This window comes from Erythranthe guttata, chromosome 14 (assembly GCF_056151865.1).
Source record: "Erythranthe guttata isolate IM_541 chromosome 14, IM_541, whole genome shotgun sequence".
NCBI lineage: Eukaryota > Viridiplantae > Streptophyta > Magnoliopsida > Lamiales > Phrymaceae > Erythranthe > Erythranthe guttata.
Window position 1 is genome coordinate 9,573,406 of NC_142546.1, and position 72,089 is coordinate 9,645,494.

A 72,089-nucleotide genomic window follows, 5' to 3' on the forward strand; every position below is an offset into this window, starting at 1 on the left:
ACACATTGACCCCGGATTTAAACAAATATATCACATTAACCCCAAAAAAAAAATCAGAAAATATTTTTTTCTGAAATATTTTTTTTCTGGCCAGATTCCGGCGTTGACCGGAATCTGGCCAGAAAAAAAACATTTCAGAAAAAAAAAAATTCTGAAAAAAAAAATTTGGGGGGTTAATGTGATATATTTGTTTAAATCCGGGGTCAATGTGTAATATTAAGGAAGTTAGAGCATAATGGGTGGAATTGTTAAAAATTATATTATTGAGGGTATTTTAGACTAAAGACATGGGGATGGGCTTAATTGAGAAACTGTTTTTTTTGTGGACCAAAATGCATTTAAGTCCCATGTGATGGGCCTTTTTGCCATATATATATATATATATATATATATATATATATATATATATATATATATATATATATATATATATATAAAGGGTGGTGATAAATGCAGGACGTGTTTTAGTAAATATAGGACATTTAAAAAAAAAAAAATCAAAACTTAATATATCTCATCTTATTCTTTCAAATTATTTTTTATAAGTCTCTATCAACATTACTTTGGAAGAATACCACACAATTAATCATCATTAATCACCAAGAACATGAATTTATTGGTTTTGAGGAATGATAAGGTTGAAAGTGAGATAAACAAATTTATTTCGGTGCGAAAAAAAGTTTCATGTCTTCCCTGCAAAATTTCCCGTTTTCTGTTTTATATGCGAGATTTTATAATATATACTAATTTTGTTACTACTTTGAACCAGGATCATGTTCAGACGTTTAAAGAAGACGATAATGGGTGAATGTTTTTCATTGAACAAAATATTTTGTAGTGTAAACGAATTTAAAAAGTTTCTTGAGATGTGTTGAGACTGAAAATTTTAGAGTTTTATAGACAGTTGATGATAAATATTGAATGAGAAATAATTTTTATATTAAAATGTCTATAACTGCTAAAATACGTTTTAAAATAGAAATAAAAATAAAAATAAAAAAAATATCCTACATTTACTAAAAGTCGTTCTGCATTCATCATTTTCCATATATAAATCACATGTATGAGAGGCGATTTCTGCACAAGTGAATTATTTTGTCAGTTTTGGCCAAAAATCGCCTCTGGCAATAGAGACTTGCACCACTTTTGGAAATCAAGAAAAAATCACACTATTTTTGTTAAGCATTTCCACTCTTACACCAATTGTGTAAATAACCCCAACCATCTTCACACTCAAACATGTTTCGATAGTACTTTTTCTTTTTCTTTTTTCCAATATTGAGTACTGCCAAGGCCCAAAGCTAACTGATTATGTTATTACTTATTATTTGGCTACCCCTTTCACAATTATACCGATAATTCAACTCACATACTGCATAAAAAGTAACAACCATCAGAAGGAGATTCACCACGTCCACAAAAAGTTTTAAATTACAAATTGCGCCAAAAAGAAAAAAAAAAAAAAAGAAGAGCACTAAAAGGTCAAAAACAAAAAATGAGTGCAAAAATCCAGTAAATGCAAGAAAAATTCAAGGGAAAAGATAGCTAGCGAGCATTGCCCTATGAACAAGTCTGAAGAACCTCAGAATTTGTCTACTTAAGCTCTTACAAGTACAAACCAAAAAGTAACAGATACTGCAAATGTAAAATAGCCCCACTATCAAACTAACAAAAAAACGAGCCTCGCTTCGAAAACAGTTATTATATCAGATCATCGTTTTCAGCATCAGGTGCTTTACTCTTCACCACCGTAGAATTCGAATCCAGTCGATTAATCTTCTTCATTTTCTGAACAAACTTCTCGGCTCTATCTGGATCGTCATTTTCCTCGAAATAATTAAGGAATAATTTAATCGTTTCACCCGTGGGAAACCACTTACTATTCCCCGCATTCATTTTATCCAACCCCATCTCCAAATACTTCATAGCCGAATCAATCCCACCCTTTTTCAAGGATAAAATCGCAAAGAAATTCAGCGTCCGTAAATTGGGCTCGATCTTTCTCTCCACCAAACTTTCGTAAAGCGAAGAGGCTTTTTCAATCATGTCACGACTTAGGTAATATTCCATAAGTACGTTCGGCAGCCTAAAATCGAAAGTGGAGCACCCTTCTTCCCACTCGTTAAAAACCTTCTCGAGGTTTTCTTGATCCCCGGATTTAGAGAGAGCCAAAAGCATGAAAAGGTAACTCGTACTATTGGGTGTTTTAAAAGTCGACTTAAGATCCTCCCACGCTCGATTAACCCCCGATAAATCGTTCATCGCGGAATAGAGCTTCATGCGCGTGCGGTACGCTTCGAACAAGTCTTCGCCGCGTTTAGTTTTCGTTTTCTCCATTATTTCGAGATAATGGACAGCCTTGTCATGCACCCCACATTTGAAGTATATGGTCGCCAGATTTCCGTACGTAAACAAATCCAAATCCGAATCGTTACTTTTCATTTTCTCTATAACTCCTTCCACGGCATCTATATTCTTCAGAGCGGCGTAACTGTTGATCAACAGATTGTACGTGTAGAGGTCAATGGGAATATTCCTCTCCTCCATTTCTTGAAATAAAGAGATGACTTTTTCGGGCTTTCCCACGGCGTAGTAAAGCGAGAGCATGTTGTTGTAGTTTAGAGTGGAAGTGTAATTCGACGCGTTCATCTCTTTAAAGATTTCCAAACCCTTGTCGAGCATTTTCTCTTTGCAATAGCAACTTAAGAGCGCTCCGTACGTTTTGTTGGTTTTATCCGATGCTTGGAGGGCGTTGAAGTAATTTTCTGCAGCGGCTATACCGTCGGTCTTGCAGAGGAGGCTAATGCGTATGGCTTGATCGGCGTTACTTGTTCCGAAGTTGGTGCTTTCCATCCAGTCATACAGCTGATGTGGATAAATCGGACCCAAAAAAAAAAATTTGACAAAATCGCAAGTCAGATAACGTGCAGTAATTACACGTTTCAAGAGGGAAAATGAGTTTCGTAAGCCAAATAAAATATGCCTGTCTTAATATCGTTCTTAGTCAGCTGAAACCCCATTAAATTTATTTCTGATTCGTTAGAAAACTATAGAAAGTTTATACTTTTATGGTCAACAATTAGTTCTTGCAACGACAATAAGAAATACATATGCTATTGAATTCAGAAATCTATACTTGACCTCTGTTAGAGTAAAACTATATCTACAAAATGACGAATACTTGAGTTAACAGAATCGTAAATTAAGGATTAAAAGGAGCATGCGTTTTGCGTTTACTGGCTTGGCTATAAAATCTTCTAACTGCTAAACATAATAAAATGTGAACTTTCTCTAAGTCTCGTTTCATAAACTGTCTTAGCCCATGTGCGAAAACCCCTTCTTAAACAAAGCATAAGATGTACAAAGAAAACTAAATATACGATACATTACAGGCTGCATTTTTGCATGTTTTTAATTAAATAAGCAGAGATGCATTACACAGTAAAACATTACATCAGCTATAACATGACATTCAAAGCCATTTCTCCACCAATGAAAATAATATTACTAGAAAAATCAAAATTCATTTTTTTTCTGGAATGCCCAATATTATTTCTCTATTTTCTCAAAGAGAAAATTTCAAGCAGAATCGCAATTTTTCATCTCAATAATCCAAATACAGAGACAAAATCAAAACCTGGAGGGCGGCGCGGAAGTTTTTGCGGCGGCGGAGATAATTGCTGAGGTTGAGGATATCAAGTTTATCGACATCATTTCCTTGATTCACCCATTTGTTCAGAATGTCTACCACACTGGATTTGGAGTTTCCCCTAGCCACTTTATAGAAGAGACCGTTTTTCTTCTTCGATTCCGGTGGCGGCGTTGATTGTTCGACCACGGTGCACAACCACCGTGGAGGTGATAATGATGGCGGCGATTTTTGGAGGAGGAAACGGTTTATGATTCTCATAATCGTCATTGAGGAAAAGAGGGGCGGAAGGCGAGAAAGGGTTTAAGCAGCTGGGGTTCTGTCAACTGTGTTTTTATTGTAAAACAACGTTTGTTTGATTGTAAAACATTTTTTATTTTCCTCATTTATTTATATATATATATATATATATATATATATATATATATATATATATATATATATATATATATATATATATATATATATATATATATCTCATTTAGATTTATTTATTTGCTAATAAGGAAAAATCTCACATATATACAAAAATTACCCATAATTCCTTGAAACCCTAATTCAACTCCGATTTTATGATTTATACCCCAATTTAGCTTAATTAACCAATTTCAACCACCACCGTCGGTCAATTGACCATTTTTTCTTTTTCTTTTATACATTTTTTTTTCAAAACCTTTCTTTTTATGATTTTTTTCAGTTAGGTCAGCCGCCGTTGACTTTTTTTTTTCTTTTTTCTTAACTTTTTTTTTTAAAAACTATATTTCATTAATATTACCGTCTTGGCTATAATATTACTGTCTAAGACAGAGTTATATTGCAGTCAAATACAATAATATAATTGTCAAATACAATCCTACTGTTGTTAACACTATAATATTACTGCATCAGATAGTACTATTGTTATTAACACAGTAATATTATTGTATTAATTATTTTTATCATCTTGGCCTGCCATACTGCTGTCTCCGACCGTAATATTACTGTATTCGACTTAATATAACTATTTGGGACAGTAATATTATTGTTTGACATATTCAAATATAGCTGCATGAACAGAACTTTGTTAAGTTACTACAACAAAGTCTAAAAGTAAGAACTGATTAAAAATGGTGATTAAAAATGGTGATGATAGATATATATGGTCTCAATATAATCTTGGAACATTAAAAACATCAAACGGGTCCATTTTAAGGTTTATGTGATTTATTAAGACCTGAGCGACCGCGTTAGGTATTAGCAATCGTCCGGCTGCACCTATGCCTGCCTTTATTCATTTGTCCTTAAACCAAGAGCTTAAGATGATGAAATCTCTTAGACAGTAATTTTATTATTATTTTTTTTTTTTGAGTAAATTCAAGTCCATTACAAGGGGAAGTTGGGGAGGGGGGACTCGAACCCTAGACCATTACCCTATTGGTAAAGGCTAGGTACCAACTCTCCTAATGAGGGTTGGTCCTTCTTTTTGGCGCTAGACAGTAATTTTATTATTAACACACTAATTTAGGTAGAAAAAAAAATTACAAAAAATAAGTTTTAAAAAAAAATCAACACCAGAATCTGACTGGAAAAATAATTTGAGAAGAAATTACTTTTTAAAAATAATTCTTTTTTCAAAAAATTGTGAAAATGGGATTAATGTGATATATTTGTTCAAATTCAGAGTCAATGTGCAATATTGATGAAGTTAGAGCATAATAGATTGAAATTGATGAAAACTATATTATGAGTGGTATTTTAGCCAAAAGACATGGGATGAGTTTATTTGCGAATTTGTTTTTTATCTGGACATACGTGCATTTAAGTCCCTTGACATGGCCATCTACGTTATTTGCCCCATTTATTTGTGGAGTTTTTATGAATAAAGACAAACTCAATGTTTATGCTAAAATAACCCCAACCTTTTACATTCAATTCTTAATTTAACTACAATTTTATCAATTTGAACCACAAAAATCCAATTTAACTTTTTTCTAAAAAAATTTATATTGTCTGCTTTTTTTTTTCCACCGCCATTGACCGACGGTCAACGCCACCTTTTTTTTTTCCCTTTTGTATTTTTTTTCTTGCTTTTATTGTGTTTTCGCTCGCCGCTGACCGTTGATAGTAATATTATTGTGGTTGACGGTAAAATTACTGTAAACGCAATAATATTACTATTAACCACATCAGTATTAATTTTTTGTTTGACTTTTTTTATTTTATTTGATTTGTTGATCGGTCAACAGTCAACGTAATAATATGAAGGGGAATAATGAGTCCCATCTTCCTTTAATTATATGAACTATTCTCATATGACTTTGAGGGTTATTGTGTGTTTTTTATTTATTTTTTTATTTTTACAAATGCAGTATAATGAAGTGATAAAAGAGAAGGAAAGCATATATGAGGTAGTGTTCAGAGAAACTTGTTCTTTAGAAACTCAACAATAGATGTCTTAACTTCCCCATAGCCTGTAATAGCTGAACAATCATCTGGTCACAATGCATAAAGTGTCTAAGCTATGATGATATGATCGGTTAAAACTTAAACCCAATTGTCATACATTCACTTGACCACACATATGAAGTACTAGAAAATAAGGGTAAATTACAACCACCCCTGAGGTATGGTTAATTTACGAAAAAAATCTCTCTTGTTTGAATAATTACACATAACCTGTCAGCTATGATTTTTTCTTACACCTCCACCCTTATGGTGTCAAATTCAACATAATCATCTAGATTTTATGAAATGTGCTCTAGAATTTGTACTCGTTTTGTATAAAACTACAGTTTTTTATGCACCTCAATCTGATATATACAAGCTTAAAAACACATATGATGATCATCTTGTTTCAAAATGTGGAGTTCGAATAAGATAAAACGGGTACAAAAGTGATAATAATCCATATAATCTCTAAAATTCCACTAAATTTGAAACCGCAAGGGTGGACGTGTAAAAAGATTTATAGTTGGGGGCGGTTGTAATTACCCAAACAATAGAGGTTTTTTTGTGATTTGACCATACCTCAGGGGTGATTGTAATTTATCCTAGAAAATAATTTAAAATTGGCCACAATATACACTTATGTAAAATCTAAACTTAGAATTAAACAGAACACGTTTTTTTCCAATCCAATGTATTACAAAAGAAGCATATTGTTACAACATTTTCAGTACATCTTTACTTGCAAGCCAAGCTTAAAACAAAACAAGATAAATATTGCATTTAAAGGAATAAAGAATAATTCAAATAACCGCTATTTTTTAGAAAATAAGGTTATCAATATCCAGCAGGAAAGCCGCCTTTTCGTTGGTCGCTCACCGCAATAAGTTGACCGGAATCTCGACCCTCTAACTTTTGAACCACAAACTGGCATATAGTCCAATCGGAAACCCTTTCCAATTCATGACCCTTCATTTCCAACTCCTTCAGCATCTTAGAATGAAAAAAGTACTTTGTACCATTTCGAGATATGTATTCCTCGTGGTAAAGCACATTCGGATATAGCTGCGTGAACAAAACTTTGTTAAGTTACTATAACAAAGTCTACAAGTATTAGAAGCTGATTAAAGATGGTGATGATAGATAGATATATATATATATATATATATATATAGGGTCTCACTGTATGATATAATCTTGGAACATTTACAGCAACAAGCGGGTCCATTTTGAGGTTTATGTGATTTATTAAGACCTGAGCGACCGCGTCAGGTATTAGCAATCCTCCAGCTGCACCTATGACTGCCTTTATGCGTCCGTCCTGGAACCAACAGTTTAAGATATGATGAAATGTCTCATGCAGTAATTTTGTTGTTAACACACTAATTTATGTAGAAAACAAATTACAATAAATAAGTTTCAAAAAAGAAAGAAAAAAATCAACGCCAAAATCTAGCTGAAAAAAAAAAAACTAAATGCAAATGTCTGTTGAAAAAAGAAACTGAATGCATCGAATTTCTCACCTTGACCAAAATGGTGGGTGCCATTGATGACAAAGGCCTCTTGAACGGTTGAATAAAATTTGCAGGAGATGGCGGTGGGGTGGTTGATTCGGGGATGGAAAAATCATACATTTGATTGTTAAGAAATATTCCAGTACTCGCTGACATTATCTTTGATCCAAAGTACGAATTCAAACTTATAGTCATGGTAACAACATTGCGTTGACTATCTACCGCGCAGAGATGTGTTGTGCCGTGATCATATATCTGACTCCATCTGCACAAGTAAACTCACAAATCATTACAACTATTGAAATTTATTTTAATTCATCACAAAGATATCGAGGATGAATATGATAACAAACTAAAGTGCGCTATGAATCTCTATTATTTATAACATGTCATGGATCGCGACCAAACAAGTTCATTTATGGTATATATTCTTTCCCGAAGAAGGTAAGAACCGTTTGAAAAATGACATAAAAAAAGTTGATGGTATCGTAAATGTGGAAGAAACAAATCAACTCAATTAGATAACATATCGGATCACTATACATAATGCGTACTTGCTACCATAATGCGCAGGATCATATGTTTTCTTGTCGTTTATGCGTTTCTTCAACCCTTTAGCATAGTTTGTTGAGATCATGTTTTTCAAGATACTAGTGACATTTACAAATTGAGGGTCCCCAAGACCCATCCTCCTTGCAAGTGCATATTTCAATGCCTCAACAAAACGATGCTTCCCCAATGAGTTTGTAACGCCGGTTTCTTTATAGTTAGAAAGAATCTTAACAATCTGTTGACAATGAAAGACAAATATTAAATATGAACTCAGGTCCAAACCTTACCATATAACTGAGAATTGAACAATTGCTTACAAGAATTAACATGGCACCCCCTGAAGCAGGAGGTGGTGCTGTAATTATTTCATATCCGGATACACGAGCAACCAAAGGTTTCCTAGTAATAGCTCGATATTTCTGAAAGTCTTCTTTTTTTATTATTCCACCCGCCTTTTGGATATCTTCGGTTATGTTATGCGCTATTGAGCCATTATAAAATATATCCATACCATTTTTCGATATAGCTGCCAGCGTATCCGCTAATTTTTTGAGGTACATGGTCTTTCCTTTAGATAATAGCTTTCCGTTGGGAGCAAATATTCTCCGAAGCTCCTTATTATCCATGATAATTGACTCTGCACAACTCATTGCCTTGAACAGAGATGGGGATATTACGAAGCCTTTACGCGCAAGATTTTCGGCCGGTTTTACGAGTGATTCCCAACGAATCTTCCCGTACTGTTTGTGAGCTGTGTAGAGACCTGCCAGCTGTCCTGGAACAGCTATTGACAGAGGACCCTCTTCCCATTCATAAATATCTCTATCAAACATATCCTAGGAAATTGCGGACAACGTTTAGTGGGTACAAAATCACGGCGAATGCCCCAAATTAAACAAGCTTTGTAAGTTTCGTAACAAATCGAAAAATGTAGTACTGTCAAATTATCTTTAATTCATAGTTTCAAGGTTGTAAAAAGTGCGGTAATCGGGTCGGAGGCGATCAGGCACCGACTCATGATTAATCGGTGCGGTGGTGATTAATCGGTGATAAATCGTAAAATAAATCGATTTTTAAAATTTAATATATTTCTAGATATTATTTATAAATACTCAAAACATATATAAAAAGATATTTGAACATAGTTATATCTCCATCATGTATATATCCTAATAACATAATAAAACTTTAATAATAATAAGATCATAATACATAAATATCCTTATAAAATATAAATTAAAAGGCAATTTTTTTGAATTTACATTTATTCTTGAACATTTCTAGCATACATCATTAGTTCTTAACAACAATAATAGTTAACATAAACTCACTTTTTTTTTTATTAAAATCCCAACTTTTATTTTGAATTATTAAAAAAAAAAAAAAATTGATTTTTTGCCGATTTTTGCCACCGAGTTTGACCCGCCTTAAAGGTTTGACCGCCTCAGACCGCCTAAAACTGCCTCAACGGCAAAAAATCGATTTTTCAAACCTTCACAATAAAATCGTAAAGGTTTGGGACCGCCTCCGCCTCGGAGACCGATTAATCGGCCTTCTCGGCTGATTTTTAGAACACTCATAGTTTTAGGGAAAAAGTTGAGCAAAAACAAAATGTACCTTGGAGGCTCGGCCAGGTGCCATTTCTCTCATGTCAAACACTTTCGAATCGCCGGTATGTGATCTGACGAGCATAAATCCTCCGCCACCAAGACCACTATAAGATGGGCTAACAACTCCCAAGCAAAGCGCAGCTGCTACTGCTGCATCAACAGCATGGCCTCCTCGTTTAAGTACGTCTCTTCCGATTTTAGAGCACTCTGTTTCATCAGTGGCTACAACACCATTACGTGCTACAACTCTCTCCTCTCCGGCAGCATCGACATTTGATGCCAAAAACATAAGCAAGAAGATAATGGCAAAATTAAGTAGAGATGTTTGACAAACTGCAATCAAGAAATCCAAGTTCATTAAGGCTACATTTACGATAAGTTTCTAGCATCAGTCATACAATAAAATGTTACAAACTGACTAAACAATTTTGAACATGTATTACTTGAATGGATTTTAAGAAAATCAAAAGAACAAAAGCAGTCCTATAATACATACAACTTCAACTTCTGGTTTCAAATATTCTTCGGGTATATTTTCAAATTGTGAAGCATGCGATATAATCGTTCGACCAATTAAGCGTATAATTGAAAAGGATTCAAAACATATATGCCAATGTACGTACGGTGGAGAAACATTGTGGAATGAAAAAGAAAAGTACTTGACTGAGATTGGTAAATGATAAAATCTAGAGAGTAAAATGGTCTCTTGAATTCAATCATAAGTACTAACTAAAAAGATTAACTCGAGAGTTTATCAATTTATCATCACTAATCCCTCTTCTTGATATAATAATAGCGACAAAGTTGACCAACTATTTTCCTCCTTGTCAAACAGTGGTGGCATTGAATGTTTTTTTCTCTTCATTTAGACATCGCAAAAATAACATGCCATTAATTAATAGGGTAAATTACCACCACCCCTGAGGTATGGTCAATTTATGAAAAAATCCCTCTTGTTTGGATAATTACATCTACCCATCAACTATGATTTTTTCTTACACCTCCACCCTTATGGTGTCAAATTCAACATAATCATCTATATTTCGTGAAATGTGCCCTAGTTTGTATTTGTTTTGTGTAAAAGTACAGTTTTTGATGCACCACAATCTGATATATACAAGCTTAAAAACACATATTATGATCATTTTGTTTCAAAATGTGGAGTTCGAATAGGATAAAATTGGTACAAAAGTGATAATAATCCATATAATCTCGAAAATTCCACTAAATTTGAAACCGCAAGGGTGGACGTGTAAAAAGATTTATATTTGAAGGGGTGGTTGTAATTTCCAAACAAGAGGGGTTTTTTTGTAATTTGACTATACCTCAGGGGTGATTGTAAATTTACCCTTAATTAATATTCAGCTTCTCCAACGAGGAAAAATGGAGCAAAGTGTTATGTTTGTTCAAAAGTCAAGTCATTCTCATTAGGTCCTAAAAATCATTAATGATTATTTCTATGAATATTAAATAGAGTTTCATCAGTGGTATAGGCAACTTTCCCATGGCAAATCATTGTTAAATTCCATGAATCATCGTTAGTGGGAAGAAATGGCGGGAAGTTAGATGCTACACCCGCTTATTTACATTGGGAGGATTTCAACTGTAGATTTGATTAAGTAACCACTCACAAAGTACACATACACATGAATGTGTGTGTAATTATGTGTAGATCTACAGCTGAAATTCCTCCAAATATAAATAACCAAGTGTAGTATCTAAATACCTCAGAATGGACCGATATTCCTAGAAATTTAGTTATAAATATCTTGAAAATTACTAACATTATCAACAAAACTCTTGGTTTGGATCCACTAAAACCTTTGGGCATCCACACTAGATTAACAATTTAAAAAAACAAATGTCCATAGTCATTAAACATAACCACAAAAAAAATATAAAAGTTTAGAACAAATTCATGAACCAAAATTTTATTCTCACCAGAATATTATAGTAGAAACAAATACCAAACCATTACTAGACATTATGTTTTTATGCAATAAGTACCAAAATGACCTTTTCCACCACATGCTCTCTTTCTCACCACAAGTTGTTTTTTCATCTTCACCATCAAAAGTTGCAACATCTCCACCTCGTCATTGTATTTTCCTTCTCTTGATAACTTCTATTGCTGATGACGGTAACTTTTTTGTACGCAACAGAGTTATATTGCGATAAAATTAAGGTTGGGCATTGGTCGATAATATCAGCCAGCCGTCCCACTTTCGAACTGATAATTACCCTACCAACCGACTATTTTAATTATTAAATTTCATAGAAAAATGTTCACTTACAATGAATTTAATAAAATTAGTGATAACATTATTTTATTAAAAAGACTTAAGAGTTAATATATATATATATATATATATATATATATATATATATATATATATATATATATATATATATATATATATATATATATATATATATATATATATATAAAAGATAACCAATTATAAATTAAGTATAGTACAAAAAATATAGGATAAATTACACTTTACCCCCTTTTAGTATGTCCTATGTAACACTTATCTCCTTGTACTATAAAAAATACACGTACCCCTAAACTAAACTGAACTGTTACACTTACCTTTTTTCTTTTTTATACACTTTCTGCACGAGGATATTTTTTGGGCCACCATGGGCACCGGACCTTCTGCAACGTGGAGGAGTTTACTTAAAGCCCGGTCTTATCTCCTAGCTGGAATCCGTTCGGCGAGTTGGAAATGGGAACGAAAGGGCAATATGGGCTGACCCGTGGTTATGTGATGACGGTAATTTCAAGATATTAACGAGACGACCACTAACAACTAGCTTCCCTGACAAAGTATCCGACCTTATTGGTACGGACACAAGGATTTGGAACCTTGAATTAATTGATGAGACTTTTTGGCCAGTCGATAGGACTAGAATCATGGATATTCCGATTGGTAGTACCGCAGCCAGAGATACGTGGATTTGGCACTACACCAATACCGGTTTTTTTATGGTTCGTTCATGCTACCATAATATTTTCTCGACATCCATGATTACCAGAGGAGAATGGTACTGGTGGGCGGTTCGTAAATTTATAGGACAACCTAGAGCAGTCGATTGTGAAGCACGCGCGCGCAGCAGTCGAAGCTCTCATACAGGCCAAAGCGCGAGGGTGGAATTCAATTATCCTCGAAGGCGATTGTTTGCAGGTCATCGATGCCTTGAAGTCCGGTGATCTTATTCCCACATCTTTTGGAGCATTAATCGAAGAGACGCTAAACATTGCTAAGGTTTTCATCGTTTGTAATTTTTTTTTTGTCAAGCGGAGTGGAAACTATTTAGCTCACGCTATTGCCACTAAACTTGGGGGAAGTTGTTTTGAAGGTTCAGTCCTTCCATTTCCCGGCAGATCCATTTGCAACTCCTTTGGAAATATTACCTGAATGGTATTTCTTTCCGGTATTTCAAATACTTCGTACAGTACCCAATAAATTATTGGGTGTTCTTTTAATGGTTTCAGTACCTGCGGGATTGTTAACAGTACCCTTTTTAGAGAATGTTAATAAATTCCAAAATCCATTTCGCCGTCCAGTAGCGACAACCGTCTTTTTGATTGGTACCGCAGTCGCTCTTTGGTTGGGTATTGGTGCAACATTACCTATTGATAAATCCTTAACTTTAGGTCTTTTTTAATTTGATTCAATTGTGAAATAACACCAAGTGTGTATCTAGGGAATAGTCGCTTTAAAGCGAATTCTCCCTAGATACACATCTAGTTAATAAAATTCGAAAGGAATTTCGAATATATGAATTGTGCTAAAGATTCAAAACCTATTTTCATCTTAATTAAAAAGAGACGCAAAAAACTCCAATAGATTTAAAATTTCTTTTTTGGTAAATCAAGTGCAAAATGTTTTTCTAGAATGCCCAATATAGCAATAAACTCCTATTATTTCTCTTCTAAGTGATAAAGGATTGATTACAAATATCTATTATATATCTTCTCTATAAAGGACCAGAAATACCTTGTTTACGTATCATTGGAAAGTGCATTAACATAAATACAGCAGTAAGAAGCGGCAATACAAAAGTGTGTAAACTATAAAAACGAGTCAAGGTAGATTGTCCCACACTAGCACTTCCGCGCAATAATTCTACCAAGGGCGATCCTATTACAGGAATCGCATCAGGTACACCTGTTACAATTTTTACCGCCCAATAACCAATTTGGTCCCGAGGTAAAGAATAACCAGTTACACCAAAAGATGTGGTCAATACTGCCAAAACCACACCTGTAACTCAAGTCAATTCGCGAGGTTTTTTAAATCCACCGGTGAGATACACACGAAAAACATGTAGAATCATCATTAGGACCATCATACTTATTCTTAAAAAAAATAAAAAAAAAAAAGCCTAAAATATGTAAATTTCACCTTGGAAGTCGACGGAGTATATATAAATTAAGATCATTAATTAATATAGAAACAATTTTAAAACGATTATAGGATTTAAAATCTGATTTTATTTATTACAAATCCATCTCTCTCATTCTGAAATGTAAGAGACCCCATCAACAACTCGACTCACGAGTAACGACAATCACCGTAAGCTGCAGATAAATGATAAAATATTAGAACTATAATCTATGAAACACAAACACATGTATATATATGTATGTATGTATATATATATTCATTTGTTTTTGGTAATGTTAGGGATGTTATTGAAAGAAAGGCAAATTATGGCCACACCCTGAGTTATGGTCAAATTACGAAAACCTCCCTCTTGATTGGGTAATTACAGCCACCGATCAACTATGTATTATCTTACGAAAAGACCCTTCCAGAGGTAAATTTAGGGATGTTAATTCGTTAAAATCGAACCGAAATTTCGGTACGCCAACATTTCATACCGTTTACCGAACTAAATAAACCATTTGGTTCGGTAAATAATCGAATTACCTAAATTTTATGTAAAAATTATTTAAAAGGAGGGGTGGTTGTAATTACCCAAATAAAACAGGTTTTTCCATAATTTGGCCCTACCATGAGTGGCTGTAATTTGCCCTTGAAAAAAATCACATTTAATACCGTATTATTTTAAGATTTAATATTAAATCTAAAATAAGAAACCGAACAACTTACTAAGAGTGAAACATATTAAAGCAACAAACTATAGAGAGTAGATATATATAAACCAACAAGTCATGACTTACAAGGATTGGTGTTTGTAATCTTGCCAAGATCTTCATGACACAATGACGCCTTCTTGTAATCCATGTCGAGAAGGTAAGTAGCGTGCCTTCGTGCTCGTTTACGACGATTGCAGCATGTTAGAGTGGTGTGACAACGACCTCCGGGTTCTATTGCACTGCAATTTCGATTGTGACATGTTGTCCATGTGTACTCCTCCAAATCGTGAATCGAAGCCCTTTCTCTTGCCACACACCATGATGATTTTGTCGAACTAAGAATTTCATCGTCATCTATCTGAAATTAAGGTTTCAAAAACACACAAAAAAAAAAAAAGAACAATTAAAATTGTTTATGAATGAAATGGTCGAAAACGTTTTTAACTAAAAAAAATAGATTTGTATTAGTCGTAGTAATCTTACACGACAAATAGCAACGCTAACCAACAAAGATAAGAGCCAAACGACGCTAGTTATTTGCCCCCCCGACATTACTCTAGTATTCGGTATTTAGATATTTGGTTTGGTGATGAGAAAACTTCAGTATAATAATTAAACATTAATATTTGTTCTATTTATAGGGGAAAAATATATATACAAGCACCGATCCGTTGCGGTTTGCTTTTTGTTTAGTTATTTTTTTTTAAATGAAAAATTATTATCAAGGGCTAATTTGTATTTTACAAATTTTGGAAAAGAGAAATAAATATCAAAAGCTAATTTTTCCTTTTTCGTTTATGATGGAAAAAGATAGAAATACACATTAACATGTTAATGAATGGAAAATTGTATTGATTAGTTTTGTTCTCTTGTCAAAGAACATGCACTTAAAACCTTTCTGTGTGTGTTTGTGTGTTTGTGTGTCTATATATATATATATGTGTGTGTGTGTGTGTGTGTGTGTGTCTTTTGTACTAAACTGCATGTTAATTTATGAAGTTTATGTCTTTTTTCTCATTAATAAGTTAAGCTAACAAAAAATGTAACATACACGCGCTCTAAAGCGAACGGTAAATTACGGCTATTCCTCTGACATAAGGTCAAATTACGAAAAAGCTCTTCCTCTTGTTTGGATAATTACAACCTACTCCATCAACTATTAATCTTCATACAAGTTCACCCTTATGGTGTCAACTTCACCATAATTTTTTTAGATTTCATGGAATGTTCTCTAGTTTGTACTCGTTTTGAGTAAAAATGCAATTTCTAATTGTGATATTTACAAGCCAAAAGACACAACTTAAGATCATCTTGTTTTAAAATATGGAGCTCAAATGTAGTAAAACGGGGCAGACACCGGAGAATATTCCACATAATCTAAAAGCTTCCATTAAATTTAACACTACACAGGTGAACGTTGTAAGAAGATTCATAGTTGTGGGGCGTGTTTGTAATTACCCATACATGGAGGGGGTTTTCATAATTTGACCTTACTTCAAGGGGTGACCCTAATTTAGCCTAAAGCCAAAGAAGAAAAAAGTGAGTGTAAGCTTTGACAAATCTGAATTTGAATGTTTCCACAAAGGGTCTTTTCAATGAATTTTCAGAAGAACACACCACCAGTTACGAAATTTTACAAAAGTGACGATCACAAGGCGAACACAAACAATAGTTTTCCTAAATCATCAATCCCGGTGCTCGAATAACATTTGATACTACAAACTTCCTTAAATTACCGTCCTAACAATTTACAACCTGTTAGTTAATGAGAACACTCAGATTGAATTTCTAACCACGAGCTGCTCGGAGGAAGTTGTCAAAAGGGCTCGTAGGTGGCAACCTCAGCGCTAACCAAGTATTTGCCGCTGGAACATTTTCACCGTTGCTTATCTGTACAAACAATTCCTAAAATATGTTAAAATTACTTCCGGAAAAAAAAAAAAAAAAAAAAAAAAAAAAAAAAAAATTAAGGGTTAAATTACGTATAACCCCTTAAAGTAAGACTAAATAACTTACAAACCCCTGTAGTATTTGTAATTACAAATACCCCCTAAAACTAACAGCCAGTTATAAACCCTAACGGAATGAATGAAATGTCTAAATTACCCTTTTAGAAAACAAAGAAACTATGGGTAAATTACGGGTACATCCTGAGGTAAGACTAAATATGGAAATTCGGAGCGAATATTCCATGGAATCTTCAAGATTCCGTTACTCATAGCTCCGTAAGGGTGTAATTGTAAGACGGAGAAATAGCTCGAGGGGGTATTCGTAATTACCAATACCACAAGGGTTTGAAAGTTATTTAGTCTTGCCTTCGGCGGGTGCCCGTAATTTAACCAAAAAAAAGTAATAAAATAAAATTAAAACGTACTACTAATTAGATTTACCTTGTCGATAACTGAAAGCCCGTTAGTCGCAGGAAATGAAGGTACCAACATACCGTTGACTTTTGTGGAATTATTGTCAACGGCCAACCAATTAGAAAGCTTCTTTCTCGTGTCGGTGCCAAAGGCTTCGCACTGATTCGTCATTGTGCTGTACGGAAGCGGTGACGTGGACACAGATGCGCCCGCTACTTGACCAGCTACCTCGAGCGCCTGAAACCAAATTTTTTATTACATATTACAAGAAACCGAAATTTTCTTTCACATTTAATTTTCTATTGCAATTCGACAAAAAAGGGAGAATATTTTTTTGGGGCAATTAATTACCGATTCTAGAAGCTGGCCGATGCTGACAATATGGGACATTGAAGGAGATGGAGAAGCGGGTATTTTGGGTATGAAACGAGATATATCAGCAACTGATGATATACTCATTGCGTCGTCTTCAATTAGTGAATTAGCAGAAAATTCCTGTGTAGAAAAAAAAAATTATAAACATTTTTTTTGTTGTCAACGAAAAATAGAGTTTATTGCATTTACAACCCCTGTATTGTATCGAATTGCTAAATACTCCCCCTGACACAAATATTATTAGCAAAAACACCCCTATGATGCATTTTTTCGGGGGGTAGTCTGCTAAAACAGCTTGCTTCATAGGGGAGTTTTTGCTAATATTTATAAAAATAGGTCCCAAATTAAGGAACGCATTAAAACAAATAAAATGAAGAAGGTATATATATATATACCCCATCGAAGGATAGTGTTTCCTTCGAGTGCGCAACCCTTTGGATATGATCCATGTCGAGCATTGATTGTGGGCCGAACAAGAAAGCTTCGTCCGGTAAAAATTCTTCCGATAGCTGTTTAGCAATTTCTTCTGCCTCAAACTTCAAATCGATAAGAAAAAAAAAAAAAAATGTTCATATTAGCTCTCAATTTAAATCACATTGAATAGTCACACACGAGCGACTTCCTTTAAATATTAAATTAAATACCTTTGTTACGGCGGACAAACCGTCGACTAACGTAGCAAACACAACTCTGTCGGATTCGTAAGCCTTTTCCCGCACCTCGACTAGAGTCGTCGAAGCTTCTTCGTTATCAGAAGCACTTCCGTAAGCAGTCGCTTCGGATTGATGCTTTACGTAAACTTGAAATTCATCGGTTATGCCGACGTACATATCCACCTATATTTTAATTTAAAAAGAAAGAATGCTAAAAACGTAAAAAAATGGTGCGGCATAATCAATATAATGGTAATTAACTTACGTCGGAGTCGAGTAACAAATTATGCAACGTATGCGCCTCGCTAATATGATACAGCTTTACAGCGAACGTCAACATTGCAGTGGATAATACAAGAAGCGATCTTTGATAAACTGGCGGCAAGCATCCTGCAATTAGAAAAAAATACGTCAAACGTAAGACTTTAATTGTGTTCGCACAGAGAGAAAATTATCGAATAGTGTCGCAAACCATTTGTCGAGTATAAACACATCTTTCTAATCGACAGAGGTAGCTGAAAGAATCTGAGTACTAGGTTGTCGTTTGGATTCTGCAACAAAGATTGAAATTGAGTCGTTATTTTAACAACCAAATATAATTCAAGATATTTCAAATATATATATATATATGGTCAAGACTAAGATTGAAAAACAATCGTAACAAGTAAAATTAAGAAAACGGAACGGAACTTTACAAAGATTTGCCAAAAAAATACAATTAATCGAACAACTAAAAAGATAAAGACGACAGTACTCTAAATACAATTAAACCTCTATATATTAATACAGTCGGGACTAACAAAATTCAATTAATTTAGCGAAATATTAAATTATTGAAGTAATAATTTAGTATGTTTTCACCGAGCCGGGACCGCGAGAAATTATTAATTTAACGAGTATCAATTTATTGAGGTTCTACTGTACTTTTACTATATGAAGCAAATAAACGATGAAGTGCAACTTTTAACCTTAAGCCGCGAAGAAATAAGTGCTAAACAGAACGAATGAGCCATAGCTTCAATATTAGCAGGTAGATTATCGGGAAGATTGACTTGTATCCATAAAGCCGACAGCAACTGGGCTATTTGGTCCTCGTTGCATTGCAGAAAATACTGTTCCTGTAATAAATAATTCACAATAAACATTAATTTACAAGAAAAAAAATTAAAAAAAAAACAAAGTACGATGAGGTTAAAAAAATGGTACATTCTCAGACAAGGTAAGAGATGGTCCATTTGACCGGTCAACGATCGAGCTTATTATGTGCATATTAGGAGAACTCTTGTGCGACTTTCCATGCTTCGACTCTTCGTCGATTTTTTCCGTCGCGTTATTAGTATTAGTGCCACCGTATACTTCGAGACGAAGCTTATCGAGCAGAGATGTAATTGAGGAAAAAGTGGATGCGCTTTTGCTATGCCACCTCCTCGTATGGTTGGAGATGTCGTTTCTTGCATGGGCAAAGCTTGGGATTACAAGTATACAGAATATTTGATGCCCTCCGACACGTATTTCTATATCGGGATGCAACATCACTTTCAGCAGTTGAATGAAAAGAGCATCCGGAAACACCTGGAAGAAAAAAAAACGAATTTTGATTAGCCTTTTGAATGGAGTTTAAGGCGGCAAATAAATAAAAAATGGTTTATTGCACTCGGTTCCCCTGTGTTGTGTCGAATTGCTAAAACACTACCCCCATGTTATTTTTATTGACAAAAATACCCCCGTTATTGAATTCATAGGGGGGATTTTGCCAAAAAAACACTGCATGGGGTAGTTTTTTAGAAATTCGGTATAACACAGGGGTACTAATTGCAATAAACTCAATAAAAAAGAGAAATAAAAAAATAAATTAATAATATTATTATTCGAAGATACTCACTTGCTGAGAGTGAAAAGATATAGAAGCCAACGAAATGACATGAGCAAGAATTATAAGAGACGCAATTGCTGCTCTGGCAACAACTCGTATCGGAGAAAGTTTCTCGAGTGTAATTGCCATCATATCGAATAGCGGCCGCACATCAACAATCTGAATATTTACAAACAAATTAATAAAATTAAATAAATAAATAAGATAATTAAAAAAAATTAGAAATGAGTAGTTATACATACCCCTCTGACGGTTTCCAACAGACAAGTTTCGATGGAAGTTTGTAAGGAAGCATTTAGATTGAGTTCTTGCTCGCCAACTGATTCCGCTGTTGCTTGAAAGCTTTTGCGCAGGTGTCTGAAGAGATCACTAACGAATCCCATATCGGAAATAACTGCTTCTGACCGAATTTGACGGGCCAGACAGCTGGCGGTCTGGATGATGTGGCATTTCATCTGTGGATCGTGTGCTACATTCTTGTGGTCCAAATGCCGAACAACCCCAGCTAGTATTAACTGCTGATGCCCTGTAAACGTATTGTAAAATATATCCTCGTCAGCATTTTCCGGGATTTTACAATTCATTTTTTTTCTTGGATTAAGCAAATATATTCGAGTTATCTATTGGGATAAAATTAAAAAAATTAAAAATTAAGAATTTAAAATTTAAAAATTTTAAGCAAATATTTTCGAGTTATATATTCGGATAAAATTATAAAAATTAAAAATTAAAATTAAATATTAAAAATTAAGAATTTAAAATTAAAACAAATTTAAAAACTAAATAAATGTGAGAAATGAGATGAGAGTGTGGGACAAATGACCTGGATTTTCAACAAAGGATGACATATCGGAAAGAACGACGTGGGCCAGGCCATGCTGTGGGACCCAGTGCCTTCTCATGTCGAAATAAACAAACATCGGTTCCAATATTCGTCGCATTGTCGTGCTTTCTTTCGCCAGATCAACCATCCTTTGTATACATATTTGAGCCCAAATTTTTGGCGTCTCAATCTCCTCTCTGAAGTCAAACAAAGTCAATGAATAACAAATTAAGTATACTACTTTAGGGACAAAATTGCCATTTCACTTTATACATCCATATAAACGAATCCAAACCTTGTTAAGAGAGAAGGGTCTCTCTTTTCTGGCTGGAACCTTACGATCATGTGGCTAGGGCTGAACTCGCCACCGACACCTGTCATAACACCTCTTCCCTCGGATCTTGCCACCTCATCAACCCAATTATGATGCGCCTCCCTTCGTTCTTCGTCTTCTTCGTTTTGTGACTCTGTTTCGTAGTTATCGAGAGTAGCGTGCACAATCTACATATCATTGACCAATTAGTCATGCTCCCATAACTTTAATCAAATGAACTGACGAATGATTCAAAAAGACATTTTAGGGATGAACACAGTATAGAAACAAGAAGTTGACTCGTACATCTATACATCCATTCTTTTGATCATTGTTGCCGTAAATTCCAAACAATTATGCATCAAATACTTGCTACGTAGCAGATTAAATATTAAATATCCCGACAAAAACCAGAAAAATCAAAAACCGACCATGAAATAAAAGATACCATTTTATTTTTCTACTCTAGATGCAGAAAGTAGAGAGACAAACCTTTTCAAAGTCATCAAATACATGCGAGAACTCTGCCATGAACCACACCTGCAGACAAGTGGAACCGACTTTTTAGTGCAACGAATTCCGAAAAACAATAACGTGCTTTGAATGTTCAAAAACTCATTGACTAAATAGTGATACAAAAAAGTGATTATCTAAATTAAAAATTACCATGGCTGAAAGGCACCGCAAACTCGATGCCCTTAAACCACGCTTTTGATGATCGTCTTCAGTCTTACGTGCAAGCATGCACACTTTATGAACAAAGTTTTCAATGTTGTGTGTATAAGTTCCATCCACCTGTACATTTCAAAAAAAACGTAACTTTCGCATATGCTTATTATATAAGCTAGATTAAAAATTGTGTATAATTTAGATAACTGTGATTAATATAAGGCCATAAATTACCTGACAGTACACAAACGTAGTGAGAGTATCGCATCCCATTTTCTGGACGGAATCTTGCTTAGATTCATCCAACAGTTCGATAACTACGTTCACCAAACTGACGGCAAAATAAGCCCTGCAACCATGAAAAAGTCGAAAATATTAAATTATGGCAAACTTGATAAAATTGCAATTACGGGTAAATTAAGAATGAAATTTTTTTCAACCTGAGATTAAAAATATATTAAGTGTTACCGCATAATATAATCCGAGTCAAACCCAATTACATGGAATAATAAACTTACGTTTGGTCCTTACAACTGCAGAGTAATTTGTTGTAAGCTTCGGCGACGATACCGACAAGTTTTATGTTGCCACTTCGTAGTTCTTTGTAACATTTTTCTTCGAGATATTTAGCAATCTAAAAGTAGAAATTGCAACGAAAAATTACTCGTTAGTTTGTCCCGTAAAATATAATAAATAGACATATTTTTTTCTTTCATTCATTTGAACACAAACGAGTCGTACTACCTTTGGGATGCGGAAAGGATTTTTGGAAGCGTATTCACATAGCTTTACGATTTTTCTATCATTTGGATGACCATCCTGCAGTCGAAGAAAACCACAAAATTTATAAATTTATAACTCGTTTCAGAAAAAATCCCAATTTTTTCGACTTTCTAACAAGGAATAGATTTAAATGTGAATGAGCTTAGCTTTCAAATGTATTCTTCTCCAATCCAATTTAATGGTTGATTTTCAATTCAATATATTAACTGACACTAAACCACACAAGAATTATTTCAATATTTAAATAAGGCCTCGTTTGGTTGGGGAAAATTAGCTATTATTAACTAAATAATCAAAGTTTGTTTGATGTTTGATATCCCCAATAACTTAATATTATGTTATCATGGCTTATCGCGCCTTTTAAGGAGCATATTTGTTTTACATCCCAAGATTAGATAAAATAACTGGGTTTTCATTATATTATTTAATCTTATCTTGGCAACCAAACGAGGCCTAAAAAAATCAGAAACATGTTTACTATACTACTCATTTTATTGTTCTCTCCAATATCACCCCGTTAAACATTCGGTCCTCGAATGAAAACGCTGATTCACATTCACCCAACTAAAACGAAGATAGGTATCTAAGAGAGAGAATGCCAAAAAATATAACTATCTTTATTCAACCAAGGGGAAAAACGAAAAACGAAAACTCACAGGAGTTTTGGGGAATATTTCGGCGAGCAATTTCTTGTAACGCTTAACAGGCTGTCGAGACCGTGACCTTAATGCAGGGCAGCACACACACATGCTCTCACATGCCGGGAATATGTTGCGCGAAATCACACCCATCCTACAAATAACATTACATTTATAAATTAAAAAATTAAAAAATAACTAGGGTTCAAGAATGTAAATTACACCTACATTAAAATGGAAGTAAAAATCACAGAAACCGAAGATCTAAAATACCATCCTTACAAAAATCACAAAAAAATGGAAGTATATAACAAACAATATTCCTCTACACACACACACACACACACAAACACAAAAACACACACACACAGACATACACACACACACAAACACACACACACACACACACACACACACACTAAGAAAAAGAACAGTCTACTCATCATTTAACATAACAGAGATAAAATGCAGGACAACAGTTGGGAAAAGATCTAAAATACAAGTACAGCCAAAATTCAAGAAGCTACCTTTTTTTCAGTACGAGGAAAAATTTCATAAACAACGGAGTTGCTGTACATCAGTTGTACTAAATTTAACAAATTTAATTTAGGAAGGAGGCAAAACCAAATAGAACACACAAAACAGTAAAAATAAAAACAGCCCAGAAAACGAAATAACAAACCTTTGTTAGAAATGGATAGATCTGGGTGAGCTAAACAAAGAAACCCGCTTGCGTTTTTTTCAGAGGAATTTCAAGAAACCCACACAAATTTGAAATTAAAGTTTAGTAACACAAGGGCCAGAAATTGAACGAGGAAAGAGGGAGATTTGAAGAAAAGGGAAGGTAGAGAGAAGAGTGAGAGAGAGAGAGAGAGAGAGAGAGAAGCAAGAGAGAGAGAGAGAGAGAGGAAGCACGTGATCGTCAGAGTGTTTTTTTTACAGTGTCTAAAGAGTCTTGCTTTTGTCTCTATCTGTCAGAAAAAACTTGGGAATTCCCAAACCCCATTTTCTTACCCCATGTGTTTACTTTTTCCTTTTAGTCCTTTGTTTTTTGAAATGTTTTCTTTTCCTCTCCCTTTTCTTTTTTTTTTTTTTTCTTATTTGGGGGAATGGGGTGGGGGTTTAATATTTGTATGAAATATTTTCTTTTTTTCTTTTAACCTATATCCCTTTTTCTTTTTTCTTTTTTTTTATGGTTCAATATTTGTATGAATATTGTGTTGTGCTGTAAAATAAATCCCATTAGTTCATATAAAATATTATTAAATTATTTTTAAGATAAACAATTAATTATATCATTTATTAAATGTAGTACAAAGTATTTATCAATTAGGGGTGATTCAAATGGTGTGACTTTAATACTATGTTAAATGACCGTTTATTCATAAAGGAACTAGACTATAAACTATTTTACAAAAAAATTCAAACAAAGTTTAGAGGTGTGTAAAAGACTAAAGGGTTAATTACACTCACACCCCTGAGGTATGCTTAAATAACTTTAAGATCTTTGTGGTATCGATAATTACATTCACCCCTGCAACGTAGTTATAAACTCTAATTGATAATGCTTTGGATACGTTATTACGATAGCATTCTAACGAACTATTGGTTTCAGGAAGTGGTGGAGACAACAAAGACTTATGGGTAATTTAAGAAATATTAGGGGAGTCATGTCACCCTATATCCCATAACTCTATGCCATATCCACCACTAGCTCGTGACATTTACATTTGGTTTTGATTGTGTTTGTTGCATATTTGGTTGCTCTATTTGTTGTTATGTCCTGCTAGGTTCATACAACACGGAATAATTTTACTTCTATGAAGTCGTCACTATCCCAACAAAGTGGATGGTATTTTTCTTGAATGGCATCTCTACATATCTCATAGTAAATGTTCATTTATGCTTAGAAGGTGCATTTCATGAGAGTTTGTAGCAACATCTTTAGCGAGCATGCAACAATGGCAGCAATTGATGCAGATTCCATCATCAAGATTTTGTGATACAGTCCTATATTTCTATAGTCATATATAGTCACACATTGTCATATGCATTGATATATATATATATATGTTGGAAAACCGAATCCTAGGAGCGCGTTATTGATAAATTTGCAAAAGAGTCGATATTAACGCTTAAAATTTTCTTACATGTGTTCATGAATTAATTCTAGACTAATTGTGGAATCATAAAAATAAATCTAGAACTTACATCGGGATTCAAATACGATCCCAAACGACTTCTTCAATTTCAACATCGACATGAAACACGAATGACGTCCTCTAGAATCACGAACGACGCAATCCACACCAATCCAAAATCCTGTTGTTGCCAAGGAATTTCGAGCGGGGTTGCGAAATTCATAACTTTAACTTCATGAGTCGGATGAACAATCCGTTGTCAAACCTTAAAAAAAATTCGTGACAATCCAACAGTGGATGAAGTCGTAGGGTCCAAAACGCCGGGTTTCTACAGTAAATCCGAGAATATATTTTTTGCTCTCAAAACCTATAATCTTCTATTGTATATCCAGAATTAATAATCCTTCTACAAGGGTAGTCTTGTACTTAAAGAATTATAAATCTATAATTGAGAGACTGAGAGAGAAAAGAAGAAGAGAAAAATCACTTCCACCTTGGACGCGTAAAACGTGAATAGGGTTAGGAGACCTTTTTTTCTCTCTAACCAAATCTTGTATATATAGATATCTAGAAAGAGTTTTGTGAAAGAAAATGATTAAGGAAACAAATGCTTTCTTTCACAAGTAATAGTCTTATCTCGTTCTCCTATATATAGATAAATACACTGGGAGATTTTTCCTTCTTAAATTCAAGGGAAAAAATAGTCTTATCTATTTCTCCTATATTCCATTGTTTGATTTTTTTTTTAATTAATTAGAAAATTCATGAGACTACATATTGGATTATTTTAATAAAAACAATATATTTTATTATAAATTATAATAATGACTTTGACCACTTTTATGAGGGTCATTAGACCACTATTTTGAAACCTTCAAAGTCATTATTTTCCTACATAAAATACCATAATTTCTATATTAAATTGAGGTTTTATGGGGGCTATATTATATATTATATAAAGGGGATATTGTGGCTTTACATGGTGGTGTGTGAAGAGAAAAATAAACACTATTCATCTATACTATATACATATATTGTGAGCTCTTGTTGTGTGTCGGGTGTAAGCTTCTACTTCACTCGAACGTGCAATTTCGGTGAAGTTACAGCGGAGAGATAGGCTGGGCTGTTGTATCCCATAGGCGACACGATCGGAACCTTTTTGCACCTCATTAGAGAAGGGGTCGTGAAATTCGTCTTAAGAGAGCGACCTAGTCCGCGCCTCACCTTGCCTATCTCCATATTATCGTGGTTTTTATTGCAGAAACTTGTTACCTATAAAATTGGAGAACAAATGGAGTCGAAGCCTCAATCCACAAGTTTCGTGATCAATCGTCAAATTACAGCCGTGGTTCCAACAATTTAAGACGAATTTCAATCCCGTGAAGATGAGCCTTGACGATGATCTAAAAGAGCAACCATTGATGATGAAAAGACTTTGAGTCAAATTCCGACCTTACATAATCATAATTTGAGAATGTGTTAAACACGAAAGTTGTAGGAATTTCTGTTGGCTATCCGAAACATCTTGAATCACTGAAATCGGACATCGAACGAGAGAGATATGCTCCAAATACTAAGTACTGCCAGAGCTGTCAATTGCGCGCGTTTTTTAGGTATCGATAGATTTCTAATTAAAAATCATCGAATCTGGTATGTTCTTCGTTTCCACATTAGTTATGATTCCTTGCAATACAATAATAAGTTTGTGATAGTTGTGTGAAGAATAATTGCATAAAAAATGATATTTCTTTGAGCATGTTATTTTATTTGGTTAGTTATATAAATCTATTGACTATTTGTGTGGCAAAAATTAATGCATGGAAGTTGTGAAAAAGATTATATGAAAGCAGACCATTTGTAAAATGGAACTAATTGCATTACTATATGTATAAAGCTGTTACAATTATATATCGAGTTGCAAAAATTTCCTGAATATGTGCATGTACATTTTCTTTTTCTTGCATGTTGAAGTGGAGAGAAAATATGTAATTGGCATTTAGAATTCAGATTAAAAAAATCAAAATACAAGGCGAGTCGTTACATTTGAATAGTTAGTGTAGCATAATTTTTTTTTTTTTTTTTTTTTTTTTTTTTTTTTTTTTTTTGGTAATGCAGGAACCCGCAGCCAACCATATAGGTGCACTGGGTAAACCTACACTCTCGTATAATAGCTTGCAAACCATACGAGAGATGTAAACCACATAATTCATTATTAATGAATTATTAATGAATTCATTAATGTGTACTTAATAGCGTGACCTCTAGACTTTTTAATATTTTGCCGTTTGTGCATGTTAAAGTGCTATTTATATTGAAAGTAATGGCATGAGAATTTGCTATTGAAAATTGATCAGATAGAGGGTGAAATGTTACGAAAAAACGGTGTTATTTGACGTTTATGATGATATATTTGAATTTTGACAATTGATCAAATTGCAATTGAAATGTTATGCATGTTTTAACCGTTATGTGTTAAACCATTTATATACTATTGTTGAATTACTACAAATTGATTTCCATGAAGATAAAATATTTTATAATCAGAGAACAACTCTGATAAATTATTAAATAAATAATTTATTTAGATTCAGAAATAGTGGGGGTATTATAGTTTTCCCTAACCGTGAAAATGAGCATGATATATTATATTTTGAATTTAATTCATGATGCATGTGTTTGAATATTTGATATAGTGGGAGTCTTAGAGAGCATGATTATATGATTAAATATTTTATGTATTGTTTCAATATTGAGAAATAGTGGGGGTCTTAGTGTCTACCTATATGAGCATGTTATAATTGGTTTTGACGTGGACTTTGTTTATATTGCTCATTTTATGATTGCATATTGTTCATAGTGATAGTGTGATAAATTATGCTTTATTTGCAATCTTGAATATGCAAGTAGTTATTAAAGGCCTAATTTTACATATACGTGACATTGGTATAATTTAGAAAGGCCTGAGAGTAGATATTAATTTGCGAAAATAAATTTGTGAGTTGTGAAGTGAAACGTTTTTTTGAAAGTTTCAATATTGTTGATTATTGAAAATCTAAATAAGAGGAATTAATTCCTATTTGATTAGATTTATCACATTGTGCGAATGACTATTTGTTTATAATTTAAAAGTCAAAACTCATATCAATTTTGATTGATTATTTTGACATTAGCCTGTGAGGAGGCCGGTTAATACCGAATGTGGTATATAAAATCCTAATGTGGGATAGATCAATGCTTTGTGCTTTGATAAATATGATTGAGAATAAACCAAATGCTTTGTGCTTTGATAAATATGATTGAGAAAAATCAATTGCTTTGTGCTTTGATAAATGAGATTGAAAATTTGCAGTTGGCATATTGCGAGAATCTTTTAATGGAATCCGGAACCATTAAAAGAAAATACAGTACTGTGAATCTATGTGAACATTCACGTGAAAATCTATGAGATATTACATGTAAAATTATTTGAGAATGGTTAATAAACCATTGAGTTTTCGAGACTAAATGTCGGATAAGTACTACTAAAATTTGTGAAATTATATTTCACATTATTTCAGAAATTATATGAAATGCATCGAGGGGGATTGGATTATAGCCTAATATATTTTGTAAAGTTGTTGATGAGGATACTACCGCCTAGGGGCTAGAGATCCTACGAACTAGGCGAAGAAAAACGAATCTGAAAGCAACTTGATAGTGATAAAAGTGCACACTTTTATTATCCATCCCTATGGTGCGTGTGCACTAATAAAGCTCGTAACGAATTGTGAGGTTGAGACTTCGATCTCTTAATGAGTTCTATAGCCCGAATGGGTGGGGTGTTGGAGTTACGTAAACATCCTTGATAGAATTCACCTTGTGAGTGTGGAAGTGGGGCCGCTTCCTATGAGAATTATAGGCTATTCTCTAGAGCTCTCACGAGAAATGGGGTAAAGCACATGGCCGTTAATGTGCTGGCTTTAGAAGCTTCGATCGGGACACTTTGAGTATTATGTGTGCAATATGATTCTACGTGCCCCAAGGGTCACTGTTTCAAGGCTAAGTCCACTTTGATTCTAGTACGGGAAACATATTGTACTAAGTGAAGGTTTCAAGGCATTGCTCACTTTCATTATGCATAATATTCCGCAAGAGCTCAAGTATATTTATATTCTTATTTTTATTAAAATAAGTGGGGGATTGTTGGATTATTTTAATAAAAACAATATATTTTATTATAAATTATAATAATGACTTTGACCACTTTTATGAGGGTCATTAGACCACTATTTTGAAACCTTCAAAGTCATTATTTTCCTACATAAAATACCATAATTTCTATATTAAATTGAGGTTTTATGGGGGCTATATTATATATTATATAAAGGGGATATTGTGACTTTACATGGTGGTGTGTGAAGAGAAAAATAAACACTATTCATCTATACTATATACATATATTGTGAGCTCTTGTTGTGTGTCGGGTGTAAGCTTCTACTTCACTCGAACGTGCAATTTCGGTGAAGTTACAGCGGAGAGATAGGCTGGGCTGTTGTATCCCATAGGCGACACGATCGGAACCTTTTTGCACCTCATTAGAGAAGGGGTCGTGAAATTCGTCTTAAGAGAGCGACCTAGTCCGCGCCTCACCTTGCCTATCTCCATATTATCGTGGTTTTTATTGCAGAAACTTGTTACCTATAAAATTGGAGAACAAATGGAGTCGAAGCCTCAATCCACAAGTTTCGTGATCAATCGTCAAATTACAGCCGTGGTTCAACACTACATTAGCGACTAGAGGAAAAAATATAAACGGGCAACTTATAATTAGCTAAATTCAAACTCTAAACATAATTCATTTTATTTATTTTTCACTACTAAATAATCATAGAACTCATGTTTAGATTCTCAAATATAACATGCGTGCTCAGGTCAATCATTACTTCAATTTTCCGCACATTAAGATATACTTAAATTAAATAAAAAAAAAATCACGAATCTTACCCGCTTAACTTATTGAGTATGTCGGATACAAAATCCACCTTGTCAGGACTCTGAAAACAATACTTATAAGCTAGTCAAGGGTTAATAATCAATCCCATAATTATTTAATTTGTCCGGTTCAACATATGCTGGATGTACTAGCACAATAAGTAAAAACAATGACTACGAAAGTTATTTTCTGTTTACTGTGATCAAGACCAATCACTTATTATTTTAAGTTGAAAATGTAAAAACAACAATATAAAGAAAGAACATGACTATGTTGACTACAATCAAATATAGTCATATTCAACGTAGTAAACTTATCGGAAATAAAAAAAAAAAAAAAAAAATTGAAAATCCTAAATGTAGTCCGGAAAATGATAAATGTTGATAATAAAATTGTTGATGTAAGCGAAATTTATAAATTCAGATCACATAATTGATGCAGTAGGCATATTAATGTAATTGAGGGGCTATTTTGGAATAAAAAATTCTAGGAGTATGAGAAAGGGAGAATTTTATGGGTGGATCTAGTGATATTTAATTATTTATTAAGGTTTCAAGGTATCTATAGCTAATGGCCCATTATAAATTGGATATGATGCATAGTTGTAGGAATCCCAAATAAATAAAGCATAATGCATAATGAGACTTCAATTAAACAAAAACCCCTAAGTTTAAAATGTTGAAAATTATATCAAGTTTTTAAGAAAGTAACAAATTGTTGGTCAAATGAGTTTCCCGCCTTGCATCGATAATAGAATTGATGTAATTCCTACTAAATATCGGTTTTGTTACCGTATTAACGGGATGGCCAGTGTGAGGGAAGCTCTAAGATTGAATCGGCATTTTGATGTGAGTGTCTTGTGATCAGACACCTGCAAGGCCACTCTCCTATGTGGTTGCATATGGCCCGCTCATTTGGTGCTCATATTTATTGGTTGAACATGACAATGGGCAATAGTGGTTGGCCGTAACACATAACTTAAGGGTAATATAAATATATGATTGAACTTATTCTACCTTCTAGATTGCAGCAGTGATCGATTCTCTTCGGGGCAGTGGCAAGGCTTAATGTTGGGATCAATCTCGAAATGCAGCGGAATTTAAATTTTTTTAATTAATTTTGTATAAAGAAAATCTATCAAAATAAGTTCGAGAATTAGTTCTAATAGCATGCTTGAAATTTTGAAAGAAATGTTATTTACGTATTTTTTGTTTTTGTTTGTTGGTTTGGATTTGATTTGAAATCCTAACTGGTCAATTACACAACCACATATTCAATATACCTTTGCATGGTCTTTTAGATGAAACAGTTTACATGAAACAACCACCGGATTTTGAACGCCCGTAATATCCAGAGTATGTTTGCAAATAAAATGGGGCGTTGTATGGCCTCAAACAAGCCCATCGGGCTTGGTACTATCGGCTCAATTTTTGCCTCCTCGAACTTGGATTTGTGATGTCTAAATCAAACAATTCTCTTTTCATTTATCCGCGCCATTCCGGATACAATATGTTCTTTTGTTTGTTGACATCAGTCTGCTAACCGGTTCATGTTCAAAGGCAATTTCAACTTTGATTGAAACTCTTGGTCAAGATTTCCCTCTAAAAAAATTGGGAGGGTCGCACTATTTCTTAGGATGGGAGTGTTCTCGATTTGGTTTGGGTCTTTATTTAACACAATGCACGTTTTGGATCTTCTACAACGAGCATGGATGTCTAAGTGTAAGCCCATTAACACTCTTATGCCATCTTCTACTCGGTTGCCGGCTTTTGATTCTAATTATTTTAAGGATCCGAATCTTTATGGAAGCATCATTGGAACTTGGAAGCGTACAATATACCTTGTTTACTAGACCATACATTGCCTTCTCTGTGAATCGGGTGTGCCAGTTTATTGAGATATCTCAAGCACAATATTATTGACTATGGTTTATTCTTTTAATCGTGCTCCAATTCATCTCATACAACTTTTAATGATGTCGATTGTGCCATATCTCCGGATGACAGAAAATCTACAAGGGGTTATTGTGTGTTTTTATGGTAAAAATCTAATCTCATGGCCTCAGAAAAGCAAGCCACCATTGCTCGATCGAGCACTGAAACCGAGTTACAAAGCTCTTGCTCATGCAAAGTGTGAATTATTATGGGTCCAGTCACTTACGATAGAGTTTGGTGTCGCTTCATCTGTTTCTCCTACATAATCTTTCTCCAAAAGAAACTAAACCTACTGCTAGCTCACCCCGAGAAATCACAACCAAATATGCAAGGAAATTTTATGTGCCTTCGTTCTAAAATTTTTAGTATAACAAATTTACTCATTTTGTCTTCATAAATATCAATAGTTTACTGAAGGAAAATCAGTCCATAGAAAATGATTGTTTCTATTCTTTGTTTGGTTATCATTTCCAAATTCCAAGTCTATCTTCTGCACTTTTGAATATAATTACAAATTTTACAACGACTTATATAAAAATGTCCAGTAGATCATAAAATATACTTGTCATATATTTTACAATAATGTTATCATATGTTTTAACATTCAAGATATACACTAGTTCATTAAATATGAGACATTTTTTTCAAATTTCACAGCTTTATTCGTTCAGTTTCTCACTCACATAATCGATTGTTACTATTAAGTATAATGTTAAGAGATTTCAGATTAAGAATTAATGATCGTTTTCTTATGTTCCTACCAACCAATTGATTTGGAATTACAAAGTTCAAAGCGTAGAATCATGGCACATTTAATGTTTGGAAGCGTTTTGGATCTTATTTTGATTTCATTTTGAGGAAATATGTTTTGGGGGAATAATTTGAGAATGAAAGTAATGTTTGTTTGTATTTTGGAAGAAAACAGTCAAATCATGTTTAAAAGTGTTAGAAAAATGTATTTTTGAAAAAAAAAATTGAAAGATGAAGTGATGTTTATTTGTTTTTTTTAGTAAAAACATTTTTTACTGTAGCAGTCAAATCATTATACTGTAGCAGTTAAATCATTATACTGTAGCAGTCACATCATGTCTGAAGGAGAGAGAAACATTTGAAATTGTTTTGAGAAAATGATTTGAAAAATGTAATAAATCTCATTCTGTTTTGAGGAAACAATGAAAACAAAATGGAAATGGTTCCAAACATTGAGAATTTCATTTCTCCTTCGCTATGAGATATCTTCCAAACGGTCAAATTTGTACTGTTTAACTATTGATAATGTTATTTTATACAATTAGGTTTGTTCCGATTATCTCAAAATTATAGATAATAGGGTAAACTTCATTTTACCTACCTGAACTATACCCAACGTATAAAATACCCCCCTGAACTTCAAAATGTACCAAATCAGCCCCTCCTAATAATCGGTCAACGTTAAAATTCACAGATTAATTGACACCGTTACTTACGACTGTGTAATTACTTTTATATCCTCCATTACTAATCTTACCCTCCTAATCTGCTTCTCCCGACACTTCTCAGAAAAAACGCAAAAAAGAAAAATCTCACCTTTACAACTACAACCCTAAAATCCCTCTTCACCTCTCTAATTTCAACTTTCAGCTCTCTTCACCCAAATCCTTGTACCGAAACCCATCCAAAATAAGTTGTCGTTTGAAAGAAATCACATTCGTTTGAATCGTTGGAGCTACTTCAAAGGAACACTTGATTCGTTGGCGTTTTACAGAAGTCATATTCGTTTGAAGCAGTTGGGGCTGATTTAAGGTACGAACCATATTGTCAGAGGTTTTGTTTGAGAAACTGAATCGAATTCGTTTCAATTTGGTCAAAATTAGGGTTTTTAATTTTAGGATAATTTCAGGGGTTGGAATTAGGAATTTCAATTTGGGGATGTCTTGTTAATTCGAACTAGGGCTAACAATTGCGAATTTCATATTTCGAATTAGTCTTTTCAATTTGGGGATAATTTCAGGGGTTTGAATTAAGGATTTCAATTTTAGGATATCTTCTTAATTCGAATTTGGGTTTTTTCTTTTCTATATTTGTTTCAACTATATGACATCAACTATGCATTTCTGTATTATTGATTTTTTTTTTATTTTTCTTTTTGTATTGTAGGGAAGATGTCAGATCAATTATTTACTATCAAAATCAATTATGGAGGGATGTTTATTGATAGAGGGGCTGATTATGTTGGCGGGTCAGTCTATTGTTTGAAAGATATTGATCCTGATGTGATGTCCTACATAGAGATAATTGGGTATGTTCAAGAAATAGGATATCCTGCTAGTACACTTATATGGTATAATGATCCTGTAGCACTTGGTTTGCAAATTCTTGTTGGTGATAGTGGTGTGATGGAATTGTTCAAATCATATGCTGATACAAACAACTTTATTATTGATTTGTTCATTGAAGCTTGTGATTTATATGAAACTGGGATAGAGTTAGATGACTTGGGGGAGGGAAATAACAATGACATGGGGGAGGGAAATAACAGTGATAGTAGTGATTCCAACTATGCACCAATAACAGGTAGTGAGTCTGATGATGATTCATTGTCTGATTTCGATTACTTTGCTGAGGGTGATACACTGAGTGATGGTTGGGATCCAGTAGGTGATGATGGGGTTGAAATTAATAAAAAAAGTGAAGTAATTAACATTGATGAAGCATTTCGTGCAGAAGAAAATGAAATTCAGAGTGATCCTGAATTTTTATCTGAACCCAGTGAGTCTGATGATGAGAGAGGAGAGAGATTTCCCTATTTTGATGAAAAATCAGAAATGAAAGAACCAAATCTTCAAGTAGGGCTTATATTTGGCAATTCTTCACTTTTTAGAAAAGCCCTTAGGCAGTATTCAGTTAGGAAAGGGTTTCAATTGAGTTTTGATAAAAATGAAAGAAGAAGAATCACTGCAGTTTGCAAAAATAAATGTGGTTGGAGAATCCATGCTAGTTTAATGGGGAAATCCACTGCATTCCAGATTAAAACCATCAAAGGTGAGCCTCATTTGTGTCCTAGAGTGTTTAGGAATAAAAGTGCCACTTCAAAATACCTTGCAGATCAGTATTTGGAAAAGTTTATGGAAGATCCCACTATGCCTTTAAAAGCTTTCAGAAATCTTGTTAAGAGAGAGGTGCATGTTTATGCTGACAGACAACAATTGTATAGGGCTAAGAGAAGGGCTCTTGAACAAATTCAGGGCAATGTTCATGAACAATATGCTAGGGCCAGACAATATTGTGTACAAGTGTTGAAAACAAATCCTGGTTCCACTGCAGTTGTAAATCCTGGCCCCCCCAACCACTGCCCCTGCCCCTACACAAGCACCTAATCATGCTGCAAATACACAAAAAAATAAAAGAAAAGAGGGAAGATCTACATCAGTGCAGCTTGGATTTGGAAATTGGAATGGAGTGGGCATGTTCAACCAATTTAGGCCTCCAATTCAGGTATTGTAAAACTCAATATTTTTGTGTTTTATTATTATTATTATTATTATTATTATTATTATTATTATTATTATTATTATTATTATTATTATTATTATTATTATTATTATTATTATTATTATTATTATTATTATTATTATTATTATTATTATTATTATTATTATTATTATTATTATTATTATTATTATTATTATTATTATTATTATTATTATTATTATTATTATTATTATTATGTTTTCTTAAACTGATTTTAAATTCATTACAGATTGGGGTAAATAATAAGTCCCAGATTCAAATCAACAATAACACAGATGGTGGAAAAATTGAGGTAAATCATTAAGTATTAATTTTCACCTTAAGTTAGTTGTTTGTATTGTTTATAAGTATTAATTTTGCTGTACATTATTGTTAAATCATGCAGATGCATGTGCATAGCACAAGGTATGGAAATGTGAGATTCTCCAGTCAACCATCAAGGTCAAATAGATACAGTATGATCACAGACATTGATGGAGAATCTTGATGAAGTGCAGTGGAGATTTGTGGTATTTCTTGCTTTATTTAAGACATTATGTGCTCTTTAAGACTTGTGGTATTTGTTTTTTTATTTAAAACACTTTGGTACTTTTAAGACTTCAGGTATTTGTTGGTGAATTTGGCATATTCTATGCTTTTATGTACTGTTGGAATGTTGATTCTCTGTTCTTTTGAAATGTTGATTTATGATGATGAATTTGGCAAATTTCATATTTCATTACCGTAGGAATAGAGGGGTGACTTTCTCATTTTTTGAGCTCTTTGCCACACAGTTACATAGGAATATGAAGCATATAATTACTACACATATTTTTACTATTCTCATGGACTTATTGTACATAAACACATCACATTCTAGTTTTTGGTTTTTGTCTTTAAACTGCTTTAACTTCACCTTCAATTCCTTGTTGGCTCTTGTCATGTTTAGAGCTATTTCATGAAGTTCTTGATTGTGAGCTTTCAGTTCTTCTTTATCTGCCTCCACTATCTTCATTTTTTCTTTATTTTGCTCCAAGAGTCTCTCAAATCCTTGTCCAATTTCCATTCCTTTGGGGCAAATTTCAGGCTCAATCCATTGGAAAAAGTTGCAACCATTTGGTTTCTGTTATATATGTACAATTTATATCTAAATATGCATTCATTATATATGTACAATTTATATCTAAATGAATGTGAAGCATACTTACATCCCAATTTAGGCAGCCTGCAAATTTTCTTCCGGGATTTTGACTTGTCCAAGCAGTTCGAATGGCAGCTGTTTTGTGGCATTTGCATGTTGTTTGTGGAAATCTAGCAACATAGTACTTGGATTTATAACATAAAACACAAGAATCTCGTGAGTTTGTGCTACTGCTTGACATTTTCGCTTAATATAGGATATGAAATTATTTTCGTGTTACTAAAAAATTATGTATAAAAATTGAAATTTGGAGTTAAATAAGCAAATATAAAACATTGTCATGAAAATTTAAATGGGATTTGCACAAACACACAAATTCAAATGAATTTTTTTTGTGCAAATAAACGGAATTTGCACACCATTTCAGGGAGAAAAAAAAAGAAATTAAAGAATTTTTGTGAAAATTTTGAGCAAGTAAAAAAAAGGAGAAAAAAAATTAAAAAAAAAAGAGAAGAAAAAGAGGAATTTAACAATTTTCGTGAAATTTTTGAGCGACTAAAAGAAAAGGAGAAACAAAAAATTTTAGAAAAAAGGAGAAGAAAAAAAGATGCAGAATCTGTGAAGAAAAGGAAAAAAAATCTGGGAAAAAAAGCCTCAAAATAGCCATCAAATATATAAGTGTATTGGGGGGTAAAATCGTCCGAGAAAAGTCCAACGGTCATGCCAACGGATACAATTCAAAAAGTCAAAGTGCCATGTCAGCAGATGTGGACGGAATTTTAACGGAGGGGCTGATTTGGTACGTTTTGAAGTTCAGGGGGGTATTTTATACGTTGGGTATAGTTCAGGTAGGTAAAATGAAGTTTACCCTAGATAATATAGTACAATGTATGAAATCAAAGATGATACTAATTTGTTTTCTTAAAATCCAAAGCTATTAACAGATGAGTTTGTATATACTATATACTAAAACTTCCTCGTATTGTTTTGTACCTTCATGGGTATGTAAAAATGTTCATTTTTTTTTAATTGGTCACCTGGAAAAATAAAATCAGGAGTTTAACTCTATAGTGGGGTCTTGAAATTATTATTTCCAATATTTTATAACAAAATTTAGTTAGAAATCCAAGTATTTATTTTTATAAGATAATGATAAAACTGTAATTTTCATTTGATGTATCAAAATATTTAACAAAACTTTATGCTTTTGTCCAAAACCAGTGTGATTATATTATAAGCTATTACATTTTTAAATGATACATTTAAAATGTAAGCTATGTAAATACATACACCTAATTTATGTCTAGATTATTCGTTTCAACAACTTAAGCCATTAGTTTCCTATGCTCATTTCTCACAAACCAACGCTTAGAAAATTATAACAATTACATTTTCTTAACAAACATAAAGATCTCGTCAATACGAGTGCCGATTTCCAATTTCTAAAATCAGAAACCCTAATTCAGTGGACCTGCTACATAGGGAAACTTCCCAATTTAGAAAGTTCATTAAATTATAGCCTAATTCTTTTCTTTTGTTCATTCTAATTAGCAATCGATAATTACAAATGTTAGAATCAATCAAATAGATTATGCAAAGATTAACTATTTAATCTAAGTCCGTTATATTCAAGGAATTCAAGTACACGAGAAGTGTGACTTTCGATGGTTCATGAGGTGTAAGCTAGCCGTTGGCCGACAACACATTGTGATTGAACTCGTCCCAAGAGTTATAATTAAGGTGAAACTCAAATGCACATTGTGATTGAACTCACCCCAACACTATTCAAATGACCGAATCCCTTACTAAAATGCACAGACTTCACAGTCCTCGGTGGGACTAAGGGACATGTCACGATATGGCTGGTCCTCTAGTGAATTCACGGTGATGTCTGAGTCTTAAGGATTAATAGTGTACAACTATATCATAGAAACATCTACTCGATTATTGAAAACCACTTAGAGAAACCTCTAATCGAGACTTTTAGTCTACTATTTCAACATGTACATGCATTAAGTTGCCTAACATAGGGCCATTTGTTTTCCTAGAATATGTGGGTCAACTCAAAACAAGGACGCATTTTTAAGTTATTTCACTTCTACAATAATGCGTCATTTCCACCACGCGTTTTAAGAAGTTGGCTTGTGTCAAGGTGAGATGTGGGTTCGCCGGTTAAATCACTTCACCGTTCATAGGGGTTGGGTGGGTTTGGGTTGTGTGAAAGGGGCTGGTGGGTCCCAACTATCTTTATTATATTAATTCATTCGTCTTATTTTCTTTGTCCGTCATACAGTTAGTGCACATGGGTCGGGTCAAGTAATTATAGGTCAATTACCTACCCGACCCGACTACCCGATTTTGTTAAATATTGATAACTATTACTGGCCCAACCATTATGCCTTGGATAATGGTTGGCAACCGAACCGACATTGTTTACCCGTTGTTTATCCTATAAAGTGTACTCTTACCCATCTCAACCAAAAAGTTTAAACTGTTAGTAAAAAGGTCATTCACCATAGTATCAGAGCTAGAACAAATGAAAAAAGTCTTGAGTTCGAATCCCGCCATCACCCATTTCAAATATTTCAAGTGCAAGGCTTCGAATGTAATTCGTCTGCACTTGAGGGGGCGTATTTGAGATATTAATGTTAAATAGTTCATTTCACTAACCATTTATGCTTTTGGTTGAGATGGTCATTCAATAATAATTAAATTCCATTAAATCAAGTATATATGTGATATAACAACTATCAGTTAATAATATTTTGCGGATTAATAAGATAATACTCTTAAAAATTCTTGTTTTATTTTCTTATACGAGAGACTTATATCAGTTGGTGCGAATTGATCTATTATATTTATTTGTAGAATATGGATGATAAAACTTAAACGAAATCTGCTAAAAGAATCATCTACTTTAAATGATAGTATCATTGTTGGAACGCCAACTAATGATAGCGTCTAAGAAGAAACAACAAGTAATGATAGAATCCAAGAACATGCTCAAGTTAAAAGTTAGTTTGAGTGTTATTGATGCCGACGTGGGAATTAAATTGCGTAATAGTGTTCTGGTCAAGACTTTGAAAAAGGTTGAAATTGTTCAAAGTTCTTACTTACAAAAAGGTCATTGTCAACCTAGAATCTGTAAATTTCCTCAAACTATTTTCTATTGACAATAACGCAAATTATTGTAGATTGGTACAACGAGTTTGGCAATTAGTTAGAATATAGTAAAAGTAAAAATGCAGTATATTATTGATGTTACTAACTGTTTCAAGCTGAACAAAGTGTCAAAGGGGGCAGTTGTATACTTGTTAAGTGAATGTGATAGAAATTAGTACACGAAGGTCAATTTGAGAAATCATGATAGTGTTCATCATCATTGTTATATGTCTTGTCAAGCTTTGAAGAATAATAAAGGTCACATAGATGTTCATTTTTTAGAGCAAAACTAAGGAATCTAAACGTGACTACTACATTCGGTTGTGTACAACAACAAATGCCATTAGATATTTGTTAAGGCAATGACTTGCATTTCGTGGGCATGACGAATCGAAGAGTTCGCGAAATAAAGGTAACTTTGTTGAACTTATAAAGTTTATGGTGGAAGATAATGATGAAATTGATAAAGTTGTATTGGATAACTCCCAAGGAAATTATATTATGAAAGCACCAGAAGTTCAAAAAGAAATTGCTACTGTGTTTTCCCATTTAGTCTCAAAGATTAGTATTTATGATATTGGAGCTGATTTCTTTGTTTTATTAGTAACTGAGGCACGTAATGTCTCCATTAAATAAAAAATGGCAGTTGTTGTACGTTATGTAAACTATGAAGCGAGACATATTGAACACTTTATTGGGCGTTGTCCATGTTCCAAACACCACTTCGCCATGTTTGGAAGATTCTCTTGAGTCTCTTCTTACAACATTTGGCTATGACTTTGTCAGGAGTGCGTGGTCAAGGTTATGATGAAACTAGTAATATGCAAGGAGAGTTTAATATTGAAATAAAATAAGACTGCATTTTATGTTCATTATTTCGCTCACCAACTTCAGTTAGCTCTTGTGCAAATTACTAAGAAAAATACGCAGCTTTCAAAATTTTTTAGTTCTCTTGCATTGTTGGATAACATTATTGGAGGTTCTGGTAAACGTTAAGAGTTTCTTTACGAGAAACAATCTCAGAAGTTAAAGTAAATAGTTTCTTTTCATACTGTTATAAGTGGTAGTGGTTAAAATTAAGAATCCACTTAAAGAAAGCCTGGAGATACACGTTGAAATTCATATTATTTCACAACCATAATTATGATTAAATTGTTTCCATTGGTAATTGGTATACTAGAACATTTAAAAAATAACAATGATGATTTGACTCATTATGGACAAGCCTTAATACTTGTAAGGAATATTGTGTGTTTTGAGTTAGCTTTTGTCTTGCATTTAATGAGATCGATCTTGGGAATCACAGATGATTTGTTGCAACACTTCAGAAAAAAGATCAGGACCTGGAAAGTACCATAAAACTCGTGATTTTTGCCAAAGCTTGACGACATGATTGAGAGTAGATGGGTAAAATAATTTGTTGCAAGAAACTTCATCCTTTTGTGTTGAAAATAATATTCTCATTCAAGATATGGATGATGATTTTGTACTTTACTTGAAAGATGGCAAAGTATCGTGGAGAGGTACGAAAATTACAAACTTAAATAATTATCAGATCTTTATAAAGTGATAGTTCAACTTTCAGAATTCAATGACCGTTTCACAATACTAATACGGAGTTATTTAGTCGGATAGTATGTTTTGATCCATGTAACACATTCTTTGCATTTGATAGAAAGACTTTGGTGAAATTAACTAAATTTTATGATGATGAGTTTGATGATAATGGTCTTATCACTCTTCAGAATCAACTGAAAAATTATAGGGATGTTAGAAGTGATCAAGACTTCTGAAATATGGTGGGTGCTAGTACGCTTGTTGAGAACTTGGTTGCTAAGATAAAGAATGTGACTTATCTATTGGTATACTTGTTATTGAAGTTTTCACTATGTTTTGTCGGTTGCAACCGCTTCAGTTGAAAGAATTTTTCTGCACTGAAAATCGTTAAATCAAAGCTACGCAATCAAATGTTAAATGGTGTTTTGTATAGTTCACTGAGAAATATTTATAAAAGATGTTAGTATTGATGAGGTGATGAATTTGTTTCAAGAAATAGGACCACGGCGAAATATATTCTAAAACTTTATATTTGTATGTAAGAAAGATACACTTTTATCGTCTTTGTACATGTCTTTTATTTTTATATATTTATATATTATTGGCAGAATTTCTGGATTCGTCACTGAGAATATATATATATATATATATATATATATATATATATATATATATATATATATATATATATATATATATATATATATATATATATATATAATATATATATATAATTGTAAATTACAAAGTTATAAACATATCAAATTATACATTTTCAAAGAGAAGATGCAATGATAGTTGAACACTACATATTTCTTGTTTGCTTGATCACTTTGTATACTTTTTATGTCTAATAAGTTCTCGTATATTTAACGTAAGTAAAGTTATAGGTATTAATTATCTCCACATTTTTTTTTTCTCTCATACTTCTATTATTGAACACACACAAAGATAGACTTAAATGCAGGGATAAAGAGATATTATATATGGCTGATTTAAGTTGTATTGCAGTCAAGGTTGTTAAATACGGTAATCGAGTAGGAGGTGGTTAGGCACCGACTCATGATTAATTGGTGCGACGGTGATTAATCGGTGATAAATCGGAAATAAATCGATTTTTAAAATCTAATATAATATATTTCTAGATATTATTTATAAATACTCAAAACATATATAAAGAGATATTTAAACATAGTTATATCTCCATCATGTAAATATCCTAATAACATAATAAAAGTTTAATAACAATAAGATCATAATACATAAATATTCTTATAAAATATAAATAAAAATGCAATTTTTTTTTTAATTTTAATTTATTTTTCAACATTCTTGGCGTACATCATCAGGTTCTTTAACAATAACAATTAACATAAATAAAATAAAGCATAAAGCATAAACTCATTTTTTTCAAAATTAAAATTCCAACTTTTATTAAAAAAAAAGAGAAAAAAAAAACAATTTTTGACCGATTTTTTGCACCGGGGTTTAACCCGCCTTAAAGATATGAATGCCTCGGACCGCCTCAACCCGCCTCAAACCGCCTAAAATCGCCTCACGGGTTCAAACCTTTACACTAAAATCGTCAAGGTTTGGGACCGTTTCCGCCTCGAAGATCGATTAATCGGCCGCCTCGGCCCATTTTTAGAATACTGATTGCAATACACTATACAATTTGCATTATTTTTTAGGAAAATTAACTAGACACCCTTATTTTGTACTTACATAGATAGAGATCCTGGTTGTTAGATGAGTATAAGTGTAGGTCTCTTGACAAAAAAAAAAAAAATATATATATATATACATATATATATATATATATAAAGTTAAAAGTTCCTAGACATAAATACCCTTAAACTAGTAATTGTTTTATATGTAAACAGTTATTTACGTAAGATGAAAAAACAAATCCTACAAATCACTCTCTCTCCTCTTTGTCTCACATTCCTCTTTCTATCTCTCCTCTCTCATCTCAGATCTCACTATTCTCTCCGCTCTCCCTCTCTAACTCTCTCTCTCTCTCTCTCTCTCTCTCTCTCTCTCTCTCTCTCTCTCTCTCAATTTTGTTTTTATTTGTTATTTATAGCGACTTTATAATTTATGTTTGTATTTTGTAAATAATTTTGATTCAACAAACAGTAAATAGTTTGTAATATATGAATATACATTTTTTGTGGGATTTCGTCACATACATTTACTTGCATTTTTTTTACATTATTTTTTAATATTCCGTTATTTTATGTACCAAATTATTATACTTTTCCAATTTGTAACAACAAATTAAGTTGAATTCAGCATCAAAATGCAAAATACAATTTGCAAAAACCATTTGAAATAATAAAATAAATTTGCAAATAAAAATAGAAAACTGCAAATTACATTTGTAATAGAAAGAAAATATTATTAAAACATTATAGGATATGCAACAAATATACAAAAATTGCCAATCGGAAATTGTAATGCTTTAAGTTTGTTGATGGCGTAAATTTTGTTTACAAGAAATTGAATTTGGTTCAACAAATTTTGTATTATTTTATTTAAATTTATAATTTAATAAATTATGTTAAATAAGTTTGAATTTTGAATATACATTTGAATAATTTATAAAAATTTTAGAGTATTTGAATAATTTAAAAAATACAGTCAATTTTTTTGTTTCGAACATTTTGGAATATCCAAATAAAAGTTGAATAAATTATATTTGAAAATTTTATAAAATTTGATATTATTACATTAAAAATTAAATAGGCTTTTCTTTAACATTTTTTATATCCTATTGTGTTTTTGAACAAATCACTAATAATTCAATTGAATCTAGCAATCAATCACTTTATCAACATACATGGAAATGAAAACAAATATATATTATATTAATCATATTTTATCAATCAATTAAAAGTCAAACATCCATATATTTTGATATCATATTAATTTGTATTTATTTTAATTACTTGGAAATATAGTATATTTATAGTATATTTATATACTGATGTTTGACAATTCGAATTCAAATTAATATAACAATTTTAATATTTTATGAAATTTATATTTTTTATTATTAAAAGAAACGTCTGTGTATTGATTACCCAATATATACACATATACTGCATTTATAGTCAGCAAGTTGATATGGCCGAGTTGGTCTAAGGCGCCAGATTAAGGTTCTGGTCCGAAAGGGCGTGGGTTCGAATCCCACTGTCAACATTATTTTTTAAGTGTTTTTTAGTGCTTTTTAAAAAAATTGATTTTACATTAAATTGCACATCACCCCTTAAACATTTCTAATTTTCGCACTTTACCCCTCAATCTTAAAAAGTGAATGTCCCTCTTCAAAATGTTATTTTTATTGCACATTGCCCCTTTATATGTTATTTTCGTTGCATATTGCCCCTTTAAAATGTTATTTTTGTTGTACAATGTCCACCAAAAATTGGCTTATGGGGCAAAGTGCAATCAAAATTTTGAAAATTTTGAGAGTTTTTTAGTGTTTTTTTTTTAATTTGAGTTTACATTAAATTGCACATTACCCCTTAAACATTTCTAGTTTTCGCACTTTACCCCTCAATTTTAAAAAGTGAATGTCCCTCTTCAAAATGTTATTTTTGTTGCACATTGCCCCTTTATATGTTATTTTCGTTGCATATTGCCCCTTAAAAATGTTATTTTTGTTGTACAATGCCCACCAAAAATTGGCTTATGGGGCAAAGTGCAATCAAAATTTTGAAGAGGGATTATCCAGTTATTTATTTTTATGTGGGAAAGTACGGAAATGAGAAATTTGTAGGGGGCAAAGTACATTTTATCCTAAAGATTATACTTAATTAAAATAATATATAAAAAGTTAATCATTATATTTAAGATTTGAACATGTGCTCAATTAAATTAATATTACAATCAGAGATCTCTTGAAATATAATTTTTTTAAATGAAATTTTAATATATAAATGAGAATACATTTTGTCTACTTAATTAAAATATTACAAAAAAAATTAATCATTATATTTAAAATTTGAACATGTGCTCAATTATATTAATATCACAATCGGAGATCTCTTGAAATATAATTTTTTTAAAATGAAATTTTAATATATAAATGAGAACAAAAAACAAAGATGAGCTAAAATTCAAAAAAATTGTTACAAACTTCATCCCTACCTTTAGTTTTTTTTTTTTTTTTTTTTTTTTTTTTTTTTTTTTTGATGTTGCAATTGAATATATGTGTTTGATTTAATTTAAAAAATAATCAATTTTATATAAATAAAATACTTTTGTATAAATCCCTCTTATATAGAAGAAAGAGTTTAAATTCTCACCGGATGAGTTGATTATGTACAATAATCGGATTCCATTCATATTATGCCACGTGGATTATTTAATTAACAAACTCTAAATCTAAGTAAATTAAATTAAATTACCGTGGTTGTAAATTTAGGGTTAACACTAACATTTCAAAAAATGGTTAATAATAATAATAATAATAATATTTCGCACTTTACCCCTCAATTTTAAAAAGTGAATGTCCCTCTTCAAAATGTTATTTTTGTTGCACATTGCCCCTTTATATGTTATTTTCGTTGCATATTGCCCCTTTAAAATGTTATTTTTGTTGTACAATGTCCACCAAAAATTGGCTTATGGGGCAAAGTGCAATCAAAATTTTGAAGATTTTTTGTGTTTTTTAGTGTTTTTTTTTTAATTTGAGTTTACATTAAATTGCACATTACCCCTTAAACATTTCTAGTTTTCGCACTTTACCCCTCAATTTTTTAAAAGTGAATGTCCCTCTTCAAAATGTTATTTTTGTTGCACATTGCCCCTTTATATGTTATTTACGTTGCATATTGCCCCTTTAAAATGTTATTTTTGTTGTACAATGCCCACCGAAAATTGGCTTATGGGGCAAAGTGCAATCAAAATTTTGAAGAGGGATTATCCAGTTTTTTATTTTTATGGGGTCAAGTACGGAAATGAGAAATTTGTCGGGGGTAAAGTACATTTTATCCTAAAGATTATACTTAATTAAAATAATATATAAAAAATTAATCATTATATTTAAGATTTGAACATGTGCTCAATTATATTAATATCACAATCAGAGATCTCTTGAAATATAATTTTTTTAAATGAAATTTTAATATATAAATGAGAATACATTTTGTCTACATAATTAAAATATTACAAAAAAAATTAATCATTATATTTAAAATTTGAACATGTGCTCAATTATATTAATATCACAATGGAGATCTCTTGAAACAATTTTTTTTTCTGCTGTAGAACATAATTTGAAATTGTTGGTTGAATAATTTTGGAGAAAAAGTTTTATTTTTTAGTATTTTTTATTAGTTTTTGTGTTTTGTATTAAATGGGCAAACTCACTTGTCTTATTATATTGCTAAGATAAATTTGAGACATGTCCACGTGTCAATTTGTTAGTGGAATCCGATTATTGTCTTTTATAGGCCCATCCGGTCTGAATGATCACCCTAGAAGAAAACATCACCAAACTCCCTTGTGTTACTAAAGCATTGCATGAAATTCCCTCAATACTAAACGTCGTTAAATTTTAACGTAATAGGGAATTCCATACAAGATAAAATTAAACACAGAGAGATTTTACACAATAAAAATACCACATGGGGATTTGATGCAGATTTTCCATAACACACGGGGTTTTATGCAGTTTACCCAAATATGAACGATGGAAATGTATTTAATTGAATTGAAATATTTGAATTATTTTACAACCAATGAATAAACAAATGCATGAATGACCGATGCAACTTTGTCCCATCCCTCAAAATTGGCATTAAAAGCAACTTAGGAGTGGCTACTATTTAACACCATCTATTCTCATGTCGCAAACATACATACATACAGATTGTCGAGAACATGGTTTGCGTGAGAGAAATCGATCCTCTTGTCCGAAAAATCTGCGAATTGCACGACAAAATCTCAAAGCTCGATAACCTTAGCCCTTCGAAAGAAGTCGACTCTCTCTTCACGCAGCTCGTGACCACATGCACCCCCCCGCACCCCATCGACGTCACCAAACTCTGCACCAAAATCCAACGCATCAGAAACAACCTCATTCGACTCTGCGGCAAAGCGGAATCTCTCCTCGAGAAACACTACTCAACTATCCTAATGTCCCTCGAAAACCCGATAACCAACCACCTCCACTTATTCCCTTACTACTCCAACTACCTCAAACTCTCCCAACTCGAATACCACCTCCTCACCCGCCACTTGAACCCGAATTCGAACCCGACCCGTTTAGCTTTCGTGGGCTCCGGCCCACTCCCTCTCACCTCCATCATCTTAGCCACGCATCACCTCAAATCCGCTGTTTTCCACAACTACGACATCGACCGATCCGCAAACTCCGTGGCCGAGAAGCTTGTCGGTTCGAATCCCGACTTGTCAGAAAGGATGGTGTTCCACACGAAAGATATCATGGGCACTAGTTCCGATGAGTTGAGGCAGTACGAGGTTGTCTTTCTGGCAGCGCTTGTGGGGATGGAGAGTGATGAGAAGGTGCGTGTGATCGAGCACTTGTCGTTGAATATGGCGGATGGAGCTATTCTAGTGGTGAGGAGCGCAAAGGGTGCCCGTGCTTTTCTTTATCCGGTGGTGGGGCCCGCTTGTCTACGTGGGTTTGAGGTTCTCTCGGTTTATCATCCGACCGATGATGTCATCAATTCGGTTGTCGTTGCAAGAAAGTGTCGGGAAACTAGCGGCGAGTGTGGCCGTGAGAATATTAATCAAGGGTTCGATATTGATGATACTCTGAGCAAGATGAATATGATTGAAGAGTTGGCTTGTGACCATTATCTTTGCTAGCTAAAACGAGTGAAAACCGGAGATTCTCATGATCATATATAATTGTAAGCTCTAAATAATGTGTAAAAAAAAAGATATTTGGTAATTCATGGCCAGAAGCTTGATCGAATTAAGTAGGTATCTAAACGTACGGTGTTGTATTTTTTATTTTATTTTTTATGGTTTTGATTTACTTTCTCAATTATGTTGTAGTTCGGTATGTATTGGTTTATATATGCATGTCTTATTTACTTATGCTACATGAATTTGTTTGTGCTTTATTCTTCCTTGCTTCCAAAATTTGTGTGGCTTTGTTCAGTCATTACTTATCCTTTCTCTTTAGGGAAATAAACCGTTTTCATTACTCAAGTTTTCACCGATTTCACATTCGGTCTTCCGTTTTCGCAAAAACACATTTGGTCCATTATGTTTCGAAAAGTCTAACATTTTTAGTCCTTTCTGTCAATTTTCTGTTAGTACTAACAAAATCAAGTTTGTGTCTATCACTGACTTAACGGACCGGACTAACGGTAAATTGACGGAAATGAATAAAAATATTAAATTATGAAAACATGAAGGACCAAATATAATTTTTTGCGAACATGGACGACCAAATATAAAATCAGTGTAAAACTGAAGAATGAAAACTAATGTGATATTATGTCGGCCCGTACTTATCGTTTATCTTCTACAATGACTCTTTTGTTTGTAGTTAGGAATTGGGATAATGAAATGAGATTTCTCCGCAAGTTGGAGGAAGAGCCAAAAAACTAACCGTCAAATATTGACCGATCGTTTAAACTATAACGACTGTACGTTTTCATATCCAGTTTCGCAACTCTCTTGGTTACTAATTTAGTAATTTATGTAACTCCGGGAATTGCTCATAGATGTAAGAGCAACTCCAACGGGTTATTAAATGGGTAATCAAACCCCTAACCTCCATTTGACTTTCCAAATTTAAAAACTCTCTCCTCCAATGGAATTATTAAAATAGAGTTGTATTTTGATAACTCATCCATCCATAAGTAAAAATACATCCTACAAAAATAGTTATCAAATATTCTACTAAAAAATAATATTCTCCTAAAAAATAGGAGCACCTGAAAAAAGAAAAACCTCAACAGAATTGAGTTTTCTTTACTTTACGCAAAAATCTCAACAAAATAAAATTAAATTCCCTACGTCTTCAACAAATTTCCACCGGAAAAAAAATTTAAAAAATATCTCAACAGATTTTTTTTTCTCTAGAGCTTCAACAAAGTTCCACGGAAAAAAAAATCTCTATGTATATATAATTTTTTTTTTCTTGTTTTGAAAAGGTAAAAACTTGATGAATATTGATTTTGATGATAGTTTACCAGAAAAATCGGTTTGTATAGTTACTTAAAATGAATTAAAAAATAGATAATATATAAATTATCATATATTTGTTTGATAATTGTTGTTGAAGTTCACTAGTTGTATAGAGATATCAAAGTATAATCCTGATTATCAAATGAGTATTTGATAACCCCATTTGATAACAATTGGTTGGAGTTGCTCTAAGTTGATTTTAAATGCTTATTATAAATGTTGGGGTGTTTGCAAATTTGCTGGAAACTTACCTTAAATAGAAAACGTAGGGTCATGGGTGCTTAAAGTTGCTTATTTTAAGGGAAACAAAAGCAAAAGTTTATTTTGCAAACACTTCAAAATAGATTATGAGCAAAAAAAAAAGTTCATAATCTATTTATAAAAGCTTTTGCAAACACCACCTATATACGTAGAAGCTAATTTGTGTACGTCATTAATGATTATTTTGTTTCGTACATTTTATAATTGAGGGGTGTGTTTGCGACACCCCATAATTCAGGGATGCAAAGTGAACTTTTCCATATAAATTTCTTATATTCTCTTGACAATCGACAAACATTTTTTTTGTTGTTAAAAACAAAAAGCATTATTTTTAGAGTACCTGAAATTCCTTCAGCAATTTCGGGTAAACGTACCCATAAAGTGCTACAATTTGTTTTTTCAAAATTTCAAGTATATTAACCAAAACTGAAGGAGGAGTTCTCGGTTAAATGTACTCAAAATTCGATATTTTATGGGAGAAAAAAAAAATTTCAAAATATTAGGTGGACCTACAAAAACTAATTAGTGTTAAGAAATGCTCATATATCTGACTTTGGGGTAGTAAACGAGCCGAGTTGAGCTCGATGAGCCGGCTCGAAAAAAGTTCAAACTCGGACTCGAGCTCGAGCTTTATGACGAGTCGAGCTCGAACCAGTTTTTAGTTGTTCGTTAGCTCATGAGCCGGCTCGCGAGCTTTATTTATTATTTTTATATTTTTTATATTTTCTTGTATTTAAATAATTAATAATATAAAATATTATAGAAATAAATAAAAATAAAATATAAATAATATTTTTATTTTTATTAAAGTATATGTATTACAATTTATTGTTTATTTTGTAATGTTTCTTTAAATAATTTTTAATAATAATTAAAAAAATCATTTAAAGAAAAAAAAACAACAAAATGAGCTTGGCCTCGAGCTCGAGCCAAAAAAGAAGGAACTCGACGAGCTCGAGCTTGAGCATGACAAAAGAGGCGAGCTCGGCTCATTCTCACCCCTAATCTGGCTAGTTAGGACATATCTAACAATGGGTTAAACAACGTATTATAAAAGGTGAACAATGTTATACAACACCACTTTTAACCTCACACTTAAACAAATTGTATATATTTTACACCATAATCATGTTTTATTAGTTTACAAAATTTTAGTTTTAACTACTATTTTTCAACAAGCAAATTCAAATGACCGTATTGTATTGACCATTTAAAAAAATACTCAAAATAATAGTATTATTTAGGGCAAATTACGGTCATCCCTGAGTTATGGTCAAATTACAAAAATCCCCTCCTATTTGGGTAATTATAGCCACCCCCTTCAACTATGTATTATCTTATGAAAATACCCCTCTAGATGTAATTTTAGAGATGTTAAATCGGTAAACCCAACCGAAATTTCGGTACGTCAACATTTCATACCGTTTACCGAATGAATATATGATTTGGTTTGGTAAATAATTGAATTACATAACTTTTATATAAAAATATTTAAAATGAGGGAGTGACTGTAATTACCCAAACAAGATGGGTCTTTCGTAATTTGGCCGTACCTCAGAGGGTTGTCCGTAATTTGCCCTGTTATTAATAACAAATAATATTTGTTAATAAAAATGCTAAATTCGATAAACTATATTCCAAACTACTTCGAACAACTAAATTTGTATGTACATTATATATTAACCCCCAATATGTATGTTGAAAGGGATGGGTTGTGGACCTTGTGGTAAACTTTTCATTTTTTTATGTTTACACAATTCGTTAAATCGTAAAATTGGTTTCTCAAATTTAAGAAACCAAAGTTAAAATTAAAAAAAAAGTTGCATATTTGCATTATGTTGTTGGAACTCTATTTTTTTCTTAGAATTGTGTAAAAAATGCAAAAAATATATTTGGACGTGACTATTGGAGTTGCTAGTATTATAGCCATGCTTCATTAATTAGGTCATGATATAATAATAATCAGTGCATAAGCCAGGATATCATTATCGGGGCCGAATATACACTAAAAAATGTAAATAAATTAATGACAATAATTTTTGTTTCAAGAGTGGTGCGTTTAGGATATTATTATAGAATGAACTTAATTTTAGGGGTTTCAAGGGTAGCGCCTGTAGACACGTAAATTTAATATAATTTATATTATATTAAATTGAATCCCAAGATTATAATTTATCTTGCAAAATAAGTCATGGAGATAATTATCAATTAATTATTGACCAATAGGATTGTTTCTTCTCTTCCAAGTTATAAGAGATAAATATCAATTTAAAGAGAGCCAATCAAATCGCGCCACGTCATCAAGAAGACTTTGTGTATGACTCTTATTCTACCACTATAAATAGGGACCCTCCCTACACAATTCAAAGCACAACTCAAGAAGAATAAAAACCGTAGGAGAAAATTCTCTCTACAATATTCAAGTCGTTCTTCATCAAATTCAAGGCGTTCTTCATCAAATCGAAGGAGTTCATCAAATCGAAGGCGTTCTTCATCAAATCGAAGGAGTTCATCAAATCGAAGGTGTTCTTCATCAAATCAAGGCGTTAAAGCGTTTAATTCGAGATTACGGTGCTAAACCCTCGAATTAACGTTATTAACATCAAATCAAGATCGAAGGAAGATTGAAGGGCCAAATCCATCAAGAACTCCAAGATCTTCAAGTCAAAATCTGTCAAAGTTCAGCGTTCGATCCGAGATTCAAGTCGCAAGACCCTCAGAAGACGTTATTCAAATCCAAATCAAATCCGGAGAAGATCAAGTCAACGACTCGTCTCCGAAATTCAAAGTCAATCATATATTTTTCTTGAGAGAATAATCAGAGGATTGAATTAGAGTTTGTAACCCGCAATATTTTATTTTAATTCAATAAATTATCTTTGTGCAAGTATTTTCTTGTTTGTCTAAATCGCAGATAAGAATTTTGTTGTTACAAATTTTGGCACGCCCGGTGGGACATCTCTACCTCTCATCTCTTCTCTCTCTTGAAGATCCTCAAAGTGTTGCAGTGACTGCTCTACGTTCGCAATGAAGACTGCTACTTCGGATTCATCAAGTGTGGGTTTAATTACAAGGAGTATGGCTAAGAAGCCGCAAGCATCCTCCAAGACTAGCTCGACGCCCCAAACCGTTCAAAAAGGCTTACCACCTCTTGTCAACATAAGCGCAGACATGGAAGGCTCAAAACGAGAGATTTCACAGCCCATGCCTCATTCAACATCAAGCTACTCAGAGATGGCATCTGTCATGACAACACACGCTACAACTATGGAAGAAGCATCCTCCAAGACTAGCTCAACGCCCCAAACCGTTCAGAAAGGCTTACCACCTTTTGTCAACACAAACGCATACGTGGAAGGCTCAAAACGGGAGATGTCACAGCCCATGCCTCATTCAACATCAAGCTACTCAGAGATGGCATCCGTCATGACAACAAACACTACAACTACGGAAGAGCAAATATCAAGTTTGACCAAGGCTATTGAGAGACTCACAAAGCATGTTCAACAACGAGATTCTCAAATTGCCAAGTTGATCAAGAAGATAGACAAAGCCGATGCTAGTCAAGCTGTGCAGAATCAGATAGAGGCTCAAGACGAAGTCGAGACATCCACAAAGCAACAGCCAGTTGAAAACGAGAAGGCTCCAGCTCAAGATTTTCAAGTTTCTCCAGAAGGGATGATTCATGTAGATCAAGTGATGACGCTGATCAGTGGAACCATCAAAGACAAGTTGGAAGGAAGCTCGAAGTCTCCATCAACCTATGTCAAGCCATACACTCAAAGGATTGATGATCTAAGGATGCCAATGGGCTATATACCTCGAAAGTTTCAACAATTTGACGGCAAAGGCAACCCCAAGCAACATGTGGCACACTTCGTCGAGACTTGCAATGATGCCGGGACGTACGGAGATCACCTCGTCAAGCAATTCGTCCGATCGCTCAAAGACAACGCGTTTGATTGGTACATTGATTTGGGGGCAAAATCCATTGATAGTTGGAATCATTTAGAGGAAGAATTTCTCAACCGCTTTTACAGCACTCGAAGAACAGTCAGCATGATTGAGCTCACCAATTCCCGCCAATGGAAGAAGGAATATGTCATCCACTACATCAACCGTTGGAGAAATTTGAGTCTTAATTGCAAGGATCGATTGTCCGAGACATCAGCTACTGAACTGTGCATCCAAGGAATGCGATGGGGACTCCGATATATCCTTCAAGTAATTCAACCTAAAAGTTTTGAAGAGTTGGCCACTCGAGCACATGATATGGAGTTGAGCATACTTGCAAATCAAATTGAAGAACCACCATTCCAAAAGCCGTACCATCTCAATGAAGAACATGTTGAAGAAGAACAAGAAGATCATGAGGATGGGGGCAAGTGTTTTGAGGAACCAACACCCTATGCAATATGACAAGTCAAATTAAATGAAGCACTCCTTGACACGAGTTTAAAAGGTCTACAAGTCCCAAAAAAAAATGAAATACTCCTTGACACGAGTTTAAAAGGTCTACATGTCCAAATCAAATGAAGTACTCCTTGACACGAGTTTAAAAGGTCTACATGTCCAAATCAAATGAAGTAATCCTTGACACGAGTTTAAAAGGTCTACATGACCAAATCAAATGAAGTACTCCTTGACACGAGTTTAAAAGGTCTACATGTCCAAATCAAATGAAGCCCTCCTTGACACGAGTTTAAAAGGTCTACATGTCCAAAAGAAAATGAAATACTCCTTGACATGAGTTTAAAATGTCTACAAGATCAAATCAAATCAAGGCTCCTTGATACGAGCATAAACTATCTACATATCCAAGTCAAGTCAAGGCTCCTCGATATGAGCATAAACTATCTATATATCCAAATCAAATCAAGGCTCCTCGATATGAGCATAAACTATCTATATATCCAAATCAAATCAAAAGCTCCTCGATATGAGCATAAACTATCTATATATCCAAATCAAGTCAAGGCTCCTTGATACGAGCATAAACTATCTATATATTCAAGTCAAGTCAAGGCTCCTTGATACGAGCATAAACTATCTACATATCCAAGTCAAGTCAAGGCTCCTCGATATGAGCATAAACTATCTATATATCCAAATCAAATCAAGGCTCCTTGATACGAGCATAAACTATCTATATATCCAAATCAAGTCAAGGCTCCTTGATACGAGCATAAACTATCTATATATCCAAGTCAAGTCAAGGCTCCTCGATACGAGCATAAACTATCTATATATCCAAATCAAGTCAAGGCTCCTCGATACGAGCATAAACTATCTATATATCGAAATCAAGTCAAGGCTCCTTGATACGAGCGTAAACTATCTACAAATTCAAGTCAAATGCTCCTTCAGCACGAGTTTAAACTGCAAATGTTTCTCCTTGTCCACATGAGTGTAAACTGTGCATGACATCCCTCAAAAGGATATATTTTGAACTACGTTATGACTTGATCCCTCTATAGGGTACGTAGGCAACTTAGAATCTCTCTAAGTCCAGTCATGATTTCAAAAAATGTATGTGCTTTGCTAGATCAAGCTGCAATTGAAGTTAAACAATTATCGAGACTCATTCACTCCAAGACGCATTGTCCGTGAATAAGTCTCGAGGGGGCATTTGTAGACACGTAAATTTAATATAATTTATATTATATTAAATTGAATCCCAAGATTATAATTTATCTTGCAAAATAAGTCATGGAGATAATTATCAATTAATTATTGACCAATAGGATTGTTTCTTCTCTTCCAAGTTATAAGAGATAAATATCAATTTAAAGAGAGCCAATCAAATCGCGCCACGCCATCAAGAAGACTTTGTGTAGGACTCTTATTCTACCACTATAAATAGGGACCCTACCTACACAATTCAAAGCACAACTCAAGAAGAATAAAAACCGTAGGAGAAAATTCTCTCTACAATATTCAAGTCGTTCTTCATCAAATTCAAGGCGTTCTTCATCAAATCGAAGGAGTTCATCAAATCGAAGGTGTTCTTCATCAAATCAAGGCGTTAAAGCGTTTAATTCGAGATTACGGTGCTAAACCCTCGAATTAACGTTATTAACATCAAATCAAGATTGAAGGAAGATTGAAGGGCCAAATCCATCAAGAACTCCAAGATCTTCAAGTCAAAATCCGTCAAAGTTCAGCGTTCGATCCGAGATTCAAGTCGCAAGACCCTCGGAAGACGTTTTTCAAATCCAAATCAAATCCGGAGAAGATCAAGTCAACGACTCGTCTCCGAAATTCAAAGTCAATCATATATTTTTCTTGAGAGAATAATCAGATGATTAAATTAGAGTTTGTAACCCGCAATATTTTATTTTAATTCAATAAATTATCTTTGTGCAAGTATTTTCTTGTTTGTCTAAATCGCAGATAAGAATTTTGTTGTTACAGCGCCCCTGAAAAAAATTTAGTATTTTCTTTTTGTATTGAGAAAACCAGAAGATATAACAGAAAAATTTATGATTTTTTTGCATTAATTTGAATTATGAGTGGACTAAATAATAAAAATTGGGTGGACTTAATACATATATATGTGTAAGATAGTGAACTTGTTTCAATTAAGGATTGACTTGAGTCTACCCTAGATCGATGGTGGACTGCCCTTGGTTCAATTAAAAATACTGAATTTTATTTTTTATATAAAACCAAAATGTTAAACATTATAACAAGACAATATAAAAGCTATAAATTATAAACGTATAAAGTAGTAAAAAAAATTAAAATTTGAGAGGACGCCATGACCACCGTTGTCTATTTTTTGCACAAGAAAAAACAATCCAAAGTTTTGTCGACATCTCGAAGTTTGCATAACGTACAAGAAAGTGCAGTTTTATTTGAAGAGATAATTATTTATAAAACAAGGCCTACTTAGTTATAGCCACACATATCTTCCAATAATTGTGATGTTATTTTTGTCAGTTTCTCTTCTATACTCAATTCTTTTGTCTTATGATAGTGAAATGAGATTTCTCTACATGTTGGAGAATGACCCAAAAAGGTAACCATCACATATTCAGTCTATTTATATTGGTTACCACTAATTTATCAACAGATATTGCATATACAAACTCATTTGTGTACGTCCTTACTAAGTTATAAGTTTTTATGCTTCAACTTGTGGTTCCCATGAAAACTATAGAGACAACTCAAGTGACGAAGAAAATATTAAAAAAAAAAAACAAGATATCGCTGGTTATGTGTATAGTGTTATTGCAAAAAAATTCCTTGTGTAATAATCTTTAATTGCCGAAAAAATCCAGTGTTAGAAAAGCTAGCAAGGACCCCTCTATGAAATATAGTCAAAGCCGAAAAAACCCCTAGCAGCTGATCGTGTGTTGCACACTCGAATTTTGCAAGTGGGAGCATATCCTTTGACCGAAAAGGATCGAATTGTGCTTTATCACTGTTAGAATCCTAATTATACAAGAATTAAATAAAACTTGTGCCACAAGTTTGCATATTCCGTGAGTTAAAGAAGGGAAGAGTCCTTGTAGCTTTTAATTTGTCATTAACAAATTTTTAATAGGAATTATTCTTATATAGAGTTATTCTTATTTTAATGACTTATCTTCTACGTATATTAGCTTACTTATAATTAATGGACTTTCTTGTGTGCAGGTCTCTTATTGTTAGAACCAAAATTGGATTCTAATTATTCTCAAAGTCTAGGGCAACAAGCCTTGTACGTTGCCGTGTGTTTTATTTTTAAAAAGGAAGAAGTGGTTTTCTTTGGTTTATATACTGTCATTAATTGAGATATTATTTTATATGAAAATTAAAATTAGATTATGATTGAAAATCTTGTGATAAGGCATTATCCCATTATTAAATATCATTTACGATTCTTATACGTCTTTTAATTATTGGACTCTTACAGGTTTTCACATTACGTATAAATAAGGAGCAGAGCACAAGATTTTGTACGCCTTTTGTTGGAGATAAAAATTATATTTTGCTGCTCTTATTTTTGTTGCTCCCGGAACGTCTTTGATCGAGAGATGTTTTTCACAGAAAAAAAATTTCCTCTCGTTTTTATTGTTCCATCGTGATACGTGATTTTCATAGAAAATATATCGGCTTCAAGGCTTTGTGATGAAGACACCAAGATTCGGGAGAGGGGCTTAAACAGGTCTCGGGAGGAGATCGATCCACCGACTGAGGGATTCAGCGTTGAAGGGAGTTTAACCGTGCGGAGCACAGGACGTGCTGAAAATTGAAGATTTATAATTCAGCGTAATATACAAGAACGGCGTCAACAAAGAGGGAGTCTTTGTATTTTGATTAAGTCCTACTATTGTATTCGTAAAACTAAAAATTAGTAAATTTCATCGCAGGTCCCGTGGATGTAGAGTACAATTAAGCCGAACCACATTAAATTTGTGTCTCGTTTATTTCTGTTTTTACAAACTGTTTCACGAACTGTTGCAACACTTAATGCAACAGTAACGAAAAACTGAAAATGAATTCTAATTATCTCCCCCTTTGTCGTTTATTGATTATAATCATTTTCTCCCCATGAGTAAGAAAACATGTAAATAAACAATCAGATGATAGATAGAAGCAATAAAACTAAGGACCATCCTCAACATTAAAGGAACAACTCATCATCATCATCATCATCATCATCATCATCATCATCATCATCATCATCATCATCATCATCATCATCTCTTTCAACAACTAGAGTGGCATCAACTGCTACAATAGTAAGTGCCACAGTTTCAACAACTGTTCCCACAGTAGTGCCTTCGGCAGGTGGTTCACAACGGAGTCAGCTCCCCCTGCATGTGTTTCTCCCTCCGTAAATGATCCTTAGGCAGCTCCTCCTGTAAAGACTTCATTCTTCCCCTTTGTTTACTTGGCTTGGTAGACTTGGAGGGCGGTGGAGGGCGACGTGGTAAATCATCCTCGTGATAAAAGACTCAGCAATGCATTAGCTCCTCCTTTTATATTCTTGTGAAGACCTAAACCAATTAATGACAATAAACACAATATTAAAAATGTGAAATTCCTTCTATTTTGGAGGTACACGTGCAGGTGATTAATAAGGAGAGATAATTTATTTCGTCTCAAATTATCTAATGAGATAACTAAGGAAAATATGTTCCTCATATTAACACACATCTCCATAGAATTCCACTTGGTGTTGTGGACTTAGAATCCCACCGAGATTCTAACAATCATAAATTTCGAAAAAAGATCCATCCCAAATTTATTATACGCTGCAAAGTTAAGTTTTTAAAATTTTGACTCAAGTCCCTCGCATCATCAGAAAAACCCTCTCCTACACAACACTCAAAACCACCGGATCGCGGGGAACTAAAAAACTCTGAACTCGCTGCTCAGCTCTCTTACCACCACTGCTCCGCCACACACCTCGCCACCTGCCCGCCCCACCGTCTACGATCACTCTCCTTCCACCACGTCTCCGTCTACACTACCAAAACACTCGCTAAAATCTCACAAATTTCAAAGGGGAAAGTAAGCGCCCCCTTTCCTCCGCTCCATCTCTCCCGATGAACGATGTTGGTGATTTTCGACGTATGCATGTTTGATCATTAATCCAACGTTGGACTTATAGGTGAAATATTATGTGTTGCAAGACTGTCACGTAAGGTTAAGCCCGTTAAAGTGATCGACTTAGATTTATCTGAATTGGGCTTTAATGTGTCTAATAGATTGTAGGCCTTTAATGTGTAGAGACATTAGAGTAATTTTATTATAGTGATGGGCTAAAATGAAATTACACAAGATAGCCCATTAGGTTATCTATATATTGGTCATGGTCCCTGGATCACATGTACGAATTTCATTCTCTATGTATTCCATCGACATAAGAATCATATCAATTCCACCTGATGGTTCAATGGAATTTATTCAAGTTTATTCCAACTAGTGGTATCAGAGCCGACCATGTCTAGAATCATCAAGCAATTAAGTTTCGTTGAACTATCATTAATTTGGTATTATGAATTTCGTTTTTCATGGATTAAGAGATGCAGAATTTTTGGACTAAAGTTTCTTGGTATTAGGGTTATTGTGCATCTGAATAGTAAATTCAATTTGCGTGTGCAGTTGTTCAGTTTATACCATGTTGATTACTGTGGATTAATTGTTAAAAGGACTTAAAGAATTAAAAGTTTCCGTGAGGTTAAGATTAAAAGGACTTAAAGAATATGATCGTTCTAATTATAAGTATTAAGATTATTTGGTGCACCATTTTAAAAATCTTTAGGGGCATCAAGATTAATAGGACAAGTAATAGAATGTTTCTTAAGGTACTTTTGATACGTTTTATTATTAAAATGACAAGTTTGAATCAAATATAATTTTGATTAATCTTGTTTCATAATTAATAAATTAAAAGAAACATAGAGGAGTACATTCAGTATTAGTCTAATCTCATTTTCGGCTTAAGCACTAAAGTTACGTTTATTTCTCAACTTTAAAGTGCATATGATTTTATTTTTCTTCCTACATCTATAGTCAAAATAAGGTTTGTTTCAAAAAAAAATGATAAATGAATTTTTTGTGAGTTCATATTTGACTATGTGTTGGAATAAAATGACACAAATGAGAAAACACTAAAAGTACTCGGTTAATTACTATCCAATAGATCTAGAATGACACATTGTTGCAGTAGAAACATCGTAATAGATTTTCTAAAACTAACATGATCATGTCCCTTTCACCTATTATTTAAAGATATGAGTTTCCAAAGTATGTCAATTGACATGTAAGATTTTGCTTCTAATTTTAAGAGAAGCACTAAACACTGCAACGTATGATTTTTTTTTTAAGACGGGATGTATAAGATCTCTTAAGGATATTGAGTTTAAAGGGGGAGAAAGGGTTATACTCTTGTTGTATGAAGGAGAAATTTTATTTTTCTTATTTTGTTGCTATAGACAATGATAAAAATAATTTGTTCTCCCACATAAAGGGAATTGCTCTTTAAATATAAACTCAACAACCTTAAGAGAATACAATATTAAATTGAGTTCAACATAAAATGATAATGACAATTGGGATCTTATCAATTGTCAAAAGTGTGAAATCATTTGGTCACAAATGTATGTTTGAGATTATTTGAAATTTCAATAGACAATGTTGAAAATATTATAAATGTATCACCAAGAGTTTCACTGAGTACGGCCTCTATTTTAAGGTTTTAGGATTCCTTAAACAGTGTTACAATTCATAATTATTATCTCATAATTTGTGAGGTAAATAAAGTTAATGTTTGTATATACCATCTGATATGTGGGAGATATTCCTGCACCACTCATTCTATGCACAATAAAGATCTTACGGTTAAGAAGAATGCAGAAGGTTCCTTATGCTGTTAGCTTTGGGAAAATTATATGCATATCTAGATATGTACGCATTCGGCTAATCGTATATAAAGTTTCGCATATATTTAAAACCGCTTTAAAGTGAATCTTTGAAAGAGACAAAATGATTATACAGTAATTATAGAGAATATAAGGTCATATATGCTCATTTATCGAAATCAGTTCATTTGGGAGATCATTCGGTTTTTAATTTCGAGTTTGTATGATGCTTGTACATTATAGATCCATTTAATGTATACCTATTTAAAAGAGAATTTAAGTACGAGTGTTTAGCCAGCACCCAAAAATCTTTTCACTACGGTAACCAGTTTATAAAAGAATTTTAATTTTGTAATATACAGAGTGGATATGTGTCTATAAAATACGTCGATATAAACTCCATTATATGTGCAAAGTAAGGATATCACCCAAAAGGTCTCATGAGCATATTGCTCGTATGGGTGTCATATTATTTAAGGATATTGGGTTTTAGTGGGAGTTTATAATGAATGCGTTCTTTTGGTGCAAACACAATTTTTGGGTTATTTTGGATTAAGAATACTCTTAAGATAATTTCTGCAGAAATAAGGTTTTGGTTTTTGTTGGGCTAAATACCTAACACGCAAGTGCACGTATCGCAAACAAGTAGTAAAATTGGAATCGGTCGGATGTCGATCCCACAGGGAATACTCAAATTATCTAATCCTAAGTACCAAATTCGAATAATTAGTATTTTTATCCAACATACGCAAAGTTGTCAAATCTAATCAACTAAATAATTAAACTAATTATGAAAGCAAATAAACACGAGAAAATATCAATAAAAACGGATCTAGGATTTCATCTTCCCCCTATGCAAGAATTGCTCACCAAAAACACCACAATTATGAAATATATGTTTCTTGATTATTAACGCGAGACACTAATTTACTCGTAACCCGCTGTCCCGTGTATTATGAGTCTATTATTCATAAACGGTTCACTATATGTCTATGCAAACCACATATGAATAAGGCATTAACTAACAAGTCCCGTAAATGGCTATCTAAGGTGATATTTGTATGCACCACATGCAATTGACACACTCATCCGGTGAAAACTACTCGAAGGTTCTTTTACTTACCGTCTAATTTTCAAAATAGCTCTGTCGAGTCAATCCCAATAATCACAGATAAAGCACATAAATTGATCAGGTTCATGCACTAACAATCATAACAAGTAGAAGAAATAATCATAAAATCATAATTGCATAATCTCAAGAAAACGGGTTCACCATCCCCACACAGGGTTCCAACAAAATCCTAGATTAAAAACTTAGCTACTCATGTTCTCTACGAAAAACATAATAAAAATATAAAAAGACATAGATTAAGAAAAGATAGATAAAAGAAGAATTGTGATGAAGATTTGTGAATTCTCCGTCTTCGTTTCTTCGTTCTCTCGCTCCTCTTCCTCTAAGATTGTGTTCACAAGTCCCTTAATTCGTACTTGGTTTGCCCTTAAATAGATGTCCACTCTTGGTAGAAGATTTTGGGTTTCCTTGTGTGATTAAAACTCCAAAATTGTCTCTAGCGTGTTTTCACACGGCCGTGCGAGAATCAGTGCAATTCTCACACGACCGCGCGAGAATAGCCGAAACCTTCTGCCCTCATTCTGCAGTTGGCACGGCCGCGCCAAAAATAGGCTAAATTTAGCACGGTCGCGCCGGACAATTTTCAGCATATTTTTGTTTTCTTCCATTTTTGCCCCTTTTTGACCTTTTTTGGCTCGTTTCGTCCTTGGAACTCTCAAATCGTCAAGTTGTACCTAAAATGCAATAAACCACTCATTAAACATCATTAAATCAATAAAAGTATACAAAAAATCCTCGTAAGAAAGTATACATTGAGTGTAAAATATCCACTCAACACACCCCCAAACTTGAACTTTTGCTTGTCCTCAAGCAAAAACTAGCAACCTTCAAAGCAACACATTCAACAAATGCCTGTCATCACATAGATTAATGGTCAAGCTTCACGTTTTCAGAACTTGCAATTATCATGACAATTCTCAAAAGTTTGCAAGCTCGCAATTCAAAGATACTTATTCATTTACCATTACTAAAAACCACAAGTCATGCTATCGCTTCAAGTATCCCATATTTGTAAATTAAAAATGGAGAAAATTTATACTTACATAATAATATTCAACTCCAAAGACTCACCAAATTTCTTTACTCGGCTAGTATCAAATAATAGAGCTATTGGGATCATTGGGACTTTTTTGGCTTTCAAATGTTGGGCTTTCGGTACAAGGTAGAAAATATGGGTAAAAGTGGCTACTCTTCTCATTTCATCTCACAATTAGTCACTAAGAGTTGCACTTGACAGAATTTTTAACTCTCGTTCTTGACTAGAGGTGTTTTCGCTAAGATTTAGCTTTTGGAATTATTGCTTCACCTCGAAGGACTTATTTCTTAACTCGATTTGTTAAAGTTTCAAAAGTCTCCACTTTTGCTCTTAACGCGATGGTTCGAGTTTTTATTTTAAAATCTTCTCAAGTCCTTTCTTCCCCTTTTATCTTTCTTCTTCTTCTTTTTTTTTTTTTTTTTTTACTTTTTTTCTTTTTTTTTTCTTTTTTTTTTCTTTTTTTTTATTTGCAGAGAAGAAAAACGTAACAAATCTTTTCAACCAAACTTCAAGGGAAAATTTATCAAGAAATCACCATCTAATTTACCCACTTTATTTCGGCTAAAAGAAAGAACACCGTTTCTCCAACGCTCAATCAAGGTTCGAATGATAAAAATTTAAAGGTAGGCTTGAAAGGCTCAAACGGTTCAAAGATGGCCCAAATCACTTCCCAAATTGCTCAAGAATTTAATATTTCACTTTGTAAATTCCTAAGGCAAGTTCTAAAACCGAATAGCATATGATATAGCATAAATAAATTCCACGTTTTAAAACACAAAACTTTCAACCAAAGCAAGGCATAATTCGTAATTCCTAACAATGACTCATTCCTACGACACTTTGAATCAAAAGCTCACCAAAATTTAATCACAGTTAAGATAAAGCAAACAATTTCATCATTAACATCAACCATCTTTCATCATCATGATTCATCGAAGATTTATCTCAATCATTTTTTTTTCGAAAGCAATAAATAAACTAAAACAACTAAAATAAAAAAAAATCCTAAGGCATGCAAACTAAGAAATTAAAGCACATAAAAGAAAGTAATTATCCACCCCCAAACTTAAAATTTACATTGCCCTCAATGTAATTAACACGAAGTTTAAGGATAGAATACACCTGACTTAGTCGTCTTGGCCATCTCCGTGTTCCTCTCTACCTTCGCCTTTATTCTGTCTCTGTTACGTTTCGCATGGCCGTGGGAGATTGTAGGGTAATTTGGCGCGGCCGTATGAAACGTCGCCATTAGGTAGTAGTTGTCTCTTCCCGCACGGCCGTATGAGATTACAGTGTGTTTTTCGCGCGGCCGTACGCAAGGCCAAAATTGGGCAGTAGCTTCCAGATTTTTCACACGGCCGTGTGAAATTTAGCCTTGTTTTGGGACGGCCGTATGAGCTCCAGAGTTGCGATTTTGGGTCCTGAAAATTAAGAATATGCTTAAATTGTTAGCTCGCATGCTTATAAAATAAATAAATAAAATAAAACAAGAAAAAAAAAATGAAAATCTCGGGTTTCCTCCCGAGAAGCGGTAAGTTTATTGTCTTCAGCCAGACTTTGTTCCTGCTTTCTTCAATTCCTTAGGTTTTGAACCCATCTCCTTACATCCTTTTGGAGAAAGTCTTGAATAAATGGGTTGATCCGATTCTTCTTTCGACTGGTTCGCTTAGGAATGTCCTTGAATTTATTCTTCTTGATGTCATGAGGCTTGCCAACATCGTCTTTAATTTAAAACCCCAACTCTTTTGACTATCTCTCGGAAGAGTTGAAATTGAGTTCATAAAATAAACTTGCTCCTTCCGACTCCCGTTTCTGCCATCATCTCCTGCACTCAAAGATGCTTTCCCATGGTCCAAGATCAAAACATCAAAATTTTCATGATTTTTAAAATCCATAAGATCAATAGAAAAACAATCATTATTATCACATGGATTTTTATTAGCACTAAAAATGTTAAATTTGATCGTTTGATCATGCACCGTCATTGTAAGATCACCACTAGCACAATCAATTAGAGTTTTCGACGTGGCTAAAAACGGTTTCCCTAAAATAAGAGGTAGTTCCCTATCTTCATCTGTATCAAGTATAACGAAATCAACAGGGAAGATAAATTTGTTCACTTTTACTAGCACATTCACTAAAATACCTTTTGGGTAAACTAAAGACCTATCGGCCAATTGAAGAGTTATAGCCGTCGGTTCAATCTCACCTAACCCAAGATTTTTATCAGTGGAATAAGGCATAAGATTAATGCTAGCGCCTAAATCGATGAGCAATCTAAAATTTTTACCTCCTATAGTACAAGTAATAGTGAACTTACCTGGATCGCCGAGTTTTTGTGGAAGGGGCCGTGTAAGAATTGCACTGCATTGCTCCGTGAGTAGGATCATCTCGTTCCCTTGCAATTTCTTCCTCTTTGTCACGAGATCCTTGAGGAATTTCACCCACTTTGGCATCTTTTGAAGGGCTTCGATAAACGGGATATTTATGTGGATTTTCTTCAACTTGTCCAAAAATCCTTGGTAATCGGCATCGAGCTTCTTCTTTATAAGCTTCTGAGGATATGGAATTGGAGGGGCTCCGTTTCTTCTAAGAACTGGTCGGGACCGTGGACTGCATGGACTTGTTGAGTCTGCAAAGCTGCAACTTGCTTTGATAGCTTTTCTAACTGGGCGGTGATTGCGGTGACCCCGTCTAACTCCAAAATTCCTCCCGTCTTAATGGCTCCACTATTTGACCGATCCGATGCCTGCATATATTTATTTCTAGCGATTCGCTCCAGAAGTTCGTATGCTTCGTCATATGTCAAACTCATGAACATTCCTCCTGCTGCAGAGTCGGGCACAGTCCTCGAGTTATCTTGCAATCCATCGTAGAATATTTGCAGCTGGTGCCACTCTTGAAGTCCGTGATTCGGGCATCTCCGAATTAATTGTTTGAACCGCTCCCACGTCTCGAATAATGCTTCACCGGCTTCTTGTATGAAATTTTGTATTTCTCTCCGGATTCTTTCAATTTTGGTTGGGGAGTTGTATGTGTTCATGAAGAGTTGTGGTAAATGGGGCCAAGACGAGATGGAGTGCGGCGCACGAGTTTGTAACTATTCTCGGGTTGCTCCTTGTAGAGAGTGCTTGAACATGCGGAGTTGCAGTGCTTCAGGTGATACTCTGTTCATCTTATGCGAATCACACGTTTCGAAAGTTGACCAAGTGGAGATGCGGATCTTCATGAGCTAATCCGCTGAACAACCCATTGTTTTAGAGCATAGTAAGGAGTCCCGCTCGAATTTCAAAATTGTTGGCTTCAATGGGGGGCTGCTCAATGCTTGATTGAAACCCATTGAGTGTTGGAACGGTGTACTCATGCAATGCTCGTTGACGAGGTGGTGGATTAATGAGCTGCTGTTGCTCTTGCTCATTGACGATATTTCCTGCCGCATTTAGTAGGCGTCTTGGTCATCTCCCCTGCGATTATTTTGTTCTTTCATTGTTGCGGGAACGTTTCGAGCTAACCGTTGATTTCTCCTGGCATGCCAAAACGTTCGCTCAATTTCGGGATCAAAAGGTAGCAAGTTCGTGTCGTGTCCTCTTCGTATAAAAAGTACCTAAAACAAAAATAATAAAAATAAAATAATTAAATAAAATAAATAAAACGGGTGAAGTAAGAAAAATTGCTCAAATTTAATATCAGAATAAATAGATAATTTAGCCATATTCCCCGGCAACGGCGCCAAAAACTTGTTGGGCTAAATACCTAACACGCAAGTACACGTATCGCAAACAAGTAGTAAAAGTGGACTCGTGAGAGTCGGATGTTGATCCCACAGGGGATACTCAAATTATCTAATCCTAAGTACCATATTCTAACAATTATGATTTTTATCCAGCCTATGCAAAGTTGTCAAATCTAATCAACTAAATAATTAAGCTAATTATGAAAGCAAATAAACACGAGAAAATATCAATAAAAACGGATCTAGGATTTCATCTTCCCCCTATGCAAGAATTGCTCACCTAAAACCCCTCAATTATGAAATATATGATTCCTGATTATTAACCCGAGACACTAATTTACTTATAACCCTTTGTCACGTGTATTATGAGTTTATTATTCATAAACGGTTCACTATATGTCTATGCAAACCAATTATGAATAAAGCATTAACTAACAAGTCTCGTAAATGGCTACTTAAGGTGATATCTGTATGTCTACGACACCACATGCAATTGACACACTCATCCGGTGAAAACTACTCGAAGGTTCTTTTACTTACCGTCTAATTATCAAAATAGCTCAGTCGAGTCAATCCCAATAATCACAGATAAAGCACATAAATTGATCAGGTTCATGCACTAACAATCATAACAAGTAGAAGAAATAGTCATAAAATCATAATTGCATAATCTCAAGAAAACGGGTTCACCATCCCCACATAGGGTTCCAACAAAATCCTAGATTAAAAACTTAGCTACTCATGTTCTCTACGAAAAACATAATAAAAATATAAAAAGACATAGATTAAGAAAAGATAGATAAAAGAAGAATTGTGATGAAGATTTGTCAATTGTCCGTCTTCGTTTCTTCGTTCTCTCGCTCCTCTTCCTATAAGATTGTGTTCAAAAGTCCCTTAATTCGTGCTTGGTTTGCCCTTAAATATATGTCCACTCTTGGTAGAAGATTTTGGTTTCCTTGTGTGATTAAAACTCCAAAATTGTCTCCAGCGTGTTTTCACACGGTCGTGCGAGAATCAGTGCAATTCTCACACGACCGCGCGTGAATCGCCGAAACCTTCTGCCCTCATTCTGCAGTTGGCGGCGACGCAAAAAATAGGCTAAATTTGGCACGGCCGCGCCGGCCAATTTTCAGCATATTTTTGTTTTCTTCCGTTTTTGCCCCTTTTTGACCTTTTTTGGCTCGTTTCGTCCTTGGAACTCCCAAATTGTCAAGGTGTACGTAAAATGCAATAAACTACTCATTAAGCATCATTAAATCAATAAAAGTATACAAAAAATCCTCGTAAGAAAGTATACATTGAGTTTAAAATATCCACTCAACAGTTTTATTCACACTCTGATTTGTTAAGGTTTGATCTCATTAAGGAGGATCAATTGGAAATAGGTATGTTAAGGTCCATTGCATGAAATTTCCATGTTACACATCCACATCATAATCTATGCCATTCAGTTGTGTTGATACTGTGACCATTGTTGGGTCCCGTTACGACTAATGTGAACGAATGCCCCTTTGATTCAGTGTTAGCATGATTGATGGACGAGATTGGTTATAGACACACTACAGTAATGACAACAAAGTTCAGCTCAAAAGTTACTTATGCAACCTGTAATTATAAAGTTACACATACAGTCCAAGTGGAGATTGTTGGATCATTAATCCAACGTTGGACTTATATGTGAAATATTATGTGTTGCAAGACTGTCACGTAAGGTTAAGCCCGTTAAAGTGATCGACTAAGGTTTATCTGGATTAGGTTTTAATGTGTCTAATAGGGTGTGGACCTTTAATGTGTGGAGACATGATGGTAATTTTATTATAGTAATGAGCTAAAATAAAATTACAAAAGATAGCCCATTAGGTTATCTATATATATTGGTCATGGTTCCCGGATCACATGTACGGATTCCATTCTCTATATATTCCATCGACATAAAGAAAACGAAGATAAATCTAAAAGATTCTCGAGTTCAAATGTACATGATAATTGAACCCAATAAGTAATTTTAACCTTTTTTTTATATAATACCACTTGATATTGATCGCATTACTATGTTTTCATTAAATAGCCATTGGACTTCTAATGTGAAATATTGATGATTGAAGTGGCAAATTCAAACATGAAGTGCATGCTGATTTTGATGGACCAAGCTACCTTTTTCCATCCCTACTTTTGTTAAGACCGTTAACATACACAATCTTCCAACAATTCACATCATAAATTTAAATAATGTGTAGATATCTTGTGTCGCATAATGACATTAGGCATCCAAACAGAGTAGAAATAAAGTTCGAGTTGCCACCACATTAGGACAAACACTGCTACATTATATTGCCACTTCATTCAGGTACAAATCCAAATAGTGTGGTAGACTACTTCACATTGCTTGTATTCGACAGGCTACAAGAGTCCCGGAGTTATTACAACTCCTTAAGTCCAAGAACGAAGCAGGTTGTATACAAATCAAAGTCAGACAAATACTTCGTCGACGCGGAGGACATGGGTTAGACTAAAAAAAAAATAAACATAAATTTTGTTTATAACTTACTGTTATAACACAATAACATGTAATCGATTGATATTGTACTGTACTTTATGTTTTGTTATACAACAGAAAGCTGCAATGCAACTATTAGCTGCAAAGTACAATATTGACGACAACTTCGACATGACTATTGTGGACGTGACGGAATCCCCACAACAAAGTAGTGGAAATTACAGCGGCTTGTTAGTCTTGTGTGTGATAAAAACAAAGATTACACAAACAAGAAAAAAAATGCTTGACGTTGTTCAAAATTACTTTTGTTTGTATTTACCTTATGTTTTGTGTTACTGTGTTAAAAAACAAGTATTTGGCTTATGTTTTCGTTGTTTTGAACATAATTTGGTAAGAAGTCAACTTTTGGTATTAGTCAGATGATAATCATATTCTATAATACCACAGTCGGATGAAGAGTGAAGACTATTCAATTATGACCTATAGTTGAATTAATATTAAGGTCATCCAATGGAGTCTTTAAACTCCATTTGGCTGCAATCTTTTAATTTCATCCTTTCGAACTTTCAATTTTACTCCCACATGATATCTTCAGATTAGACTAAAAAGTCCTCACATTAAGCGTGTGCATCGCACGTGCACCGGAAAAATGAGAAGATTCGCCAGAATATTCCCCTTAGGTGGTTATGTGCGTTAAAAAAAGGAGTTTGGGTGTGTCCGTGCAACTTTTTTTAGTTAAGGTGGCAAAGCGCAACAACGGATAAAGTACATGTGGCAAAATGCTATTAACCCTATTACTTTTTGAGATAATAATATTATGAATATTATTTTCCCGAACAGTAATATTATTAATATTACTGTCACAAACATTAATACTATTGCATGAGACAGTAATATTACGGCCGGGGACAGTAATATTACAGTCGAACACGGCAAAAATGCAGGCCAGGGCGATAAATTTAATTAATACAGTCATATTACTGTCTCAGACAGTTAAATTACTATTCGAGACAATAATTTAGCAGCTAAGACAGTAATATTAACTAAAATAATTTTTTTTCAGAAAAAACAAATTTATGAAAAAAAAATCAATTAACAGTTAAATAACTGCTGGAGATATTAATTTAGCAGCCATGACAGTAATATTAATTAAAAAAAAAATTTAAGAAAAAAAATTAGTTAACAGTTAAATAACTTCTGGAGACAGTAATTTAGCAACGAAGACAGTAATATTAATTAAAATATTTTTTTTTTTAAAAAAGAAAAAAAAATCAATTAAAAGTTAAATTACTGTCTTCGATAGTTAAATAACTGCTGGAGAAAGTAATTTAGCAGCCAAGACTGTAATATTAACTAAAATATTTTTGTATGGAAAAAAAAAACAGGTCAATTAACAGTTAAATTACTGTCTCCGAAAGTTAAATAACTGCTAGAGACAGTAATTTAGCAACCAAGACAGTAATATTAATTAAAATATTTTTTTAAGAAAACACAAAATAAAAATAAATAAATAAATAAAAAGTCAATGTCGGAGACCAGGCGATCAACGGCGGTTGACCTACCGGAAAAAATTTCAGACAAAAAAACGTTTTCGGAAAAAAAAGAAAAAAGAAAAAAAAAACAAGTCAAGGCCAAAAACCGGCGGTCTCCGGTGGTGGCGGGTCAAGTTGGGGTCAAAATTGAAATTATGGTCAAAATTGATTAATTGGCGAAATTGGACTAAATTTACAATGTACATTAATAGGATTTTTTAAAATAATTAAGACTCCCTCTTTAATTCTTTACGCCGGTTCTTGTACACAACTTGAACTCCGTGTCTCTTCCAACAGCAGCTTCACACCGCGTGCCTCGAACTCTTTTCAGGCCTGAACTCCCTTCAGAAACACGGTTGATCTCCCTTGAGATCTATACAGAAAATTTGTATCTGTTGACACATGCAACAATGGCACAGTCTTGCTCAGCAGAACGTTTCAGGAATTCTTCAATGATATAGAGTGATTCTTCTCCCAAAAAAGTGTACGGTTCTTGTGAGTCTAGGAGGCTTATACAGATGCGAAATCAGCCTACCAAGACTTACCTTGTTCCCAAAGAAATCGATGAACCTAGGAAACAGACTCCTAATCGTTTTCTAATTCTATTCTAGATAA

The 72,089-nt window shown here is 33.5% G+C and overlaps 5 protein-coding genes, 3 long non-coding RNA genes and 1 other non-coding gene across 10 annotated transcripts; 4 read left to right on the top strand and 5 right to left on the bottom strand.

Moving 5' to 3' along the window:
- Nucleotides 1–1,528: 1,528 nt before the first annotated feature.
- Nucleotides 1,529–4,033, bottom strand: LOC105954676 (pentatricopeptide repeat-containing protein At4g01990, mitochondrial). The gene is made up of 2 exons (XM_012978351.2): nt 3,638–4,033; nt 1,529–2,865 (listed from the first exon to the last, which is right to left on the bottom strand). Exons 1-2 carry the CDS (start codon nt 3,917–3,919, stop codon nt 1,702–1,704), a joined length of 1,446 nt encoding a protein of 481 aa, XP_012833805.2. The 5' UTR covers nt 3,920–4,033; the 3' UTR covers nt 1,529–1,701.
- A 2,722-nt stretch (nt 4,034–6,755) lies between these two features.
- LOC105954540 (glutathione hydrolase 2) lies at nt 6,756–9,006 on the bottom strand. Its single transcript, XM_088813789.1, has 5 exons — nt 8,457–9,006; nt 8,142–8,374; nt 7,597–7,852; nt 7,257–7,394; nt 6,756–7,138 (listed from the first exon to the last, which is right to left on the bottom strand). The coding sequence occupies exons 1-5, from the start codon at nt 8,970–8,972 to the stop codon at nt 6,911–6,913; spliced, it is 1,371 nt and encodes a 456-aa protein (XP_088669915.1). The 5' UTR covers nt 8,973–9,006; the 3' UTR covers nt 6,756–6,910.
- A 3,663-nt stretch (nt 9,007–12,669) lies between these two features.
- On the top strand, nt 12,670–13,561 carry LOC148765146 (cytochrome b). The gene is given in 5 exon segments (XM_088812678.1): nt 12,670–12,744; nt 12,830–13,021; nt 13,116–13,337; nt 13,340–13,369; nt 13,371–13,561. Coding segments are annotated over 5 exon segments (573 nt in total). The 3' UTR covers nt 13,425–13,561.
- Nucleotides 13,562–14,219: 658 nt separating this feature from the next.
- LOC148765147 (uncharacterized) lies at nt 14,220–15,220 on the bottom strand. The gene is made up of 2 exons (XR_016029658.1): nt 14,947–15,220; nt 14,220–14,340 (listed from the first exon to the last, which is right to left on the bottom strand). It is a non-coding gene; the product is annotated as an uncharacterized LOC148765147 (long non-coding RNA).
- Nucleotides 15,221–16,428: 1,208 nt separating this feature from the next.
- On the bottom strand, nt 16,429–24,444 carry LOC105954677 (protein SEMI-ROLLED LEAF 2). 2 transcript variants are annotated; one of them, XM_012978352.2, is made up of 20 exons: nt 24,035–24,444; nt 23,371–23,506; nt 22,676–22,750; nt 22,450–22,565; nt 22,166–22,280; nt 21,929–22,057; nt 21,755–21,802; nt 21,245–21,450; nt 20,950–21,146; nt 20,369–20,652; nt 20,136–20,285; nt 19,460–19,825; nt 19,222–19,371; nt 18,726–18,804; nt 18,519–18,643; nt 18,245–18,436; nt 17,996–18,136; nt 17,577–17,720; nt 17,253–17,462; nt 16,429–16,752 (listed from the first exon to the last, which is right to left on the bottom strand). In XM_012978352.2, exons 2-20 carry the CDS (start codon nt 23,503–23,505, stop codon nt 16,651–16,653), a joined length of 2,964 nt encoding a protein of 987 aa, XP_012833806.2. In that variant the 5' UTR covers nt 23,506; nt 24,035–24,444; the 3' UTR covers nt 16,429–16,650. The 2 variants fall into 2 exon arrangements, with proteins under 2 accessions (XP_012833806.2, XP_012833807.2); XM_012978353.2 differs by having other exon boundaries at nt 23,371–23,509; nt 24,035–24,167.
- An 11,270-nt stretch (nt 24,445–35,714) lies between these two features.
- LOC148765148 (uncharacterized) lies at nt 35,715–36,615 on the top strand. The gene is made up of 3 exons (XR_016029880.1): nt 35,715–35,873; nt 36,139–36,201; nt 36,295–36,615. It is a non-coding gene; the product is annotated as an uncharacterized LOC148765148 (long non-coding RNA).
- Nucleotides 36,616–36,883: 268 nt separating this feature from the next.
- On the bottom strand, nt 36,884–37,882 carry LOC148765149 (uncharacterized). The gene is made up of 2 exons (XR_016029881.1): nt 37,097–37,882; nt 36,884–37,011 (listed from the first exon to the last, which is right to left on the bottom strand). It is a non-coding gene; the product is annotated as an uncharacterized LOC148765149 (long non-coding RNA).
- Nucleotides 37,883–44,871: 6,989 nt separating this feature from the next.
- Nucleotides 44,872–44,952, top strand: TRNAL-AAG (transfer RNA leucine (anticodon AAG)). Its single transcript has one exon. It is a non-coding gene; the product is annotated as a tRNA-Leu (tRNA).
- A 2,640-nt stretch (nt 44,953–47,592) lies between these two features.
- LOC105975394 (nicotianamine synthase-like) lies at nt 47,593–48,666 on the top strand. Its single transcript, XM_088813979.1, has one exon. It carries the CDS (start codon nt 47,641–47,643, stop codon nt 48,589–48,591), a length of 951 nt encoding a protein of 316 aa, XP_088670105.1. The 5' UTR covers nt 47,593–47,640; the 3' UTR covers nt 48,592–48,666.
- Nucleotides 48,667–72,089: the final 23,423 nt, after the last annotated feature.

Coding starts and splice junctions, on each gene's coding strand:
- LOC105954540 (XM_088813789.1), bottom strand. CDS start 8,972: ATGTTTGATAGAGATATTTATGAATGGGAAGAGGGTCCTCTGTCAATA. Junction 7,853..8,141: donor CCTGCGCATTATGGTAGCAA/GTACGCATTATG, acceptor TTACTTGTGCAG/ATGGAGTCAGATATATGATC. Junction 7,395..7,596: donor CACCCACCATTTTGGTCAAG/GTGAGAAATTCG, acceptor TGTTGGTTCCAG/GACGGACGCATAAAGGCAGT.
- LOC105975394 (XM_088813979.1), top strand. CDS start 47,641: ATGGTTTGCGTGAGAGAAATCGATCCTCTTGTCCGAAAAATCTGCGAA.
- LOC105954676 (XM_012978351.2), bottom strand. CDS start 3,919: ATGACGATTATGAGAATCATAAACCGTTTCCTCCTCCAAAAATCGCCG. Junction 2,866..3,637: donor ACTTCCGCGCCGCCCTCCAG/GTTTTGATTTTG, acceptor TATCCACATCAG/CTGTATGACTGGATGGAAAG.
- LOC105954677 (XM_012978352.2), bottom strand. CDS start 23,505: ATGGGTGTGATTTCGCGCAACATATTCCCGGCATGTGAGAGCATGTGT. Junction 22,566..22,675: donor ATCCTTTCCGCATCCCAAAG/GTAGTACGACTC, acceptor TTCTACTTTTAG/ATTGCTAAATATCTCGAAGA. Junction 18,137..18,244: donor GTTTGTCCGCCGTAACAAAG/GTATTTAATTTA, acceptor ATCGATTTGAAG/TTTGAGGCAGAAGAAATTGC.